This window comes from Bombina bombina, chromosome 7, assembly GCF_027579735.1.
Source record: "Bombina bombina isolate aBomBom1 chromosome 7, aBomBom1.pri, whole genome shotgun sequence".
Taxonomy (NCBI): Eukaryota; Metazoa; Chordata; class Amphibia; order Anura; family Bombinatoridae; genus Bombina; species Bombina bombina.
In genome coordinates, this window is record NC_069505.1 from 602,494,957 (window position 1) to 602,567,045 (window position 72,089).

At 42.5% G+C, this 72,089-nt stretch overlaps 1 pseudogene; it reads right to left on the reverse strand.

The window, feature by feature from the left end:
* Positions 1-42,748: 42,748 nt before the first annotated feature.
* Positions 42,749-44,334, reverse strand: LOC128636676 (zinc finger protein RFP-like; annotated as a pseudogene).
* Between the last annotated feature and the right edge of the window lie 27,755 nt (positions 44,335-72,089).

Sequence of the window (72,089 nt, forward strand, 5' to 3'; positions counted from 1 at the left end):
AGTAGACACAGAGAAGTGACAGCAAGTCATCAGGGAAACAGAGAAGAGACAGCAAGTTATCAGGGGACAAAGGGAAGCGACAGCAAATCATCAGGAGACACAGAGAAGTGACAGCAAGTCATCAGGGGACACAGGGAAGTGACAGCAAGTCATCAGAAGACACAGAGAAGTGACAGCAAGTTATCAGGGGACAAAGGGAAGCGACAGCAAATCATCAGGAGACACAGAGAAGTGACAGCAAGTCATCAGGGGACACAGAGATGTGACAGCAAGTTATCAGGGGACAAAGGGAAGCGACAGCAAATCATCAGGAGACACAGAGAAGTGACAGCAAGTCATCAGGGGACACAGGGAAGTGACAGCAAGATCAGAAGACACAGAGAAGTGACAGCAAGTCATCAGGGGACACAGAGAAGTGACAGCAAGTCATCAGGAGACACAGAGAAGTGACAGCAAGTCATCAGGGGACACAGGGAAGTGACAGCAAGTCATCAGAAGACACAGAGAAGTGACAGCAAGTCATCAGGGGACACAGGGAAGTGACAGCAAGTCATCAGTAGACACAGAGAAGTGATAGCAAGTCATCAGAGAACACAGAGAAGTGACAGAAATGTCATCAGGGGACACAGGGAAGTGACAGCAAATCACCAGGAGACACAGAGAAGTGACAGCAAGTCATCAGGGCACACAGAGAAGTGACAGCAAGTCATCAGGGGACACAGAGAAGTGACAGCAAGTCATCAGTAGACACAGAGAAGAGACATCAAGTCATCAGGGGAAACAGAGAAGAGACAGCAAGTCATCAGGAGACACAGAGAAGTGACAGCAAGTCATTAGGGGACACAGGGAAGTGACAGCAAGTCATCAGAAGACACAGAGAAGTGACAGCAAGTCATCAGGAGACACAGCGAAGTAACAGCAAGTCATCAGGAGACAAAGTGAAGTCACAGCAAATCATCAGTAGACACAGAGAAATGACAGCAAATCATCAGTAGACACAGAGAAATGACAGCAAGTCATTAGGAGACATAGAGAAGTGACAGTGAGTCATCAGGGAAACAGAGAAGAGACAGCAAGTTATCAGGGGACAAAGGGAAGCGACAGCAAATCATCAGGGGACACAGGGAAGTGACAGCAAGTTATCAGGGGACAAAGGGAAGCGACAGCAAATCATCAGGAGACACAGAGAAGTGACAGCAAGTCATCAGGGGACACAGGGAAGTGACAGCAAGTCATCAGGGGACACAGGGAAGTGACAGCAAGTCATCAGGGGACACAGGGAAGTGACAGCAAGTCATTAGGGGACACAGGGAAGTGACAGCAAGTCATCAGAAGACACAGAGAAGTGACAGCAAGTCATCAGGGGACACAGAGAAGTGACAGCAAGTCATCAGGGGACACAGAGAAGTAACAGCAAGTCATCAGGGGACATAGAGGCATGACAGCAAGTCATTAGGGGAAACAGAGAAGAGACAGCAAGTCATCAGAAGACACAGAGGCGTGACAGCAAGTCATCAGGGGAAACAGAGAAGAGACAGCAAGTTATCAGGGGACACAAAGAAGTGACAGCAAGTCATCAGGGGACACAGGGAAGTGACAGCAAATCACCAGGAGACACAGAGAAGTGACAGAAATGTCATCAGGGGACACAGGGAAGTGACAGCAAATCACCAGGAGACACAGAGAAGTGACAGCAAGTCATCAGGGGACACAGAGAAGTGACAGCAAGTCATCAGGGGACACAGAGAAGTGACAGCAAGTCATCAGGGGACACAGAGAAGAGACAGCAAGTTATCAGGGGACACAAAGAAGTGACAGCAACTCATCAGGAGACACAGAGACATGACAGCAAGTCATCAGGGGACACAGAGAAGTGACAGCAAGTCATCAGGAAACACCGCAATGTGACAGCAAATCATCAGAAGACACAGAGAAGTGACAGCAAGTCATCAGGGGACACAAGGAAGTGACAGCAAGTCATCAGAAGACACAGAGAAGTGACAGCAAGTCATCAGGAGACAAAGTGAAGTGACAGCAAGTCATCAGGGGACACAGAGAAGCGACAGCAAATCATCAGGAGACACAGAGAAGTGACAGCAAGTCATCAGGGGACACAGGGAAGTGATAGCAAGTCATCAGGGGACACAGAGAAGTGACAGCAAGTCATCAGGAGACAAAGTGAAGTGACAGCAAATCATCAGTAGACACAGAGAAATGACAGCAAGTCATCAGGGAAACAGAGAAGAGACAGCAAGTTATCAGGGGACATAGGGAAGTGACAGCAAATCATCAGAAGACACAGAGAAGTGACAGCAAGTCATCAGGGGACACAGGGAAGTGACAGCAAGTCATCAAAAGACACAGAGAAGTGACAGCAAGTCATCATGAGACAAAGTGAAGTGACAGCAAGTCATCAGGGGACACAGAGAAGTGACAGCAAGTCATCAGGAGACACAGAGAAGTGACAGCAAGTCATCAGGGGACACAGAGAAGTGACAGCAAGTCATCAGGAGACACAGAGAAGTGACAGCAAGTTATCAGGGGACACAGAGAAGTGACAGCAAGTTATCAGGGGACACAGAGAAGTGACAGCAAGTCATCAGGGGACACAGAGAAGTGACAGCAAGTCATCAGGGGACACAGAAAAGTGACAGCAAGTCATCAGGAGACAAAGTGAAGTGACAGCAAGTCATTAGGGGACACAGAGAAGTGACAGCAAGTCATCAGGGGACACAGAGAAGTGACAGCAAGTCATCAGGAGACAAAGTGAAGTGACAGCAAATCATCAGTAGACACAGAGAAATGACAGCAAGTCATCAGGAAACAGAGAAGAGACAGCAAGTTATCAGGGGACAAAGGGAAGCGACAGCAAATCATCAGGAGACACAGAGAAGTGACAGCAAGTCATCAGGGGACACAGGGAAGTGACAGCAAGTCATCAGGGGACACAGAGAAATGACAGCAAGTCATCAGGAGACAAAGTGAAGTGACAGCAAATCATCAGTAGACCCAGAGAAATGACAGCAAGTCATCAGGGAAACAGAGAAGAGACAGCAAGTTATCAGGGGACAAGGGGAAGCGACAGCAAATCATCAGGAGACACAGAGAAGTGACAGCAAGTCATCAGGAGACAAAGTGAAGTGACAGTAAGTCATCAGGGGACAAAGGGAAGCAACAGCAAATCATCAGGAGACACAGAGAAGTGACAGCAAGTCATTAGGGGACACAGGGAAGTGACAGCAAGTCATCAGAAGACACAGAGACGTGACAGCAAGTCATCAGGAGACACAGAGAAGTGACAGCAAATCATCAGGAGACAAAGTGAAGTGACAGCAAATCATCATTAGACACAGAGAAATGACAGCAAGTCATCAGGGAAACAGAGAAGAGACAGCAAGTTATCAGGGGACAAAGGGAAGCGACAGCAAATCATCAGGAGACACAGAGAAGTGACAGCAAGTCATCAGGGAAACAGAGAAGAGACAGCAAGTTATCAGGGGACAAAGGGAAGCGACAGCAAATCATCAGGGGACACAGGGAAGTGACAGCAAGTTATCAGGGGACAAAGGGAAGCGACAGCAAATCATCAGGAGACACAGAGAAGTGACAGCAAGTCATCAGGGGACATAGGGAAGTGACAGCAAGTCATCAGAAGACACAGAGAAGTGACAGCAAGTCATCAGGAGACAAAGTGAAGTGACAGCAAATCATCATTAGACACAGAGAAATGACAGCAAGTCATCAGGGAAACAGAGAAGAGACAGCAAGTTATCAGGGGACAAAGGGAAGCGACAGCAAATCATCAGGAGACACAGAGAAGTGACAGCAAGTCATCAGGGAAACAGAGAAGAGACAGCAAGTCATCAGGGGACACAGAGAAGTAACAGCAAGTCATCAGGGGACACAGAGACGTGACAGCAAGTCATCAGGGAAACAGAGAAGAGACAGCAAGTCATCAGGGGACACAGAGAAGTAACAGCAAGTCATCAGGGAAACAGAGAAGAGACAGCAAGTTATCAGGGGACAAAGGGAAGCGACAGCAAATCATCAGGGGACACAGGGAAGTGACAGCAAGTTATCAGGGGACAAAGGGAAGCGACAGCAAATCATCAGGAGACACAGAGAAGTGACAGTGAGTCATCAGGGGACACAGGGGCGTGACAGCAAGTCATCAGGGGAAACAGAGAAGAGACAGCAAGTTATCAGGGGACACAGAGAAGTGACAGCAAGTCATCAGGGGACACAGAGAAGTGACAGCAAGTCATCAGGGGACACAGAGAAGTGACAGCAAGTAATCAGGGGACACAGAGAAGTGACAGCAAGTCATCAGGAGACACAGAGAAGTAACAGCAAGTCATCAGGAGACACAGAGACATGACAGCAAGTCATCAGGGGACACAGAGAAGTGACAGCAAATCACCAGGAGACACAGAGAAGTGACAGAAATGTCATCAGGGGACACAGGGAAGTGACAGCAAATCACCAGGAGACACAGAGAAGTGACAGCAAGTCATCAGGGCACACAGAGAAGTGACAGCAAGTCATCAGGGGACACAGAGAAGTGACAGCAAGTCATCAGGAGACACAGAGAAGAGACAGCAAGTTATCAGGGGACACAAAGAAGTGACAGCAACTCATCAGGAGACACAGAGACATGACAGCAAGTCATCAGGGGACACAGAGAAGTGACAGCAAGTCATCAGGGGACACCGCAATGTGACAGGAACTCATCAGGAGACAAAGTGAAGTGACAGCAAGTCATCAGGGGACACAAGGAAGTGACAGCAAGTCATCAGAAGACACAGAGAAGTGACAGCAAGTAATCAGGGGACACAGAGAAGTGACAGCAAGTCATCAGGAGACAAAGTGAAGTGACAGCAAGTCATCAGGAGACAAAGTGAAGTGACAGCAAATCATCAGAAGACACAGAGAAGTGACAGCAAGTCATCAGGGTACACAGAGACGTGACAGCAAGTCATCAGGAGACAAAGTGAAGTGACAGCAAATCATCAGTAGACACAGAGAAATGACAGCAAGTCATCAGGGAAACAGAGAAGAGACAGCAAGTTATCAGGGGACAAAGGGAAGCGACAGCAAATCATCAGGAGACACAGAGAAGTGACATCAAGTCATCAGGGGACACAGGGAAGTGACAGCAAGTCATCAGAAGACACAGAGAAGTGACAGCAAGTCATCAGGGGACACAGAGAAGTGACAGCAAGTCATCAGGAGACAAAGTGAAGTGACAGCAAATCATTAGTAGACACAGATAAATGACAGCAAGTCATCAGGGAAACAGAGAAGAGACAGCAAGTTATCAGGGGACAAAGGGAAGCAACAGCAAATCATCAGGGGACACAGGGAAGTGACAGCAAGTCATCAGAAGACACAGAGAAGTGACAGCAAGTCATCAGGGGACACAGAGAAGTGACAGCAAGTCATCAGGGGACACAGAGGCATAACAGTAAGTCATCAGGGGAAACAGAGAAGAGACATCAAGTCATCAGGGGAAACGGAGAAGAGACAGCAAGTTATCAGGGGACACAAAGAAGTGAAAGCAAGTCATCAGCGGACAAAGAGAAGAGACAGCAAGTCATCAGGAGACACAGAGAAGAGACAGCAAGTTATCAGGGGACACAAAGAAGTGACAGCAACTCATCAGGAGACACAGAGACATGACAGCAAGTCATCAGGGGACACAGAGAAGTGACAGCAAGTCATCAGGAAACACCGCAATGTGACAGGAAGTCATCAGGAGACAAAGTGAAGTGACAGCAAGTCCTCAGGGGACACAGAGAAGTGACAGCAAGTCATCAGGAAACACGGCAATGTGACAGGAACTCATCAGGAGACAAAGTGAAGTGACAGCAAGTCATCAGGGGACACAGGGAAGTGACAGCAAGTCATCAGAAGACACAGAGAAGTGACAGCAAGTAATCAGGGGACACAGAGAAGTGACAGCAAGTCATCAGGGGACACAGAGAAGTGACAGCAAGTTATCAGGGGACAAAGGGAAGCGACAGCAAATCATCAGGAGACACAGAGAAGTGACAGTGAGTCATCAGGGGACACAGGGGCGTGACAGCAAGTCATCAGGGGAAACAGAGAAGAGACAGCAAGTTATCAGGGGACACAAAGAAGTGACAGCAAGTCATCAGGGGACACAGAGAAGTGACAGCAAGTCATCAGGGGACACAGAGAAGTGACAGCAAGTAATCAGGGGACACAGAGAAGTGACAGCAAGTCATCAGGAGACACAGAGAAGTAACAGCAAGTCATCAGGAGACACAGAGACATGACAGCAAGTCATCAGGGGACACAGAGAAGTGACAGCAAATCACCAGGAGACACAGAGAAGTGACAGAAATGTCATCAGGGGACACAGGGAAGTGACAGCAAATCACCAGGAGACACAGAGAAGTGACAGCAAGTCATCAGGGCACACAGAGAAGTGACAGCAAGTCATCAGGGGACACAGAGAAGTGACAGCAAGTCATCAGGAGACACAGAGAAGAGACAGCAAGTTATCAGGGGACACAAAGAAGTGACAGCAACTCATCAGGAGACACAGAGAAGTGACAGCAAGTCATCAGGGGACACAGAGAAGTGACAGCAAGTCATCAGGGGACACCGCAATGTGACAGGAACTCATCAGGAGACAAAGTGAAGTGACAGCAAGTCATCAGGGGACACAAGGAAGTGACAGCAAGTCATCAGAAGACACAGAGAAGTGACAGCAAGTAATCAGGGGACACAGAGAAGTGACAGCAAGTCATCAGGAGACAAAGTGAAGTGACAGCAAGTCATCAGGAGACAAAGTGAAGTGACAGCAAATCATCAGAAGACACAGAGAAGTGACAGCAAGTCATCAGGGTACACAGAGAAGTGACAGCAAGTCATCAGGAGACAAAGTGAAGTGACAGCAAATCATCAGTAGACACAGAGAAATGACAGCAAGTCATCAGGGAAACAGAGAAGAGACAGCAAGTTATCAGGGGACAAAGGGAAGCGACAGCAAATCATCAGGAGACACAGAGAAGTGACATCAAGTCATCAGGGGACACAGGGAAGTGACAGCAAGTCATCAGAAGACACAGAGAAGTGACAGCAAGTCATCAGGGGACACAGAGAAGTGACAGCAAGTCATCAGGAGACAAAGTGAAGTGACAGCAAATCATTAGTAGACACAGATAAATGACAGCAAGTCATCAGGGAAACAGAGAAGAGACAGCAAGTTATCAGGGGACAAAGGGAAGCAACAGCAAATCATCAGGGGACACAGGGAAGTGACAGCAAGTCATCAGAAGACACAGAGAAGTGACAGCAAGTCATCAGGGGACACAGAGAAGTGACAGCAAGTCATCAGGGGACACAGAGGCATAACAGTAAGTCATCAGGGGAAACAGAGAAGAGACATCAAGTCATCAGGGGAAACGGAGAAGAGACAGCAAGTTATCAGGGGACACAAAGAAGTGACAGCAAGTCATCAGCGGACAAAGAGAAGAGACAGCAAGTCATCAGGAGACACAGAGAAGAGACAGCAAGTTATCAGGGGACACAAAGAAGTGACAGCAACTCATCAGGAGACACAGAGACATGACAGCAAGTCATCAGGGGACACAGAGAAGTGACAGCAAGTCATCAGGAAACACCGCAATGTGACAGGAAGTCATCAGGAGACAAAGTGAAGTGACAGCAAGTCCTCAGGGGACACAGAGAAGTGACAGCAAGTCATCAGGAAACACGGCAATGTGACAGGAACTCATCAGGAGACAAAGTGAAGTGACAGCAAGTCATCAGGGGACACAGGGAAGTGACAGCAAGTCATCAGAAGACACAGAGAAGTGACAGCAAGTAATCAGGGGACACAGAGAAGTGACAGCAAGTCATCAGGGGACACAGAGATGTGACAGCAAGTCATCAGGGCACACAGAGAAGTGACAGCAAGTCATCAGGGGACACAGGGAAGTGACAGCAAATCACCAGGAGACACAGAGAAGTGACAGCAAGTCATCAGGGCACACAGAGAAGTGACAGCAAGTCATCAGGGGACACAGAGAAGAGACAGCAAGTCATCAGGAGACACAGAGAAGAGACAGCAAGTTATCAGGGGACACAAAGAAGTGACAGCAACTCATCAGGAGACACAGAGACATGACAGCAAGTCATCAGGGGACACAGAGAAGTGACAGCAAGTCATCAGGAAACACCGCAATGTGACAGGAAGTCATCAGGAGACAAAGTGAAGTGACAGCAAGTCCTCAGGGGACACAGAGAAGTGACAGCAAGTCATCAGGAAACACCGCAATGTGACAGGAACTCATCAGGAGACAAAGTGAAGTGACAGCAAGTCATCAGGGGACACAGGGAAGTGACAGCAAGTCATCAGAAGACACAGAGAAGTGACAGCAAGTAATCAGGGGACACAGAGAAGTGACAGCAAGTCATCAGGGCACACAGAGAAGTGACAGCAAGTCATCAGGGTACACAGAGACGTGACAGCAAGTCATCAGGAGACAAAGTGAAGTGACAGCAAATCATCAGTAGACACAGAAAAATGACAGCAAGTCATCAGGGAAACAGAGAAGAGACAGCAAGTTATCAGGGGACAAAGGGAAGCGACAGCAAATCATCAGGAGACACAGAGAAGTGACAGCAAGTCATCAGGGGACACAGGGAAGTGACAGCAAGTCATCAGTAGACACAGAGAAATGATAGCAAGTCATCAGGGGACACAGAGAAGAGACAGCAAGTTATCAGGGGACAAAGGGAAGCGACAGCAAATCATCAGGAGACACAGAGAAGTGACAGCAAGTCATCAGGGGACACAGGGAAGTGACAGCAAGTCATCAGAAGACACAGAGAAGTGACAGCAAGTCATCAGGGGAAACAGAGAGAGACAGCAAGTTATCAGGGGACACAAAGAAGTGACAGCAACTCAGGAGACAAAGAGAAGTAAAAGCAAGTGACAGAAAGTAATCAAGAGACACAGGGAAGTGATAGCAAGGCATCAGTAGACACAGAGAAGTGACAGAAATGTCATCAGGAGACACAGAGAAGTGACAGAAAGTCATCAGGGAACACAGAGATGTGACAGCAAGTCATCAGAAGACACAGAGAAGTGACAGCAAGTCATCAGGGGACACAGAGAAGTGACAGCAAGTCATCAGGGGACACAGAGAAATGACAGCAAGTCATCAGGGGACACAGAGAAGTGACAGCAAGTCATCAGGGGACACAGAGATGTGACAGCAAGTCATCAGAAGACACAGAGAAGTGACAGCAAGTCATCAGGGGACACAGAGAAGTGACAGCAAGTCATCAGGAGACAAAGTGAAGTGACAGCAAGTCATCAGTAGACAAAGTGAAGTGACAGCAAGTCATCAGTAGACAAAGTGAAGTGACAGCAAGTCATCAGGGGACACAGAGATGTAAAAGCAAGTTATCAGGGCACACAGAGAAGTGACAGCAAGTCATCAGGAGACAAAGTGAAGTGACAGCAAGTCATCAGGGGACACAGAGATGTAAAAGCAAGTTATCAGGGCACACAGAGAAGTGACAGAAAGTCATCAAGGGACACAGAGACGTGACAGCAAGTCACCAGGGGACACAGAAAAGTAACAGCAAGTCATCAGGAGACATAGAGAAGTGACAGCAAGCCATCAGTAGACACAAAGACAGCAAGTCAGGGGACAAAAGGAAGCGACAGCAAATCATCAGGAGACACAGAGTAGTGACAGCAAGTCATCAGGGGACACAGGGAAGTGACAGCAAGTCATCAGAAGAGACAGAGAAGTGACAGCAAGTCATCAGGGGACACAGAGAAGTGACAGCAAGTCATCAGGAGACAAAGTGAAGTGACAGCAAGTCATTAGGGGACACAGAGAAGTGACAGCAAGACATCAGGGAAACAGAGAAGAGACAGCAAGTTATCAGGGGACAAAGGGAAGCAACAGCAAATCATCAGGAGACACAGAGAAGTGACAGCAAGTCATCAGGGGACACAGAGAAGTGACAGCAAGTCATCAGGAGACAAAGTGAAGTGACAGCAAGTCATCAGGGGACACAGAGAAGTGACAGCAAGTCATCAGGGGACACAGAGAAGTAACAGCAAGTCATCAGGGGACACAGAGAAGTGACAGCAAGTCATCAGGGGACACAGAGAAGTAACAGCAAGTCATTAGGGGACACAGGGAAGTGACAGCAAGTCATCAGGGGAAACAGAGAAGAGACAGCAAGTCATCACGGGACACAGAGAAGTGACAGCAAGTCATCAGGGGACACAGAGAAGTGACAGCAATTCATCAGTAGACACAGAGGTGACAGCAAGTCATCAGGGGACACAGGGAAGTGACAGAAAGTCATCAGAAGACACAGAGAAGTGACAGCAAATCATCAGGAGACAAAGTGAAGTGACAGCAAGTCATCAGGGGACACAGAGATGTGACAGCAAGTCATCAGGGCACATAGGGATGTGACAGCAAGTCATCAGAAGACACAGAGAAGTGAGAGAAAGTCATCAGGGGACACAGAGAAGTGACAGCAAATCATCAGGAGACAAAGTGAAGTGACAGCAAGTCATCAGGGGACACAGGGAAGTGACAGCAAGTCATCAGGGGACACAGAGAAGTGACAGCAAATCATCAGGAGACACAGAGAAGTGACAGCAAGTCATCAGGAGACAAAGTGAAGTGACAGCAAATCATCAGTAGACACAGAGAAATGACAGCAAGTCATCAGGGAAACAGAGAAGAGACAGCAAGTTATCAGGGGACAAAGGGAAGCGACAGCAAATCATCAGGAGACACAGAGAAGTGACAGCAAGTCATTAGGGGACACAGGGAAGTGACAGCAAGTCATCAGAAGACACAGAGAAGTGACAGCAAGTCATCAGGGGACACAGAGAAGTAACAGCAAGTCATCAGTAGACACAGAGAAATGACAGCAAGTCATCAGTAGACACAGAGAAGTGACAGCAAGTCATCAGTAGACACAGAGAAGTGACAGCAAGTCATCAGGGAAACAGAGAAGAGACAGCAAGTTATCAGGGGACAAAGGGAAGCGACAGCAAATCATCAGGAGACACAGAGAAGTGACAGCAAGTCATCAGGGGACACAGGGAAGTGACAGCAAGTCATCAGAAGACACAGAGAAGTGACAGCAAGTTATCAGGGGACAAAGGGAAGCGACAGCAAATCATCAGGAGACACAGAGAAGTGACAGCAAGTCATCAGGGGACACAGAGATGTGACAGCAAGTTATCAGGGGACAAAGGGAAGCGACAGCAAATCATCAGGAGACACAGAGAAGTGACAGCAAGTCATCAGGGGACACAGGGAAGTGACAGCAAGATCAGAAGACACAGAGAAGTGACAGCAAGTCATCAGGGGACACAGAGAAGTGACAGCAAGTCATCAGGAGACACAGAGAAGTGACAGCAAGTCATCAGGGGACACAGGGAAGTGACAGCAAGTCATCAGAAGACACAGAGAAGTGACAGCAAGTCATCAGGGGACACAGGGAAGTGACAGCAAGTCATCAGTAGACACAGAGAAGTGACAGCAAGTCATCAGAGAACACAGAGAAGTGACAGAAATGTCATCAGGGGACACAGGGAAGTGACAGCAAATCACCAGGAGACACAGAGAAGTGACAGCAAGTCATCAGGGCACACAGAGAAGTGACAGCAAGTCATCAGGGGACACAGAGAAGTGACAGCAAGTCATCAGTAGACACAGAGAAGAGACATCAAGTCATCAGGGGAAACAGAGAAGAGACAGCAAGTCATCAGGAGACACAGAGAAGTGACAGCAAGTCATTAGGGGACACAGGGAAGTGACAGCAAGTCATCAGAAGACACAGAGAAGTGACAGCAAGTCATCAGGAGACACAGCGAAGTAACAGCAAGTCATCAGGAGACAAAGTGAAGTCACAGCAAATCATCAGTAGACACAGAGAAATGACAGCAAATCATCAGTAGACACAGAGAAATGACAGCAAGTCATTAGGAGACATAGAGAAGTGACAGTGAGTCATCAGGGAAACAGAGAAGAGACAGCAAGTTATCAGGGGACAAAGGGAAGCGACAGCAAATCATCAGGGGACACAGGGAAGTGACAGCAAGTTATCAGGGGACAAAGGGAAGCGACAGCAAATCATCAGGAGACACAGAGAAGTGACAGCAAGTCATCAGGGGACACAGGGAAGTGACAGCAAGTCATCAGGGGACACAGGGAAGTGACAGCAAGTCATCAGGGGACACAGGGAAGTGACAGCAAGTCATTAGGGGACACAGGGAAGTGACAGCAAGTCATCAGAAGACACAGAGAAGTGACAGCAAGTCATCAGGGGACACAGAGAAGTGACAGCAAGTCATCAGGGGACACAGAGAAGTAACAGCAAGTCATCAGGGGACATAGAGGCATGACAGCAAGTCATTAGGGGAAACAGAGAAGAGACAGCAAGTCATCAGAAGACACAGAGGCGTGACAGCAAGTCATCAGGGGAAACAGAGAAGAGACAGCAAGTTATCAGGGGACACAAAGAAGTGACAGCAAGTCATCAGGGGACACAGGGAAGTGACAGCAAATCACCAGGAGACACAGAGAAGTGACAGAAATGTCATCAGGGGACACAGGGAAGTGACAGCAAATCACCAGGAGACACAGAGAAGTGACAGCAAGTCATCAGGGTACACAGAGAAGTGACAGCAAGTCATCAGGGGACACAGAGAAGTGACAGCAAGTCATCAGGGGACACAGAGAAGAGACAGCAAGTTATCAGGGGACACAAAGAAGTGACAGCAACTCATCAGGAGACACAGAGACATGACAGCAAGTCATCAGGGGACACAGAGAAGTGACAGCAAGTCATCAGGAAACACCGCAATGTGACAGCAAATCATCAGAAGACACAGAGAAGTGACAGCAAGTCATCAGGGGACACAAGGAAGTGACAGCAAGTCATCAGAAGACACAGAGAAGTGACAGCAAGTCATCAGGAGACAAAGTGAAGTGACAGCAAGTCATCAGGGGACACAGAGAAGCGACAGCAAATCATCAGGAGACACAGAGAAGTGACAGCAAGTCATCAGGGGACACAGGGAAGTGACAGCAAGTCATCAGGGGACACAGAGAAGTGACAGCAAGTCATCAGGAGACAAAGTGAAGTGACAGCAAATCATCAGTAGACACAGAGAAATGACAGCAAGTCATCAGGGAAACAGAGAAGAGACAGCAAGTTATCAGGGGACATAGGGAAGTGACAGCAAATCATCAGAAGACACAGAGAAGTGACAGCAAGTCATCAGGGGACACAGGGAAGTGACAGCAAGTCATCAAAAGACACAGAGAAGTGACAGCAAGTCATCATGAGACAAAGTGAAGTGACAGCAAGTCATCAGGGGACACAGAGAAGTGACAGCAAGTCATCAGGAGACACAGAGAAGTGACAGCAAGTTATCAGGGGACACAGAGAAGTGACAGCAAGTCATCAGGAGACACAGAGAAGTGACAGCAAGTTATCAGGGGACACAGAGAAGTGACAGCAAGTTATCAGGGGACACAGAGAAGTGACAGCAAGTCATCAGGGGACACAGAGAAGTGACAGCAAGTCATCAGGGGACACAGAAAAGTGACAGCAAGTCATCAGGAGACAAAGTGAAGTGACAGCAAGTCATTAGGGGACACAGAGAAGTGACAGCAAGTCATCAGGGGACACAGAGAAGTGACAGCAAGTCATCAGGAGACAAAGTGAAGTGACAGCAAATCATCAGTAGACACAGAGAAATGACAGCAAGTCATCAGGGAAACAGAGAAGAGACAGCAAGTTATCAGGGGACAAAGGGAAGCGACAGCAAATCATCAGGAGACACAGAGAAGTGACAGCAAGTCATCAGGGGACACAGGGAAGTGACAGCAAGTCATCAGGGGACACAGAGAAATGACAGCAAGTCATCAGGAGACAAAGTGAAGTGACAGCAAATCATCAGTAGACCCAGAGAAATGACAGCAAGTCATCAGGGAAACAGAGAAGAGACAGCAAGTTATCAGGGGACAAGGGGAAGCGACAGCAAATCATCAGGAGACACAGAGAAGTGACAGCAAGTCATCAGGAGACAAAGTGAAGTGACAGTAAGTCATCAGGGGACAAAGGGAAGCAACAGCAAATCATCAGGAGACACAGAGAAGTGACAGCAAGTCATTAGGGGACACAGGGAAGTGACAGCAAGTCATCAGAAGACACAGAGACGTGACAGCAAGTCATCAGGAGACACAGAGAAGTGACAGCAAATCATCAGGAGACAAAGTGAAGTGACAGCAAATCATCATTAGACACAGAGAAATGACAGCAAGTCATCAGGGAAACAGAGAAGAGACAGCAAGTTATCAGGGGACAAAGGGAAGCGACAGCAAATCATCAGGAGACACAGAGAAGTGACAGCAAGTCATCAGGGAAACAGAGAAGAGACAGCAAGTTATCAGGGGACAAAGGGAAGCGACAGCAAATCATCAGGGGACACAGGGAAGTGACAGCAAGTTATCAGGGGACAAAGGGAAGCGACAGCAAATCATCAGGAGACACAGAGAAGTGACAGCAAGTCATCAGGGGACATAGGGAAGTGACAGCAAGTCATCAGAAGACACAGAGAAGTGACAGCAAGTCATCAGGAGACAAAGTGAAGTGACAGCAAATCATCATTAGACACAGAGAAATGACAGCAAGTCATCAGGGAAACAGAGAAGAGACAGCAAGTTATCAGGGGACAAAGGGAAGCGACAGCAAATCATCAGGAGACACAGAGAAGTGACAGCAAGTCATCAGGGAAACAGAGACGTGACAGCAAGTCATCAGGGAAACAGAGAAGAGACAGCAAGTCATCAGGGGACACAGAGAAGTAACAGCAAGTCATCAGGGGACACAGAGACGTGACAGCAAGTCATCAGGGAAACAGAGAAGAGACAGCAAGTCATCAGGGGACACAGAGAAGTAACAGCAAGTCATCAGGGAAACAGAGAAGAGACAGCAAGTTATCAGGGGACAAAGGGAAGCGACAGCAAATCATCAGGGGACACAGGGAAGTGACAGCAAGTTATCAGGGGACAAAGGGAAGCGACAGCAAATCATCAGGAGACACAGAGAAGTGACAGTGAGTCATCAGGGGACACAGGGGCGTGACAGCAAGTCATCAGGGGAAACAGAGAAGAGACAGCAAGTTATCAGGGGACACAAAGAAGTGACAGCAAGTCATCAGGGGACACAGAGAAGTGACAGCAAGTCATCAGGGGACACAGAGAAGTGACAGCAAGTAATCAGGGGACACAGAGAAGTGACAGCAAGTCATCAGGAGACACAGAGAAGTAACAGCAAGTCATCAGGAGACACAGAGACATGACAGCAAGTCATCAGGGGACACAGAGAAGTGACAGCAAATCACCAGGAGACACAGAGAAGTGACAGAAATGTCATCAGGGGACACAGGGAAGTGACAGCAAATCACCAGGAGACACAGAGAAGTGACAGCAAGTCATCAGGGCACACAGAGAAGTGACAGCAAGTCATCAGGGGACACAGAGAAGTGACAGCAAGTCATCAGGAGACACAGAGAAGAGACAGCAAGTTATCAGGGGACACAAAGAAGTGACAGCAACTCATCAGGAGACACAGAGACATGACAGCAAGTCATCAGGGGACACAGAGAAGTGACAGCAAGTCATCAGGGGACACCGCAATGTGACAGGAACTCATCAGGAGACAAAGTGAAGTGACAGCAAGTCATCAGGGGACACAAGGAAGTGACAGCAAGTCATCAGAAGACACAGAGAAGTGACAGCAAGTAATCAGGGGACACAGAGAAGTGACAGCAAGTCATCAGGAGACAAAGTGAAGTGACAGCAAGTCATCAGGAGACAAAGTGAAGTGACAGCAAATCATCAGAAGACACAGAGAAGTGACAGCAAGTCATCAGGGTACACAGAGACGTGACAGCAAGTCATCAGGAGACAAAGTGAAGTGACAGCAAATCATCAGTAGACACAGAGAAATGACAGCAAGTCATCAGGGAAACAGAGAAGAGACAGCAAGTTATCAGGGGACAAAGGGAAGCGACAGCAAATCATCAGGAGACACAGAGAAGTGACAGCAAGTCATCAGGGGACACAGGGAAGTGACAGCAAGTCATCAGAAGACACAGAGAAGTGACAGCAAGTCATCAGGGGACACAGAGAAGTGACAGCAAGTCATCAGGAGACAAAGTGAAGTGACAGCAAATCATTAGTAGACACAGATAAATGACAGCAAGTCATCAGGGAAACAGAGAAGAGACAGCAAGTTATCAGGGGACAAAGGGAAGCAACAGCAAATCATCAGGGGACACAGGGAAGTGACAGCAAGTCATCAGAAGACACAGAGAAGTGACAGCAAGTCATCAGGGGACACAGAGAAGTGACAGCAAGTCATCAGGGGACACAGAGGCATAACAGTAAGTCATCAGGGGAAACAGAGAAGAGACATCAAGTCATCAGGGGAAACGGAGAAGAGACAGCAAGTTATCAGGGGACACAAAGAAGTGACAGCAAGTCATCAGCGGACAAAGAGAAGAGACAGCAAGTCATCAGGAGACACAGAGAAGAGACAGCAAGTTATCAGGGGACACAAAGAAGTGACAGCAACTCATCAGGAGACACAGAGACATGACAGCAAGTCATCAGGGGACACAGAGAAGTGACAGCAAGTCATCAGGAAACACCGCAATGTGACAGGAAGTCATCAGGAGACAAAGTGAAGTGACAGCAAGTCCTCAGGGGACACAGAGAAGTGACAGCAAGTCATCAGGAAACACGGCAATGTGACAGGAACTCATCAGGAGACAAAGTGAAGTGACAGCAAGTCATCAGGGGACACAGGGAAGTGACAGCAAGTCATCAGAAGACACAGAGAAGTGACAGCAAGTAATCAGGGGACACAGAGAAGTGACAGCAAGTCATCAGGGGACACAGAGATGTGACAGCAAGTCATCAGGGCACACAGAGAAGTGACAGCAAGTCATCAGGGGACACAGGGAAGTGACAGCAAATCACCAGGAGACACAGAGAAGTGACAGCAAGTCATCAGGGCACACAGAGAAGTGACAACAAGTCATCAGGGGACACAGAGAAGAGACAGCAAGTCATCAGGAGACACAGAGAAGAGACAGCAAGTTATCAGGGGACACAAAGAAGTGACAGCAACTCATCAGGAGACACAGAGACATGACAGCAAGTCATCAGGGGACACAGAGAAGTGACAGCAAGTCATCAGGAAACACCGCAATGTGACAGGAAGTCATCAGGAGACAAAGTGAAGTGACAGCAAGTCCTCAGGGGACACAGAGAAGTGACAGCAAGTCATCAGGAAACACCGCAATGTGACAGGAACTCATCAGGAGACAAAGTGAAGTGACAGCAAGTCATCAGGGGACACAGGGAAGTGACAGCAAGTCATCAGAAGACACAGAGAAGTGACAGCAAGTAATCAGGGGACACAGAGAAGTGACAGCAAGTCATCAGGGCACACAGAGAAGTGACAGCAAGTCATCAGGGTACACAGAGACGTGACAGCAAGTCATCAGGAGACAAAGTGAAGTGACAGCAAATCATCAGTAGACACAGAAAAATGACAGCAAGTCATCAGGGAAACAGAGAAGAGACAGCAAGTTATCAGGGGACAAAGGGAAGCGACAGCAAATCATCAGGAGACACAGAGAAGTGACAGCAAGTCATCAGGGGACACAGGGAAGTGACAGCAAGTCATCAGTAGACACAGAGAAATGATAGCAAGTCATCAGGGGACACAGAGAAGAGACAGCAAGTTATCAGGGGACAAAGGGAAGCGACAGCAAATCATCAGGAGACACAGAGAAGTGACAGCAAGTCATCAGGGGACACAGGGAAGTGACAGCAAGTCATCAGAAGACACAGAGAAGTGACAGCAAGTCATCAGGGGAAACAGAGAGAGACAGCAAGTTATCAGGGGACACAAAGAAGTGACAGCAACTCAGGAGACAAAGAGAAGTAAAAGCAAGTGACAGAAAGTAATCAAGAGACACAGGGAAGTGATAGCAAGGCATCAGTAGACACAGAGAAGTGACAGAAATGTCATCAGGAGACACAGAGAAGTGACAGAAAGTCATCAGGGAACACAGAGATGTGACAGCAAGTCATCAGAAGACACAGAGAAGTGACAGCAAGTCATCAGGGGACACAGAGAAGTGACAGCAAGTCATCAGGGGACACAGAGAAATGACAGCAAGTCATCAGGGGACACAGAGAAGTGACAGCAAGTCATCAGGGGACACAGAGATGTGACAGCAAGTCATCAGAAGACACAGAGAAGTGACAGCAAGTCATCAGGGGACACAGAGAAGTGACAGCAAGTCATCAGGAGACAAAGTGAAGTGACAGCAAGTCATCAGTAGACAAAGTGAAGTGACAGCAAGTCATCAGTAGACAAAGTGAAGTGACAGCAAGTCATCAGGGGACACAGAGATGTAAAAGCAAGTTATCAGGGCACACAGAGAAGTGACAGCAAGTCATCAGGAGACAAAGTGAAGTGACAGCAAGTCATCAGGGGACACAGAGATGTAAAAGCAAGTTATCAGGGCACACAGAGAAGTGACAGAAAGTCATCAAGGGACACAGAGACGTGACAGCAAGTCACCAGGGGACACAGAAAAGTAACAGCAAGTCATCAGGAGACATAGAGAAGTGACAGCAAGCCATCAGTAGACACAAAGACAGCAAGTCAGGGGACAAAAGGAAGCGACAGCAAATCATCAGGAGACACAGAGTAGTGACAGCAAGTCATCAGGGGACACAGGGAAGTGACAGCAAGTCATCAGAAGAGACAGAGAAGTGACAGCAAGTCATCAGGGGACACAGAGAAGTGACAGCAAGTCATCAGGAGACAAAGTGAAGTGACAGCAAGTCATTAGGGGACACAGAGAAGTGACAGCAAGTCATCAGGGGACACAGAGAATTGACAGCAAGTCATCAGGAGACAAAGTGAAGTGACAGCAAATCATCAGTAGACACCGAGAAATGACAGCAAGTCATCAGGGAAACAGAGAAGAGACAGCAAGTTATCAGGGGACAAAGGGAAGCGACAGCAAATCATCAGGAGACACAGAGAAGTGACAGCAAGTCATCAGGGGACACAGGGAAGTGACAGCAAGTCATCAGGGGACACAGATAAGTGACAGCAAGTCATCAGGGGACACAGAGAAGTGACAGCAAGTAATCAGGGGACACAGGGAAGTGACAGCAAATCATCAGAAGACACAGAGAAGTGACATCAAGTCATCAGGAGACACAGAGAAATGACGGCAAGTCATCAGGGGACACAGAGAAGTGACAGCAAGTCATCAGTAGACACAGAGAAGTGACAGCAAGTCATCAGGAGACAAAGTGAAGTGACAGCAAATCATCAGTAGACACAGAGAAATGACAGCAAGTCATCAGGGAAACAGAGAAGAGACAGCAAGTTATCAGGGGACATACGAAGTGACAGCAAATCATCAGAAGACACAGAGAAGTGACAGCAAGTCATCAGGGGACACAGAGAAGTAACAGCAAGTCATCAGGGGACACAGAGAAGTAACAGCAAGTCATCAGGGGACATAGGGAAGTGACAGCAAATCATCAGAAGACACAGAGAAGTGACAGCAAGTCATCAGGGGACACAGAGAAGTAACAGCAAGTCATCAGGGGACACAGAGAAGTAACAGCAAGTCATCAGGGGACACAGGGAAGAGACATCAAGTCATCAGGAGAAACAGAGAAGAGACAGCAAGATATCAGGGGACACAAAGACGTGATAGCAACTCATCAGGAGACAAAGAGAAGTAACAGCAAGTCATCAGAGGACACAGAGAAGTGACAGCAAGTCATCAGGGGACACAGGGAAGTGACAGCAAATCATCAGGAGACACAGAGAAGTGACAGCAAGTCATCAGGGCACACAGAGAAGTGACAGCAAGCCATCAGGGGACACAGAGAAGAGACAGCAAGTCATCAGGAGACACAGAGAAGAGACAGCAAGTTATCAGGGGACACAAAGAAGTGACAGCAACTCATCAGGAGACACAGAGACATGACAGCAAGTCATCAGGGGACACAGAGAAGTGACAGCAAGTCATCAGGAAACACCGCAATGTGACAGGAAGCCATCAGGAGACAAAGTGAAGTGACAGCAAGTCCTCAGGGGACACAGAGAAGCGACAGCAAGTCATCAGGAAATACTGCAATGTGACAGGAACTCATCAGGAGACAAAGTGAAGTGACAGCAAGTCATCAGTAGACGACACAGAGAAGTGACAGCAAGTCATCAGGAGACAAAGTGAAGTGACAGCAAGTCATCAGGGGACACAGAGAAATGACAGCAAGTCATCAGGGGACACAAGGAAGTGACAGCAAGTCATCAGGGGACACAGAGATGTGACAGCAAGTCATCAGAAGACACAGAGAAGTGACAGCAAGTCATCAGGGGACACAGAGAAGTGACAGCAAGTCATTAGGAGACAAAGTGAAGTGACAGCAAATCATTAGTAGACACAGAGAAATGACAGCAAGTTATCAGGGGACACAGAGAAGTGACAGCAAGTCATCAGGAGACAAAGTGAAGTGACAGCAAATCATTAGTAGACACAGAGAAATGACAGCAAGTCATCAGGGAAACAGAGAAGAGACAGCAAATTATCAGGGGACAAAGGGAAGCAACAGCAAATCATCAGGAGATACAGAGAAGTGACAGCAAGTCATCAGAAGACACAGAGAAGTGACAGCAAGTCATCAGGGGACACAGAGAAGTGACAGCAAGTCATCAGGGGACACAGAGAAATGACAGCAAGTCATCAGAAGACACAGAGAAATGACAGCAAGTCATCAGGGGACACAGAGAAGTGACAGCAAGTCATCAGGGGACACAGAGAAGTGACAGCAAGTCATCAGGGGACACAGAGAAGTAACAGCAAGTCATCAGGGGACACAGAGAAGTGACAGCAAGTCATCAGAAGACACAGAGAAATGACAGCAAGTCATCAGGGGACACAGAGAAGTGACAGCAAGTCATCAGGAGACAAAGTGAAGTGACAGCAAATCATTAGTAGACACAGAGAAGTGACAGCAAGTCATCAGGGAAACAGAGAAGAGACAGCAAATCATCAGGGGACACAGAGAAGTGACAGCAAGTCATCAGGGCACACAGAGAAGTGACAGGAAGTCATCAGAGGACACAGAGACATGACAGCAATTCACCAGGGGACACAGAAACGTGACAGCAATTCATCAGGAGACAAAGTGAAGTGACAGCAAGTCATCAGTAGACACAGAGAAGTGACAGCAAGTCATCAGTAGACACAGAGAAGTGACAGCAAGTCTTCAGGGGACACAGAGAAGTGACAGCAAGTCATCAGTAGACACAGAGAAATGACAGCAAATCATCAGGGGAAACAGAGAAGTGACAGCAAGTCATCAGGGGACACAGGGAAGTGATAGCAAGTCATCAGAAGACACAGAGAAGTGACAGCAAGTTATCAGGGGACACAGAGAAGTGACAGCAATTCACCAGGGGACACAGAAACGTGACAGCAATTCATCAGGAGACAAAGTGAAGTGAAAGCAAGTCATCAGTAGACACAGAGAAGTGACTGCAAGTCATCAGTAGACACAGAGAAGTGACACCAAGTCTTCAGGGGACACAGAGAAGTGACAGCAAGTCATCAGTAGACACAGAGAAATGACAGCAAATCATCAGGGGAAACAGAGAAGTGACAGCAAGTCATCAGGGGACACAGAGATGTGACAGCAAGTCATCAGAAGACACAGAGAAGTGACAGCATTTCATCAGGGGACACAGAGGCGTGACAGCAAGTCATCAGTAGACACAGAGAAATGACAGCAAGTAATCAGGAGACACAGGGAAGTGATAGCAAGGCATCAGTAGACACAGAGACGTGACAGAAATGTCATCAGGGGACACAGAGAAGTGACAGCAAATCATCAGGAGACACAGAGTAGTGACAGCAAGTCTTTAGGGGACACAGAGAAGTGACAGCAAGTCATCAGGGGACACAGAGACATGACAGCAAGTTATCAGGGGACACAGGGAAGTGACATCAAGTCATCAGGGGACACAGATAAGAGACAGCAAGTCATCAGGAGACACAGAGACATGACAGCAAGTCATCAGGGGACACAGAGAAGTGACAGCAAGTCATCAGGGGACACCTAGATGTGACAGCAAGTCATCAGGAGACAAAGTGAAGTGACAGCAAGTCAGCAGTAGACACAGAGAAGTTACAGCAAGTCACCAGGGAAACAGAGAACAGACAGCAAGTTATTAGGGGACACAAAGACGTGACAGCAACTCATTAGGAGACAAAGAGAAGTGAAAGCAATCATCAGAAGACAGAGAAGTGACAGCAAGTAATCAGGAGACAAAGGGAAGTGACAGCAAGTCATCAGGAGACACAGAGACATGACAGCAAGTCTTCAGGGGACACAGATAAGTGACAACAAGTCATCAGGAGACAAAGTGAAGTGATAGCAAGTCATCAGGGGACACAGAGAAGTGACCGCAAGTCATCAGTAGACACAGAGAAATGACAGCAAGTCATCAGGAGACATAGAGAAGTAACAGCAAGTCATCAGTAGACACAGAGACGTGACAGCAAGTCTTCAGGGGACACAGATAAGTGACAACAAGTCATCAGGAGACAAAGTGAAGTGATAGCAAGTCATCAGGGCACATAGAGAAGTGACAGGAAGTCATCAGAGGACACAGAGACGTGACAGCAAGTCACCAGGGGACACAGAAACGTGACAGCAAGTCATCAGGAGACAAAGTGAAGTGACAGCAAGTCATCAGTAGACACAGAGAAGTTACAGCAAGTCATCAGTGGACACAGAGAAGTGACAGCAAGTTATCAGGGCACACAGAGAAGTGACAGCAAGTCATCAGGAGACAAAGTGAAGTGACAGCAAGTCATCAGAAGACACAGAGTTGTGACAGCAAGTCATCAGGGCACACAGAGAAGTGACAGCAAGTCTTCAGGGGACACAGAGAAGTGACAGCAAGTCATCAGGAGACAAAGTGAAGTGACAGCAAGTCATCAGAGGACACAGAGATGTGACAGCAAGTCATCAGGGCACACAGAGAAGTGACAGCAAGTCTTCAGGGGACACAGAGAAGTGACAGCAAGTCATCAGGAGACAAAGTGAAGTGACAGCAAGTCATCAGTAGACACAGAGAAATGACAGCAAATCATCAGGGGAAACAGAGAAATGACAGCAAGTCATCAGGGCACACAGAGAAGTGACAGGAAGTCATCAGAGGACACAGAGACATGACAGCAAGTCACCAGGGGACACAGAAACGTGACAGCAAGTCATCAGGAGACAAAGTGAAGTGACAGCAAGTCATCAGTAGACACAGAGAAATGACAGCAAATCATCAGGGGAAACAAAGAAGTGACAGCAAGTCATCAGGGGACACAGGGAAGTGACAGCAAGTCATCAGAAGACACAGAAGTGACAGCATGTCATCAGGGGACACAGAGGCGTGACAGCAAGTCATCGGGAGACAAAGTGAAGTGACAGCAAGTCATCAATAAACACAGAGAAGTGACAGCAAGTCATCAGTAGACACAGAGAAGTGACAGCAAGTCTTCAGGGGACACAGAGAAGTGACAGCAAGTCATCAGAAGACACAGAGAAGTGACAGCATGTCATCAGGGGACACAGAGGCGTGACAGCAAGTCATCAGTAGACACAGAGACATGACAGTAAGTCATCAGGAGAAACAGAGAAGAGACAGGAAGTTATCAGGGGACACAAAGAAGTGACAGCAAGTAATCAGGAGACACAGGGAAGTGATAGCAAGGCATCAGTAGACACAGAGAAGTGACAGAAATGTCATCAGGGGACACAGAGAAGTGACAGCAAATCATCAGGAGACACAGAGTAGCGACAGCAAGTCTTTAGGGGACACAGAGAAGTGACAGCAAGTCATCAGGGGACACAGAGAAGTGACAGCAAGTCATCAGGAGACACAGAGACATGACAGCAAGTTATCAGGGGACACAGGTAAGTGACATCAAGTCATCAGGGGACACAGATAAGAGACAGCAAGTCATCAGAAGACACAGAGGTGACAGCAAGTCATCAGGGGACACAGAGACGTGACAGCAACTCATCAGTAGACACAGAGACATGACAGCAAGTCATCAGGGGAAACAGAGATAAGACATCAAGTCATCAGGGAAACAGAGAAGAGACAGCAAGTTATTAGGGGACACAAAGACGTGACATTAGGAGACAAAGAGAAGTGAAAGCAATCACCAGAAGACAGAGAAGCGATAGCAAGTAATCAGGAGACACAGGCAAGTGACAGCAAGTCATCAGTAGACACAGAGGTGTGACAGCAAGTCATCAGGGGACACAGGGAAGTGACAGCAAGTCATCAGAAGACACAGAGAAGTGACAGGAAGTCATCAGGGGACACAGAGGAGTAACAGCAAGTCATTAGGGGACACAAAGGTGTGACAGCAAGTCATCAGTAAACACAGAGACATGACAGCAAGTCATCAGGGGAAACAGAGAAGTGACAGCAAATCATCAGGAGACACAGAGTAGTGACAGCAAGTCATCAGGGCACACAGAGAAGTGAGAGCAAGTCATCAGGGCACACAAAAAAGTGACAGCAAGTCATCAGGGGACACAGATAAGAGACAGCAAGTCATCAGGAGACACAGAGACATGACAGCAAGTCATCAGGGGACACAGAGAAGTGACAGCAAGTCATCAGGGGACACCTAGATGTGACAGCAAGTAATCAGGAGACACAAGGAAGTGATAGCAAGGCATCAGTAGACACAGAGAAGTGACAGAAATGTCATCAGGGGACACAGAGAAGTGACAGCAAATCATCAGGAGACACAGAGTAGTGACAGCAAGTCTTTAGGGGACACAGAGACGTGACAGCAAGTCATCAGGGGACACAGAGAAGTGACAGCAAGTCATCAGGAGACACAGAGACATGACAGCAAGTTATCAGGGGACACAGGTAAGTGACATCAAGTCATCAGGGGACACAGATAAGAGACAGCAAGTCATCAGGAGACACAGAGACATGACAGCAAGTCAACAGGGGACACAGGGAAGTGACAGGAATTCATCAGGGGACACAGAGAAGTGACAGCAAGTCATCGGGGACACAGAGACGTGACAGCAACTCATCAGTAGACACAGAGACATGACAGCAAGTCATCAGGGAAACAGAGAAGAGACAGCAAGTTATTAGGGGACACAAAGACGTGACATTAGGAGACAAAGAGAAGTGAAAGCAATCACCAGAAGACAGAGAAGCGATAGCAAGTAATCAGGAGACACAGGCAAGTGACAGCAAGTCATCAGTAGACACAGAGGTGTGACAGCAAGTCATCAGTAGACACAGAGGTGTGACAGCAAGTCATCAGGGGACACAGGGAAGTGATAGCAAGTCATCAGTAGACACAGAGGTGTGACAGCAAGTCATCAGGGGACACAGGGAAGTGATAGCAAGTCATCAGGGGACACAGAGGTGTGACAGCAAGTCATCAGGGGACACAGGGAAGTGACAGCAAGTCATCAGAAGACACAGAGAAGTGACAGGAAGTCATCAGGGGAAACAGAGAAGAGACATCAAGTCATCAGGGGAAACAGAGAAGAGACAGCAAGTTATGAGGGGACACAAAGAAGTGACAGCAACTCATCAGAGGACACAGAGAAGTGACAGCAAGTAATCAGGAGACACAGGGAAGTGATAGCAAGGCATCAGTAGACACAGAGAAGTGACAGAAATGTCATAAGGGGACACAGAGAAGTGACAGCAAAACATCAGGAGACACAGAGTAGTGACAGCAAGTCATCAGGGCACACAGAGAAGTGACAGCAAGTCATCAGGAGACACAGAGTAGTGACAGCAAGTCATCAGGGCACACAGAGAAGTGACAGCAAGTCATCAGGGCACACAAAAAAGTGACAGCAAGTCATCAGGGGACACAGATAAGAGACAGCAAGTCATCAGGAGACACAGAGACATGACAGCAAGTCATCAGGGGACACAGAGAAGTGACAGCAAGTCATCAGGGGACACCAAGATGTGATAGCAAGTCATCAGGAGACAAAGTGAAGTGACAGCAAGTCAGCAGTAGACACAGAGAAGTGACAGCAAGTCATCAGGGAAACAGAGAAGAGACAGCAAGTTATTAGGGGACACAAAGACGTGACAGCAACTCATTAGGAGACAAAGAGAAGTGAAAGCAATCATCAGAAGACAGAGAAGTGATAGCAAGTAATCAGGAGACACAGGGAAGTGACAGCAAGTCATCAGAAGACAGAGAAGTGATAGCAAGTAATCAGGAGACACAGGGAAGTAACAGCAAGTCATCAGTAGACACAGAGATGTGAAAGCAAGTCATCAGGGGACACAGAGAAGTGACAGCAAGTCATCAGGGGACACAGGGAAGTGATAGCAAGTCATCAGAAGACACAGAGAAGTGACAGCAAGTCATCAGGGGACACAGAGGTGTGACAGCAAGTCATCAGTAGACACAGAGACATGACAGCAAGTCATCAGGGGAAACAGAGAAGAGACAGCAAGTTATCAGAGGACACAAAAACGTGACAGCAACTCATCAGGAGACAAAGAGAAGTGACAGCAAGTAATCAGGAGACATAGGGAAGTGATAGCAAGGCATCAGTAGACACAGAGAAGTGACAGAAATGTCATCAGGGGACACAGAGAAGTGACAGCAAATCATCAGGAGACACAGAGAAGTGACAGCAAGTCATCAGGGCACACAGAGAAGTGACAGAAAGTCATCAGGGGACACAGAGAAGAGACAGCAAGTCATTAGGAGACACAGAGACATGACAGCAAGTCATCAGGGGACACAGAGAAGTGACAGGAAGTCATCAGGGAACACAGAGATGTGACAGCAAGTCATCAGGGGACACAGAAAAGTGACAGCAAGTCATCAGGAGACAAAGTGAAGTGACAGCAAGTCATCAGTAGACACAGAGAAGTGACAGCAAGTCATCAGGAGACATAGAGAAGTAACAGCAAGTCATCAGTAGACACAGAGAAGTGACAGCAAGTCTTCAGGGGACACAGATAAGTGACAACAAGTCATCAGGAGACAAAGTGAAGTGACAGCAAGTCGTCAGGGCACACAGAGAAGTGACAGGAAGTCATCAGAGGACACAGAGACGTGACAGCAAGTCACCAGGGGACACAGAAACGTGACAGCAAGTCATCAGGAGACAAAGTGAAGTGACAGCAAGTCATCAGTAGACACAGAGAAATGACAGCAAATCATCAGGGGAAACAGAGAAGTGACAGCAAGTCATCAGGGGACACAGGGAAGTGACAGCAAGTCATCAGAAGACACAGAGAAGTGACAGCAAGTCATCAGGGGACACAGAGGCGTGACAGCAAGTCATCAGTAGACACAGAGAAGTGACAGCAAGTCATCAGTAGACACAGAGACATGACAGTAAGTCATCAGGGGAAACAGAGAAAAGACAGCAAGTTATCAGGGGACACAAAGAAAGGACAGCAACTCATCAGGAGACAAAGAGAAGGACACAGAGAAGTGACAGAAAGTAATCAGGAGACACAGGGAAGTGATAGCAAGGCATCAGTAGACAGAGAGAAGTGACAGAAATGTCATCAGGGGACACAGAGAAGTGACAGCAAGTCTTTAGGGGACACAGAGAAGTGACAGCAAGTCATCAGGGGACACAGAGAAGTGACAGCAAGTCATCAGGGGACACAGAGAAGTGACAGCAAGTCATCAGGAGACATAGAGACATGACAGCAAGTCATCAGGGGACACAGAGAAGTGACAGCAAGTCATCAGGAGACACAGAGACATGACAGGAAGTCATCAGGGGACACAGAGACGTGACAGCAAGTCATCAGTAGACACAGAGACATGACAGCAAGTCATCAGGGAAACAGAGAAGAGACAGCAAGTTATTAGGGGACACAAAGACGTGACATTAGGAGACAACACAGAGACATGACAGCAAGTTATCAGGGGACACAGGGAAGTGACATCAAGTCATCAGGGGACACAGATAAGAGACAGCAAGTCATCAGGAGACACAGAGAAATGACAGCAAGTCAACAGGGGACACAGGGAAGTGACATCAAGTCATCAGGGGACACAGAGAAGTGACAGCAAATCATCAGGAGACACAGAGAAGTGACAGCAAGTCATCAGGGGACACAGGGAAGAGACATCAAGTCATCAGAGGAAACAGAGAAGAGACAGGAAGTTATCAGGGGACACAAAGAAGTGACAGCAACTCATCAGGAGACAAAGAGAAGTAAAAGCAATAATCAGAAGACACAGAGAAGTGACAGCAAGTAATCAGGAGACACAGGGAAGTGATAGCAAGGCATCAGTAGACACAGAGAAGTGACAGAAATGTCATCAGGGGGCACAGAGAAGTGACAGCAAATCATCAGGAGACACAGAGAAGTGACAGCAAGTCATCAGGGGACACAGAGAAGTGACAGCAAGTCATCAGAAGACACAAAGAAGTGACAGAAAGTAATCAGGAGACACAGGGAAGTGACAGCGCGTCATCAAGGGACACAGAGACGTGACAACAAGTTATCAGTAGACACAGAGAAATGACAGCAAGTCATCAGGGGAAACCGAGAATGGACAGTAAGTCATCAGGGGACACAGGAAAGTGACAGCAAGGGGCATATTTATCAAGCTCCGTATGGAGCTTGATGCCCCGTGTTTCTGGCGAGCCTGCAGGCTCACCAGACACAGCAGTTATGAAGCAGCGGTCACAAAGACATCGCCGGAAATCAACCCGATCGAGTACGATCGGGTTGATTGACACCCCCTGCTGGCGGCGGATTGGCCGCGAGTCAGCAGGGGGCGGCGTTGCACCAGCAGCTCACAAGAGAAGTGACAGCAAGTCATCAGGAGACACAGAGAAGTAACAGCAAGCCATTAGGTGACACAGAGAAGTGACAGCAATTCATCAGTAGACACAGAGGTGACAGCAAGTAATCAGGGGACACAGAGAAGTGGCAGCAATTCATCAGGAGACACAGAGACATGACAGCAAGTCATCAGGGGACACATAGAAGTGACAGCAAGTCATCAGGTGACACAGAGACATGACAGCAAGTAATCAGGGGACACAGAGAAGTGGCAGCAATTCATCAGGAGACACAGAGACATGACAGCAAGTAATCAGGGGACACAGAGAAGTGACAGCAAGTAATCAGGGGACACAGAGAAGTGACAGCAAGTCATCAGGGGACACATAGAAGTGACAGCAAGTCATCAGGGGACACAGAGACATGACAGCAAGTAATCAGGGGACACAGAGAAGTGACAGCAATTCATCAGGAGACACAGAGACTTGACAGCAAGTCATTAGGGGACACAGAGACATGACAGCAAGTAATCAGGGGACACAGAGACATGACAGCAAGTAATCAGGGGACACAGAGAAGTGACAGCAAGTAATCAGGGGACACAGAGAAGTGACAGCAAGTAATCAGGGGACACAGAGAAGTGACAGCAAGTCATCAGGGGACACATAGAAGTGACAGCAAGTCATCAGGGGACACATAGAAGTGACAGCAATTCATCAGGAGACACAGAGACTTGACAGCAAGTCATCAGGGGTGTCAGTATTTATGATAAGAACCTTCAGTAGTGCTCTCCAAATAATATATCAGTCTATCTCAGGGTTATAATACAATACCTTTAATAATTATCCTTAAAAATAGAAACCCTTAACTAACATGCATCTACTAGAAGAAATAGAGAATAGTAACCAAGCGCTAAGATAATCCCTAACCGGTACACACAGAGGGCCTAACCAACCCCCAAAGAAAATGGAAGCAATAAGAATAGTGAGTGCAGCGCCAAAGGAGGCCAAGGGATAAATATAAACACCAAGAGGAGTCTATTTAAATGAGATTTAATGTAAACAGTGGGAAATCTAAACAGATAAAATTAGATAGAGGTAACCAAGGGAATAATTGAATTGCAAGGGAAATGATAACTAAATAAAAACTGGCAATAGCAGCATGCAATACAAGTCAGTAGAAGACAATAAAAGTCAGTAGAAGACAATAAAAGTCAGTAGAAGACAATAAAAGTCAGTAGAAGACAATAAAAATAGCTAAACATAAATTCATGGATCCATGAGTAGCAAAATGAAAGTGTTGTGGAGTGAGTGAGTGCAATGTGCAAAGTGGGAATCAACCAAAATGAACAATAATGCAAACAGCAATATAATAGAAGTAATCAAAAAGGCTCATCAAAGTGTGCCCGTGGCACTGCAGTGCAAAAAAATATAATAAAAAATATAGCACAAAAAGGTGAAAAAATGTGAAAAAATATATAGAAATGTCAATGAAAAAACAGTGGAAGGATAATCCAAAAAATGATATTTGAAAAATTGTTCAACAAATGTTAATAAAGAACAAAAAATATACAAATGTGTGCTAGGTAATCCAAATGAGAAAATGAAGTCACAAAAAAAGAAAGTCACATAAAAAAACTTCAATCCTGGTGAGGGGAATCCTCAAGTGATTCCTGACGACAGTCAGCTGCTCCTATAATGTCCTTGTTCGTGCCTGTAAAGAGTTTACAACATAGCGTAACAAAGTCTAAAAACAAAAAATGCTTTAAAATAATGCTTACCAATGGGTCTACGCGTTTCGGTCCTCAGTGGACCTTTATCAAGACTGATACACTGGTAAGCTAAAATGGCTTTAAATAGCATTATCACTTAAGTGACTGGATGTGATAAAAAAAACAACAGAGAGGACCTCACCCACCTCTTCAACTTATGAATATACCCCTGCCAACATAATTATGCCCATATATGACATTCTCTCTTTAGTCTCTCCACCCAACGGACTCGTTCCTAGTGTCTAGTTTCCAATCTCCACGTAGGGCCTTATCCAAGTTCTATATGTAAGACCTATATCAACCCATATTAAACTATCCCTTTAGAGTTCCGATCTAAAGGTTGACACAGAACATTTGTTATATTATCCCCTCATCTTAAATCAGAGACTTTGTACATCCTAAAAGGGCAGCACACTCTTATGGACCCTCTATACATCGAGTAGTTATGGCATTATGGCCCGCAGCCTACCGCCTTTATCCACTCCAGTAGTTCATCCATTTCTGCTCATATTAACTTTTACCATCCTTTCTAAATGTGGTTTTATATGATCACCTATCTCCCTATTTATTAAATGTGGTTTATATGATCACTATTTGTTTATTAATATTCCATCCCAATAGCCCATATGGAGCCTGAGAATATATACTAATCTCTAATGGGGGATTTCCTATATCTATTAAGGCCATGGGCTTAAGTGACCAATTCATTATGTTTCTATATATTGAAGACTCATCTCTTTAGTTTGAAATATAGTCATTTACATATTTATCATGCTCAACTATTGTACAAGATAATGTTAATTTGTTCTGCTATCGTTCACATCGTCCACATTATTCTCTAGTTCTCCACCCATCTATAATTAGGGTGGTTATTATTGGGGTTTTAGGACCAGTATCTTTCCCCCTTTTTTCCCCCTTTTCTATTATACATCAATCACTTACTGTGATGTTGGTTGAGACTTATTCTCTCTTTCTAAGCTCTGAAGTTCATATAATTACATTTAGGGGCATACACCAATTTGATATAATGGAGACTCTACTAAGAATCTCCATATTATCATCGTTTAGGCTATTTAGAGGTGTTTCATATTAGCAAATCTGAGAGCCATTTTTCCTGTTTTTATAAACATCCAACTCCTCATCAACACCTGGGTATTGCTTGGATCACGATCTTTTAGCAGTCAAAACTGTTATATATTATCACTGATGCCATTTACAAATGCCATTGTATGATTGAAATTCCATATGGTTTTCTTATTTATGCTACTGGTCTGCATAGTGACGTCTTTATGCCACTATGCTCTGAACATTGGGGGCTCTGCTCCGTGCTAAAGGAGTCAAAGCCTTCACACTTTTATATCGTATTTGCAAGATCAACCACACTTATATAAATATAAATATATACACTAAATAAGGTGCAACAAGTATGCCTAAACCTATTTTGGATAAGGCATGTCTCATACTGTCTCTTTCTTTTTTAAACCACTTCTTAAATCATTTATTAAATTTTGTATGTCATCCTAGTTTTACTTCTCTATATTTTAACACATGATACCCAATTAGGATGGCCATCCCTCACACACCTCTTTTTAACCACCAATAAGATTGCCGACATTGGGCCGTGACGTCACGACCAATCAAATGGTCGGAATATCGGTAGGACAATAAAATAAAAATAAAAATATTAAATATATCCTTATCACGAATCGTTTTATAGAGATTGTCCTACTAAATATCGTACCCTTTTCTAGACAATGTTAGGCATATATGTAGATGATAATATAGATGTTTATCAACCACACTTAAGATTGCTAGATCCGTGAACCGGATGTTACGTGAAGTCCCTGAGCACTGTGATATATTGATTCTAATACAGAACAATAAACCAATAGAAGCGATTCTCATCTCCAAATGCCGAATAAACATATACTAACAATAGGATGTTGATATTGAATTGTGATGTCACGACCAATCAAATGTTCAGCAGATCGCCAATCAAAGGTTTAACAGATCGCCGTTATATACTCAAGTCCTATTCAGCATCCAGTATCACTATATATATAAACCCATTAATTATTTATCCCAAAGTTGAGGCAGATACCCTGATAAAGATCACCAACAAATACAATGTTATTTGGTCGGTTCCGTGAACCGGAAGTGAAGTTCTGTCCCTGGCACACTGAGTCTAACACATAGACATATATTTTAGTAGCGATCTCCACCCGTACACATCTAACCTAAGTATAGTAGCAAATTATGTGAATTAGATCAACATAAGAGAAAACAGGATAGTTTCAAATATAAAAATATATATACACTTTTACTACTATTACGAAACCGGAAGTTGGATTTTTTTTATCACATCCGGTCACTTAAGTGATAATGCTATTTAAAGCCATTTTAGCTTACCAGTGTATCAGTCTTGATAAAGGTCCACTGAGGACCGAAACGCGTAGACCCATTGGTAAGCATTATTTTAAAGCATTTTTTGTTTTTAGACTTTGTTACGCTATGTTGTAAACTCTTTACAGGCACGAACAAGGACATTATAGGAGCAGCTGACTGTCGTCAGGAATCACTTGAGGATTCCCCTCACCAGGATTGAAGGTTTTTTATGTGACTTTATTTTTTTGTGACTTCATTTTCTCATTTGGATTACCTAGCACACATTTGTATATTTTTTGTTCTTTATTAACATTTGTTGAACAATTTTTCAAATATCATTTTTTGGATTATCCTTTCACTGTTTTTTCATTGACATTTATATATATTTTTTCACCTTTTTGTGCTATATTTTTTATTATATTTTTTTGCACTGCAGTGCCACGGGCACACTTTGATGAGCCTTTTTGATTACTTCTATTATATTGCTGTTTGCATTATTGTTCATTTTGGTTGATTCCCACTTTGCACATTGCACTCACTCACTCCACAACACTTTCATTTTGCTACTCATGGATCCATGAATTTATTGTTAGCTATTTTTATTGTCTTCTACTGACTTTTATTGTCTTCTACTGACTTGTATTGCATGCTGCTTTTGCCAGTTTTTATTGTCTATATTTAGCATCTACATGGATATAGGGATTTAGTTATCATTTCCCTTGCAATTCAATTATTCCCTTGGTTACCTCTATCTAATTTTATCTGTTTAGATTTCCCACTGTTTACATTAAATCTCATTTAAATAGACTCCTCTTGGTGTTTATATTTATCCCTTGACCTCCTTTTGCGCTGCACTCACTATTCTTAATGCATCTACTAGAAACCATACAATTAATATAAATACCTGAATTCTTTTTATTTAGTTAATATCTATGAACATATTGAAATATATTTATAATACCAGAACATGAAACAATATTATTTGCGTTTAAAACTATTAAGATACGCTATACTTCTTACAAAGCTCAGAAAAGTTTACCTTTAAAAACCAGCCTTTCATTCAGAGCTGCATTTAAAATATTACAATGAGACTTAAAGTAGCAGCTACAAACATTCAGCAATATGATTTACCGTGCTAATTTAAACAATAGTACAATATACACTTCTATTAAAACATCAGAAATTGTATATATTATTTATGCAAAAAAAAAAAAATTCTGAATTATAACTATATATTTTTACAGATAAAACAATTTAGCAGCAAGGATTAGTTTAACCATATACAGGCTGAAAATAAGCTAAAATATAAACTGCTTTTTAACTCTATTAAATACAAATTGACTGTTCTCACCAGTAACCCTTGTTTCAAATGTAAAAGAAGTTTGGAACAATTATACATCACCAAATTGAACCAATTCGTAGCGGTCTTTAGGTCATCTCATTCGAAGGCAAGTTATTGCATATATCAAGGTAAAGTTATCAGCTCCTTGCTTAGTGAAATGTGCCCAAGGGTGGCAGCCAAAATCAGATCACTAGCCTCAGCAAGTTTTTGAATAACTGCCATAATTTCTTGCATGAACCCCTCATAATATCAATCATAGATGAGGCAATATTATATCACCTCTCTGATCATTTTGATATCAAATATCACGTGCCCCAAGCATCATGCCATATTAAAGCAATTTAATACTGTCAACTATTCTGAAATTAATGGCATTTATATACAAATAACAGCCTATTTTGAATTCAGTATTGTATTGTATTCCAACATGAATATGCCATATTTCCCGTTTCTAATGGATCTTGGAAGCATGAATCCTTTCTATGCAGATCTGAAATAAAAATAAGTGTCATTAATTATTTCTTTCCAGGTCCACAAATATATATTCCACAAATATCTATTCATATTCTTAAAAACACAGAGGTTGAGATATTTTATGCTTTCAATATATATAAATATATACACATTCACTTCTATGCAGTATCTTATATTTATCTTTTTTTTTTTTTTCTTTTTAGCTCCATCTGGAAAACAGGAAAGCACGTTATATATATATATATATATATATATATATATATATATATATGTTATTCAAATATGGGATTATTACCAATTTCATTCAATCTTTTACTTTCCATATATATATATTAATGTGTTTATATTTAATATCACTTAAATATACTCATATCCATTAAAATATATATTTTCTGATAATGCTGAAGTGTATTCTACTTGCATATAATATAGTTGTTTGAAACATGTAAGTCATGTGCTTTCACTGTGTGTTATCCTCCCCCAGACGCACGTCTACATTTTGTATATTTCAGTGTTAGCATTGCACAGCAGGACTCATTTGCACCTGAGTGTGAGGCTAAGGTTTTCCCAAGACATGTCACTTTAAACTAGACTAACAGGTTCCTCTGTGAGGAGTAGGGAGTTTATCACACATTTCCAGGTAGAAAAATATATTGTATCCTGAGATGGCTGTTAAAGTTAAATAAGCCAAATGTTTATTTCCCTCACTGGGGTGTTGAGAATAATTTTGCATACTAAATGGGGGAAGAGCTGAACATGAGTTTGCACTTCCAATTAATAGCAAATGCTTCCCTTTTGTTTCTTGGGACATCCTGTCTGCAATTTTAGTCTTGAGATATGCTCAGTGGGGGAGAATTAACCATGATTGAAGTCAGTTTGTCTGAAAGAAATGAATAATTTTCTACTGACCAATCAGATCTGAATAAATATATATATATTTATTAACCTTAAAATATATGATTAAAATATATATTTATTAACCTTACATATACCTTGACAGGGGACACAGAGAAGTGACCGCAAGTCATCAGGAGACAAAGTGAAGTGACAGCAAGTCATCAGTAGACACAGATAAAAGACAGCAAGTCATCAGGAGAAACAGAGAAGAGAAAGCAAGTCATCAGGGGACACAGGGAAGTGACAGCAAGTCATCAGGAGACACAGATAAATGACAGCAAGTCATCAGGGGAAACAGAGAAGAGACAGCAAGTCATCAGGGGACACAGGGAAGTGATAGCAAGTCATCAGCAGACACAGATAAATGACAGCAAGTCATCAGGGGAAACAGAGAAGAGATAGCAAGTCATCAGGTGAAACAGAGAAGAGACAGCAAGTCATCAGGGGACACAGGGAAGTGACAGCAAGTAATCAGGAGACACATGGAAGTGACAGCAAGTCATCAGGGGACACATGGAAGTGACAGCAAGGCATCAGGAGACACAGAGAAGTGACAGCAAGTTATCAGGGGACACAGAGAAGTGACAGCAAGTCATCAGGGGACAAAGAGATGTGACAGCAAGTCATCAGTAGACACAGAGACATGACAGCAAGTTATCAGGGGAAACAGAGAAGAAACATCAAATCATCAGGGGAAACAGAGAAGAGACAGCAAGTTATCAGGGGACACAAAGACGTGACAGTAACTCATCAGGAGACAAAGAGAAGTAAAAGCAATCATCAGAAGACACAGAGAAGTGACAGCAAGTAATCAGGAGACACAGGTAAATGACAGCAAGTCATCAGGAGACACAGAGAAGTGACAGAAATGTCATCAGGCGACACACAGAAGTGACAGCAAATCATCAGGAGACACAGAGAAGTGACAGCAAATCATCAGGGAATGCAGAGAAGAGACAGCGTGTCATCAGGAGACACAGAGACATGACAGCAAGTCATCAGGAGACACAGAGAAGTGACAGGAAGTCATCAGGGGACACAGAGATGTGACAGCAAGTCATCAGGGGACACAGAAAAGTGAAAGAAAGTCATCAGGAGACAAAGTGAAGTGACAGCAAGTCATCAGTAGACACAGAGAAGTGACCGCAAGTCATCAGGAGACACAGAGAAGTGACAGCAAGTCATCAGCGCACACAGACATGTGACAGCAAGTCATCAGTAGACACAGAGAAATGACAGCAAGTCATCAGGGGAAACAGAGAAGAGTCAGTAAGTCATCAGGGGACACAGGGAAGTGACAGCAAGTCATTAGGAGACACAGAGAAGTGACAGCAAGTCATCAGGGGACACAGAAGTGACAGCAAGTCATCAGGGGACACAGAGACATGACAGCAAGTCATCAGTAGACACAGAGACATGACAGCAAGTCATCAGGGAAACAGAGAAGAGACAGCAAGTTATTAGGGGACACAAAGACGTGACAGCAACTTATTAGGAGACAAAGAGAAGTGAAAGCAATCATCAGAAGACAGAGAAGTGATAGCAAGTAATCAGGAGACACAGGGAAGTGACAGCAAGTCATCAGTAGACACAGAGATGTGACAGTAAGTCATCAGGGGACACAGAGAAGTGACAGCAAATCATCAGGATACACAGAGAAGAGACAGCAAGTCATCAGGGGACACAGAGACGTGACAGCAAGTCATCAGGAGACAAAGTGAAGTGACAGCAAGTCATCAGGGGACACAGAGAAGTGACAGCAAGTCATCAGGGGACACAGAGAAGTGACGGCAAGTCATCAGGGGAAACAGAGAAGAGACAGCAAGTCATTAGGACAAACAGAGAAGAGACATCAAGTCATCAGACAACAAAGTGAAGTGACAGCAAGTCATCAGGGGACACAGAGAAGTGACAGAAAGTCATCAGGTGACATAGAGACGTGACAGCAAGTCAGCAGGAGACACCGAGAAGTAACAGCAAGTCATCAGGGGACACAGAGAAGTGACAGAAAGTCATCAGGTGACATAGAGACGTGACAGCAAGTCAGCAGGAGACACCGAGAAGTAACAGCAAGTCATCAGGGGACACAGAGAAGTGACAGCAATTCATCAGTAGATACAGAGGTGACAGCAAGTAATCAGGGGACACAGAGAAGTGGCAGCAATTCATCAGGAGACACAGAGAAATGACAGCAAGTCATCAGGGGACACAGAGAAGTGACAGCAAGTCATCAGGTGACACAGAGACATGACAGCAAGTAATCAGGGGACACAGAGAAGTGACAGCAATTCATCAGGAGACACAGAGACTTGACAGCAAGTCATCAGGGGACACAGAGAAGTGACAGCAAGTCATCAGGGGACATAGAGATGTGGCAGCAAGTCATCAGGAGACACAGAGAAGTAACAGCAAGTCATCAGGGCTCAGAGAAGTGACAGCAATTCATCAGTAGACACAGAGGTGACAGCAAGTAATCAGGGGACACAAAGAAGTAGCAGCAATTCTTCAGGAGACACAGAGACATGACAGCAAGTCATCAGGAGACACAGATAAGTGACAGTGTGTCATCAGGTGACACAGAGACATGACAGCAAGTAATCAGGGGACAAAGAGAAGTGACAGCAAGTCATCAGGGGACACAAAATTGACAGCAAGTCATCAGGGGACACAGACGTGACAGCAAGTCATCAGTAGACACAGAGACATGACAGCAAGTCATCAGGGGAAACAGAGAAGAGACCGCAATTTATCAGGGGACACACAAGTGACAGCAATTCATCAGGAGACACAGAGACTTGACAGCAAGTCATCAGGGGACACAAAATTGACAGCAAGTCATCAGGGGACACAGACGTGACAGCAAGTCATCAGTAGACACAGAGACATGACAACAAGTCATCAGGGGAAACAGAGAAGAGACCGCAATTTATCAGGGGACACACAAGTGACAGCAAGTTATCAGGGGACACAGATAAATGACAGCAAGTCATCAGGGGAAACAGAGAAGAGATAGCAAGTCATCAGGTGAAACAGAGAATAGACAGCAAGTCATCAGGGGACACAGGGAAGTGACAGCAAGTCATCAGGAGACACAGAGAAGTAACAGCAAGTCATCAGGAGACACAGAGAAGAGATAGCAAGTCATCAGGAGACACAGAGAAGTAACAGCAAGTCATCAGGGGAAACAGAGAAGAGATAGCAAGTCATCAGGTGAAACAGAGAATAGACAGCAAGTCATCAGGGGACACATGGAAGTGACAGCAAGGCATCAGGAGACACAGAGAAGTGACAGCAAGTCATCAGGGGACACAGAGAAGTGACAGCAAGTCATCAGGGGACACATGGAAGTGACAGCAAGGCATCAGGAGACACAGAGAAGTGACAGCAAGTTATCAGGGGAAACAGAGAAGAGACAGCAAGTTATCAGGGGACACAAAGACGTGACAGTAACTCATCAGGAGACAAAGAGAAGTAAAAGCAATCATCAGGAGACACAGAGAAGTGACAGAAATGTCATCAGGCGACACACAGAAGTGACAGCAAATCATCAGGAGACACAGAGAAGTGACAGCAAATCATCAGGGGACACAGAGAAGAGACAACATGTCATCAGGAGACACAGATACATGACAGCAAGTCATCAGGGGACACAGAGAAGTGACAGCAAGTCATCAGGGGACACAGAAAAGTGAAAGCAAGTCATCAGGAGACAAAGTGAAGTGACAGCAAGTCATCAGTAGACACAGAAAAGTGACCGCAAGTCATCAGGAGACACAGAGAAGTGACAGCAAGTCATCAGCGCACACAGACACGTGACAGCAAGTCATCAGTAGACACAGAGAAATGACAGCAAGTCAGCAGGGGAAACAGAGAAGAGTCAGTAAGTCATCAGGGGACACAGGGAAGTGACAGCAAGTCATCAGGAGACACAGAGAAGTGACAGCAAGTCATCAGGAGACACAGAGAAGTGACAGCAAGTCATCAGGAGACACAGAGAAGTGACAGCAAGTCATCAGGGGACACAGAAGTGACAGCAAGTCATCAGGGGACACAGAGACATGACAGCAAGTCATCAGGGAAACAGAGAAGAGACAGCAAGTTATTAGGGGACACAAAGACGTGACAGCAACTCATTAGGAGACAAAGAGAAGTGAAAGCAATCATCAGAAGACAGAGAAGTGATAGCAAGTAATCAGGAGACACAGGGAAGTGACAGCAAGTCATCAGTAGACACAGAGATGTGACAGTAAGTCATCAGGGGACACAGAGAAGTGACAGCAAATCATCAGGAGAAACAGAGAAGTGACAGAAAGTCATCATGGGACACAAAGAAGTGACTGCAACTCATCAGGGGAAACAGAGAAGAGACAGCAAGTCATCAGGGGACACAGAGACGTGACAGCAAGTCATCAGGAGACAAAGTGAAGTGACAGCAAGTCATCAGGGGACACAGAGAAGTGATGGCAAGTCATCAGGGGACACAGAGAAGTGACAGCAAGTCATCAGGAGACACAGAGAAGTAACAGCAAGTCATCAGGGGAAACCGAGAAGAGACAGCCAGTCATTAGGGCAAACAGAGAAGAGACATCAAGTCATCAGACAACAAAGTGAAGTGACAGCAAGTCATAAGGGGACAAAGAGAAGTGACAGCAAGTCATCAGGTGACAGAGGTGTGACAGCAAGTCAGCAGGAGACACAGAGAAGTAACAGGAAGTCATCAGGGGACACAGAGAAGTGACAGCAATTTATCAGTAGATACAGAGGTGACAGCAAGTAATCAGGGGACACAGAGAAGTGAAAGCAAGTCATCAGGTGACACAGAGACATGATAGCAAGTAATCAGGGGACACAGAGAAGTGACAGCAATTCATCAGGAGACACAGAGACTTGACAGCAAGTCATCAGGGGACACAGAGACGTGGCAGCAAGTCATCAGGAGACACAGCAAAGTAACAGCAAGTCATCAGGGGACTCAGAGAAGTGACAGCAATTCATCAGTAGACACAGAGGTGACAGCAAGTAATCAGGGGACACAAAGAAGTAGCAGCAATTCTTCAGGAGACACAGAGACATGACAGCAAGTCATCAGGAGACACAGATAAGTGACAGCAAGTCATCAGGTGACACAGAGACATGACAGCAAGTAATCAGGGGACACAGAGAAGTGGCAGCAATTCATCAGGAGACACAGAGACTTGACAGCAAGTCATCAGGGGACACAAAATTGACAGCAAGTCATCAGGGGACACAGACGTGACAGCAAGTCATCAGTAGACACAGAGACATGATAGCAAGTCATCAGGGGAAACAGAGAAGAGACCGCAATTTATCAGGGGACACAAAGACGTGACAGCAACTCATCAGGAGACAAAGAGAATTGAAAAGTCATCAAAAGACACAGAGAAGTGACAGCAAGTAATCAGGAGACACAGGGAAGTGATAGCAAGTCATTAGTAGACACAGAGAAGTAACAGAAATGTCATCAGGGGACACAGAGAAGTGACAGCAAGTCATCAGGGGACACACAAGTGACAGCAAGTTATCAGGGGACACAGAGACATGACAGCAAGTCATTAGTAGACATAGAGACAGCACAGGGAAACAGAGAAGAGATAGCAAGTTATTAGGGGACACAAAGACGTTACAGCAACTCATTAGGAGACAAGGAGAAGTGACAGCAAGTCATCAGTAGACACAGAGATGTGACAGCAAGTCATCAGGGGACACAGAGAAGTGACAGCAAATCATCAGGAGACAAGGAGAAGTGACAGCAAGTTATCAGGGGACACAGATGTGACAGCAAGTTATCAGGGGACACAAATAAGTGATAGCAAGTCATCAGGAGACATAGAGAAGTGACAGCAAGTCATCAGTAGACACAGAGAAGTGACAGCAAGTCATCAGGGGACACAGAGAAGTGACGGCAAGTCATCAGGAGACAAAGTAAAGTGACAGCAAGTCATCAGTAGACACAGAGAAATGACAGCAAGTCATCAGGGGAAACAGAGAAGAGACAGCAAATCATCAGGGTACACAGGGAAGTGACAGCAAGTCATCAGGAGACACAGAGAAGTTACAGCAAGTCATCAGGGGACACAGGGAAGTGAGAGCAAGTCATGAGGAGACACAGAGACATGACAGCAAGTCAGGGGACACAGAGAAGTGACAGCAAGTCATCAGGGGACACAGAGAAGTGTCAGCAAGTCATCAGAAGACACAGAGAAGTGACAGGAAGTCATCAGTATACACAGAGAATTGACAGCAAGTCATCAGGGGACACAGCCAAGTGACAGCAAGTCATCAGAAGACACAAAGAAGTGACAGCAAGTCATCAGAAGACACAGAGAAGTGACAGCAAGTCATCAGGGGACAGAGAGAAGAGACAGTGAGTTATCAGGGGACACAGAGATGTACGTGTAGTATGTTTACCGCTGAACATACTACACGTACATCATCACGAAAACAGTCTTGAAAAAGGTCCCTGTAAGGACCGAAACGTTGACTGAAACTTTATTGAAGAAATATTAATAAAAATTATGTTCATTAAGCCCTGTGAGTGCCTCTTCTTTGTTTGAAGTTTCTACCTATCTACTATAGAGAGCACCCAGGCAATTCACCAATACAGTGAGTGCTTGGAACCCAGAACTACGTATATTTTATATATATATATATATATATATATATATATATATATATATATATATATATATCTGATAATCAAAAAAAAAAAACAAGAAAAGACTTTCATGAAAAATTTAGTTTTTATTTCGAATCCAGTTTAAACAACATAACACAAACTAGAGATGAGCATTTCGCAGTTTTGTTCACTGCAGAATGCGGAACTAAAAGACTGCCAGGAAGTAGCATTATTATTAACATTATTATCAGTGTATCTAGCACAGGATTCTCAAACAGGTATCACCCCATACACAGAATGCAGCTTGAAGAGGCTCAGTGAAGGTGACAGTGACAGTGTGTAAGTGTCTGATCGGTTAACACAGCTCATAAAAGGTCAGACGCCCAGCCTCATAGTCCAGCAGTATTCCTACTGTGTCACATGATAGAGGGGGGTTTGATGAGGATTTTATATTGTTATGTCTAATGTAAAGATCTTTATTATCACTATACAAACACCAGGACTTGTTATTATATCCTATCTCAGACTGATATCCTCCCCTCTCCATACTGGTATAACAGACCCCTACACACCAGTACCCTGACTCACTGGTCTGCACTTCCCAGTAATGTCGCCCTGAGGAAAAGCTCCTGGTACTTAATACCTGAGAAGCATATGTAAATCTCTCAGGTGTTTTGGGTCACTTCTGGCTTATATGTGACCAGGATGCAGTTTTCAGGTCACCTGCTACAATAACTTTATTACCAGCTGTGTTTATATCCAATAATATGTCTGATGTCACCTGCACATAGATCTCTCTCTTTACATCAGTCATAATATCAGCTAAACCTCTGTATAAGGTCACTGAGATCAAATCCTCCAAATCCCCCCCAGCAGGGACCTGTTTATCACCTCTCTGTGTGACCTCATTATCTCCCTTCTCAGCACCACAAAAGTCATCTCTGTGTGATTCCTGTTCTTGTAGGACAGTTAATGGGTCAGTCATGTTGCACAGCTCCTCAATGTGACACATCTTCCTGGTCAGCTCGTCCTTCTCTTTTTCCAGCTGCTGGATCAGATCAGAGATTGTGAGTAAAACCTGCTCCTGCTGCCGGGTGATGTCACTCAGGACTCGCTTCTCTAGGTCTTTCTTTCAGCTGTTTCCTGATGTCCCTAATCAGGGCAGTGAGTCGCTCTGTTACACCAGCTGCTTTCTCTTGCACCCCTCTCCTGCGCTTCTGCAGACTCTGGACTCTTTTCTCAGTCTTCTCTCTCTTTGTGGTCAGTTTCTGCAGAACATTTCTCAGTTTCTTTTTCTTCTTCTCAGAAGCCTCATTCAGCAGCTCCACCTGGTGTCCCCTGTGCTCTCCGGCCAGGGAGCAGGACACACAGATACAGGCAGCATCCTCAGTGCAGTAATATTTCAGCAGCTCCCTGTGTTTGGAGCATTTTCTGTTACCCCAGGAAGTGGTGGGTTCAGTTTAGACGTGTTCCTCAGACTTGCTGTGTACCCTCAGGTGGGTATCACACAGAGAAGCCTCACAATGCAGACATGATTTAGCAGCAGATACAGGAGAGTGAACACAGTAAGTGCAGAAGACCCCAGGATATGTCCCTTCATGAGTAGGAATGAAACAACCTACAATGTTACTTAACTTCAGGTTCCTCTGCAGCTCAGGTCTGTTACTGAATCTCTTTCTGCAATCAGGACAGGTATAAAAGCCCAGACCCATCCTGGGTATCCAGCACACTCTCAATACAGCCCAGGCAGAAGTTATGGCCACATCTAAGAGTTACAGGATCTGTATAAAGGCTCAAGCAGATGGGGCAGGTTAGCTCCTCTCTCAGATCAGCAGATGCCATGCTTGTATCCAGCAGCAGGAAATGAAACTGAAACAGAAAGTCAGCTCCTGGACGTTGCGGAGCTTAAGGGAAGGGGTCTTTGACCCCTGGGAGGAGACAGTCCCTACGTTACGTAGGAAGGGGTGGGGTGTATAGGGAGGACCTATGGACAGTAGCGGCAGCCATTTTGGGGCAGACTAAAATTGCTAAGAAAAGTAGCAAGTTGGTTGCCCCGTGGCTCCGCCGTTTTCTGCAGCATGGAAGTTGAAGAGCTGCTTAGGAGGGTCAAGGAGCTTGCTACCGAAAGGGGATCGGCATGGATGCAAGAGCAGTTGGCCGACGTCATCACTGCAACTGTTGTTCCCGGTCCGTCTATGGAGGATCCCCCACGGCAGCGTTACACGCGGCGATCTCGCCCCCCTGATAGGCTCAGCCCTGAGGTCGGCCAGGGAGCGGGTAAGAAACGAAAGAGTCAGGGCAGTGAGACCAGGTCCGGAGGCCGCAGAGAGCAAGCTGTGGCGGCCGTCGTCGAGGAGGCTGAGACTGTGGCGCAGCAGGAGGTCCCGGTGCAGCTGCATGTTTATGCAGAGGTACTCCTGGTTCGGCAGAATGTGGCAGCAGGTGAGTCAAGGGAGCAGGACGTGGTACACGGCCCTAGGGGGCCTGAGGCTGCAGCCATCAGCCCGGTGCTGATTGACGGCTCCTGTGAGCCTGAAGGGGTTCAGGGGAGGCAGGGAATTAGCAGCCACAGGGCACAGGAGGCCCCATTTTCACTTGCATCCCCTCCTGGGGATAGAGATACTATTATTGTGCTCGACCCTCTTCCTGTTGTTAGTGGGGGCCATGATAAGTTGGGGACAGGCTACTCAACCCCTAGTACTGGTTTTCTTTCTAGTGGTGGTGCTAATGTGAGGCCTTATCGTCACGGCCAGAGATGGCCTGGTAGGGGTCCTGTTCAGAGATTAGGTTTTGGTACACGGCCTATTAGGGGTTTAAAACATAGGGGCAGGGCTTCCTTAGTGGCGGGCACTTCCAGAGCTAGAGGGCGGGCAAAAGGGGCTGGGAAGGGGAGGGGTTTTCAACATAGTAATTTGGTAGAAGGGGCTATTGAGTCCTTTTCTAGCCTCTCAGAAAGTGAAGATGTTATACCCCCTTCCCCGGCAGCGAGGAGTCAGGTTAGAAATTTGCAATTTCAATAGCAGTCTCAGAGAGGCGAGTTGCGGGTGAACGCAAGGGGAGGTGTTTCAAATGTAGGGAGGGGCAAGGGTGTGAATATTCCAACTCCTCCAATGCTTTCTTCCGCAGATAGACCTAGAGCCCATCACACGGGTATCAGAGTGGATGATGCCATGGACGGCGGGGAGGCAGACGCCTTCTGGCTCGCTGATTCCTGGACGGATTCTATTAGATTGGATCCTGATGAAGGTGCTATTGTTGCTGAGGAACAAGTCAGAGGCGGAGTGGTAAGTGCTGGGGCTTTGGCAGGACGTAGGGAGGTTAGGTTTGATGAGGAAATGGAGTCAGTGAGGAGGAATGGGGCAAAGGCTGGAGTTGATGCTGGGAATGCTCAGGGTAGCCAGCAACACAGGGGTGGTGGAAGTGAAAAAAGAAGAGATGGAGTGCAGAGGTGGTCGGAGGGCACAGGGCCTGCCGTGACAAAAAGAACTAGGGGGGGCCTCTGGGGGAACGGCCGGTCCTTCTGGTCAGCTACAAAGGGGACCATTTACATATAGGGATGTATCTCAACATGCTATTTTACAGGTGCAATCGGATCAGTTACGGCCTGTGGAATTGGGCCAGAGCGTTGGTGGGTCAGATTGAGTGTCAAGGGATTCGACACAGGCGGTGAATGTCGCGGCTGCAGCAGGTAAGCCATCTCTATTGGTAAACTTGGGGGAAGGGGGCGGAAGTGTGGGTCATGAGTGGGCCGCCAGTGATTCCGCTTCGTTTAAAATTTTGGAGGGTATCCAGGAATTATTAAGGAGGGTGGAGACAGCCAGAGTGGTGGATGTGCCTGCTCCCTCTGCTGCTAGAGCATGGGTGTCAGATAAGGGTGTGGTTCCCGCCCCAGCGGCAGTAACAGGAGTAAGTGTCGGGGGATCCGGAGGGACAGTTTTGCCGGCTGCGTCTGGGCAGCCTGCTCAGGCTGGGCCGGTTGCCTGGCAGCCTAGTGGGAATGAGAAAGCTCAGGATGGGTAGCTGACACTGCTATGTCCAGGTCATGCTTATGCTCCATTGGGCCTTTGGGGTTACATTTAACAAAGGAGACTAAAGAAAAAATTTGGAGAAGGAAGTACATTGAACTGTTTTCCTTGTTGCCTCTGGAGCAGTCCTTCGAATTGCCTGAGGACTCAAAGAAGGAGGCATCCAAAAAAGAGGAAGATGAACGCAAGAAACGTTATAGGAAGCTTCCTAAAACATTTACGAATTGGTTTCAAGCCTTTGTAATATACGCCATTGTAATGGCGGAGAGGTTTCCGGAACAAGGCGCCTCTTTGTTTTGTTACTTGGACGAAGTAGCTGCAGCGCAACGCACTTATGGGGGTATGGCCTGGTGGTCGTATGACGAACATTTTTGTCAACGGCTGGCAGTAAAATCAGAAATGAAATGGGATGACTGGGACATGGGGTTGTGGTTGAAGGTTATGAACCTCTGCGTGCTTCACAGCCCTTTCGGGAGTCGGCCGGCGGACAGGCTGCGGCCGGTTCGTCGGCCCCTCCCTTTAAAAAAGGTTTGTGTTTTGCCTTCAATGAAGGACAGTGCAAGTGGGGATCCACATGCAAATTTCGTCGAGTGCTCCGGTTGCGGTGGTAGCGGACACCCCTACGCCAAGTGTTTTAAAAAGGGAAAATTGCCCAGTAGACCGGATTGGTCTGACAAAGGGGGCAACTCCAATACGAGTGGAAAGGATGGAGCGGTGGCTAGGCCGTTACGGCAGTAAATGGGGATGTTTTGAGAAAGCTGCCACTCTGCTCCATGGATTCACTCATGGTTTTGTTATTCCGTCAGTTGGCGGCTTGACGCTGTCTTCTGGTAACTTAAAATCGGCAAGGGAGCGGCCTCAGGTGGTTAGGGAATAAATTGGCAGGGAAGTGGAGTTGGGGAGAATGGCGGGACCATTCTCCTCTCCTCCTATTGATGGTTTACGTATTTTGCCCCTAGGCGTCGTTCCAAAAAAGGAGTCTGGAGCTTTTAGGATGATCCACCATCTGTCATATCCCGATGGACAATCGGTAAACAATGGTATCCCAGTGGAGTTGGTGTCGGTCAAATATGCCTCTTTCGACCAGGCGGTGGCTTTGGTCAGGGAGGCGGGTAAACACGCCCTGTTGGCAAAAGTCGATATAGAGGCGGCTTTCCGCCTTTTGCCGGTGCATCCAGCATCACATAAGTTATTGGGGTGTACTTTCGACGACGCTTTTTACGTTGATTTGTGCCTTCCCATGGGGTGTTCCATCTCATGCTCCCTATTTGAGACTTTTAGTTCTTTTCTTGAATGGGTTGCTCGGGAAAAATCAGGTTTGTTGTCCATGGTTCATTACCTGGACGATTTTTTGTTCGTCGTGCCGGCAGGCTCCCAGGTTTGTGCAAAGCTGAGGGATACTTTCTGTGGCATTGCTAGTGAATTTGGGGTTCCCATAGCACACGAGAAGTCGGAGGGGCCTTCAACAGTGCTCAGTTTTTTGGGAATCGTGATTGATTCGGATCTCATGGAATGCAGACTTCCCGAGTCCAAGGTGTTTGACTTGCAAAAGGTGATAGCCTCCTTTTTGAGGGTCAAAAAGGTAAAGCTGAGGGAGTTGCAATCCTTATTGGGTAAACTAAATTGTGCTTGTCGCATTATTCCCATTGGTAGGATTTTTTCGAGGCGTCTGGCCTTGGCTGCGGCCGGAGTTAGTCGCCCTCATCATTTCGTACGGCTTTCTAAGGAACTAAAATGCGATCTCCGAGTCTGGGCAGATTTCCTTAGTGATTTTAACGGGTCTGCTTTGATACAAGCTCCTAGACTCACATGTGACGAATTGGGGTTGTACACTGATGCAGCAGGCAGCGTGGGTTTTGGAGCGGTTTTTCAGAACGAATGGTGTGCAGCTGAATGGGCGATGATTTGGAAAGAGGTTGGTTTGACCAAAAACTTGGTCTTTCTGGAACTATTTCCAGTATTGGTGGCCATGTATGTGTGGGATAGGACATTTGAGAACAGGTCAGTGTTGTTCTATTCTGATAATATGGGAGTGGTTACGGCAGTGAATACGCTGACGGCGTCTTCTCCGCCTGTCATCAGATTGTTGAGGATGCTGGTGTTCCAATGCATGCGTTTGAATGCCATGGTGAGAGCGAAGCATATTGCTGGGGTTTCCAACTCAATTGCGGATGCTCTTTCTCGCTTGCAGTGGCAACGATTCTGTGAGCTGGCACCTCAGGCGGACAAAGAGGGGAGGTCCTTTCCGAGCTGGTTATGGAACCTTGGCCTGGAGGATTAGCTACTTTGGTGAGGTCATCCTTAGCACCAAGCACATGGTCAGCTTATGAGAAAGTTTGGGCGGAATGGGAAGCTTTGCTTGCCAGACGAGGTACTGTGGAAGGTGACAGAGCCTGCGTGGAGGTGTTTCTACACTGGTTAGCTGAGTGGGGAACTGCTTCGTTGTCCCTCTCGATGATTGAAAAAAAGCTAGCGGCACTGGCGTTTCGTTTCAAATTGCTGGGTGTCACGGATTTGACAAAATTGTTTTGTGTTCGTCAGATTGTTAAAGGTCTTAAAAAAGGGGCTGGGCGTACTATGGATAAACGGCGCCCTGTTTCCTTTTCACTTTTGGATAGGTTGGTGGCGGTCTTGAAGACGGTGTGTTCATCTGGGTACGAAGCCTCTCTGTTTACGGCCGCGTTCGCGCTGGCATTCTTTGGGGCATTCAGAATTTCTGAATTGGTTAGTGGCAATACTTGGTCACACGGGGGTTTGGGAGTGAAGGACGTGGTGGTCACGGACTTAAAAATGTCCATTTATATTAAAAAATCAAAGACTGATCAGTTGGGAAAAGGGAAGTCGGTGTTGTTGTTCCCGACAGGGACTTCAATTTGTCCTTGTGCTGCCTTGAGTGAGTATTTACGTTTACGGCCTAATGTGGGGGGATCTTTGTTGATACACGAGGATGGTGGGGCTTTGTCACAATTCCAGTTCAGGGCCGTTTTGGCAAAGGCGTTGGCTGAGTTGGGGCTGAATCCTAAAGATTTCTGATCTCATTCCTTTAGGATTGGGGCGGCCACTGAAGCTGCGGTGTTAGGTTTGGGGGATAACATTATCAAGAACGTAGGTAGATGGACCTCTTCCAGGTTTCTTTCTTATGTGCGTCTGCACTTCAGAGTGTAAGTCCTTATGTTTTGTTTATTCTGTTGTAGGTCCGGTACACGTATGGGTGTTTGGTCACTCATTTATCTATTGGGCCAGGAGAGCGGCGGCGGTCAAGTCAGATGGTCTGCAACTGGGTTTTGATAGATCGGCAGTGATCGTGAAATGGTTCGGCGTCAGGGGTCTCAGATGGGACCAGTTGTTGTTGTTGGTGATTGACTATGCAAAACAATTTCCACCCCCAAAATTTTTAGTGGTACATGCGGGGGGTAACGACCTAGGTTTTTTGTCCCAAAGGGAGCTCGTCCGTAGGATCAAAAGGGACCTAGCTAGATTACTGGAACTGTTTCCGGGCTTAACTGTTTTATGGTCGAGCATTGTCCCTAGGTTGGTGTGGAGTTCGGCCTGGAATCATGACAGGCTGAATAGCAGTCGTAAGAAGGTTAATAAACTGGTCGCAGCTTTTATGCGAAGGGTAGGAGGGTTCGTGATTTATCACAGGGACTTGGAGGATGTTGGTAATGGCGAGTTTTATTCTAATGATGGTGTGCACCTTAATATGTTTGGTTTGAGACTGTTCATCTTGGGGATCCAAGAAGCGTTAAAAGATTTGTTGTGAGGGGTGGCGGGTCTGGTCTGTCTGTCAGTCAGTCCAGTCTATGGCGGGTGTTAGTCCCCTCACGTAAACAAGTTGACTATGGCCATAGGTGAATGGGTTAATCTCCCCACGGGGTGGGAGAGCAGTTTAAGTAACTTCTTGGACACGGGGTTCCTTGGAGTTGAGGTTAAATAACGGACTTATTAAGTCCAGGTAATATAAAGTACGGCCTGGTCAACAATAAAAGGAGAGGATGATGTGGACAATGGGGGACTAGCATTTACATCTGGTGTTACTAGCTGGTTCTAGTTATTAAAGTTATTAAAGTTATTAAAGTTATTTATGTTTCATAAAGAGCTATTTATTTAGGTTTTCAAATTGTTATTTAAATAAAAGGCTGTGGCCAGAATTTTCACCAAACAAAGTCTCAGTGTGTTTATTTATTAAGTAAGTTTGGGGTAATTAAGGTTCAAAGGGACGGGCGTTTGACGAGTCAGGGGGTCAAGTGTCTTCTAAAGCACAGGGTGTGGTGAGAGCCTCACTTGCTTCCTATTTACCCTTTCAGTATACAGTGCTTAGTATTCTATATTATAATATATATGTCTGTTTTTTTATAACCTAAAGCTCAGCCTGATAGATGAATTAAATAGTAACATAGCTCCCCCTTTCTAGTATCAGATTAACCCTTTCATGCTGCCATGCACCCACATGCAGACATAAATTGTAGCAGGTAGTAGAGACATTTGCAAGTAATATGGTTTGTTTTTCCCATTGTGGTTCCAGACTTTACTATCTGCAGTGATAATACAGTTACATGTACTAATAATATTATACTCATATACACACAGTGCACTAATAATATTATACTCATATACACACAGTGCACTAATAATATTATACTCATATACACACAATGCACTAATAATATTATACTCATATACACACACTGCACTAATAATATTATACTCATATACACACAATGCACTAATAATATTATACTCATATACACACAATGTACTAATAATATTATTCTCATATACACACAATGTACTAATAATATTATACTCATATACACACAAAGTACTAATAATATTATACTCATATACACACAATGTACTAATAATATTATACTCATATACACACAATGCACTAATAATATTATACTCTTATACAGACAATGCACTAATAATAGTATACTCATATACACACAGTGCACTAATAATATTATACTCATATACACACAATGCACTAATAATATTATACTCATATACACACACAATGCACTAATAATATTATACTCATATACACACAGTGCACTAATAATATTATACTCATATACACACAGTGCACTAATAATATTATACTCATATACACACAGTGCACTAATAATATTATACTCATATACACACACTGCACTAATAATATTATACTCATATACACACAGTACACTAATAATATTATACTCATATACACACAGTGCACTAATAATATTATACTCATATACACACAATGCACTAATAATATTATACTCATATACACACAATGTACTAATAATATTATTCTCATATACACACAATGTACTAATAATATTATACTCATATACACACAATGTACTAATAATATTATACTCATATACACACAATGCACTAATAATATTATACTCATATACACACAATGTACTAATAATATTATTCTCATATACACACAATGTACTAATAATATTATACTCATATACACACAATGTACTAATAATATTATTCTCATATACACACAATGTACTAATAATATTATACTCATATACACACAAAGTACTAATAATATTATACTCATATACACACTATGTACTAATAATATAAGACTCATATACACAGTGCACTAATAATATTATACTCATATACACACTGCACTAATAATATTATACTCATATACACACAGTACACTAATCATATTATACTCATATACACACAATGCACTAATAATATTATTCTCATATACACACAATGTACTAATAATATTATACTCATATACACACAATGCACTAATAATATTATTCTCATATACACACAATGTACTAATAATATTATACTCATATACACACAAAGTACTAATAATATTATACTCATATACACACTATGTACTAATAATATAAGACTCATATACACAGTGCACTAATAATATTATACTCATATAAACACTATGTACTAATAATATTAGACTCATATACACACAGTGCACTAATAATATTATACTCATATACACACAGTGCACTAATAATATTATATACACACAATGCACTAATAATATTATATACACACAGTGCACTAATAATATTATACTCATATACACACAATGCACTAATAATATTATATACACACAGTGCACTAATAATATTATACTCATATACACACAGTACACTAATATTATACTCATATACACACAGTACACTAATAATATTATACTCATATACACACAATGCACTAATAATATTATACTCATATACACACAATGTACTAATAATATTATTCTCATATACACACAATGTACTAATAATATTATACTCATATACACACAATGTACTAATAATATTATTCTCATATACACACAATGCACTAATAATATTATACTCATATACACACAGTACACTAATAATATTATACTCATATACACACAATGCACTAAAAATATTATACTCATATACACAGTGCACTAATAATATTATACTCATATACACACAATGTACTAATAATATTATTCTCATATACACACAATGTACTAATAATATTATTCTCATATACACACAATGTACTAATAATATTATACTCATATACACACAAAGTACTAATAATATTATACTCATATACACACAGTGCACTAATAATATTATACTCATATACACACAATGCACTAATAATATTATACTCATATACACACAATGCACTAATAATATTATACTCATATACACACAGTGCACTAATAATATTATACTCATATACACACAGTGCACTAATAATATTATACTCATATAAACACTATGTACTAATAATATAAGACTCATATACACACAGTGCACTAATAATAGTATACTCATATACACACAATGTACTAATAATATTATACTCATATACACACAGTGCACTGATAATATTATACTCATATACACAGTGCACTAATAATATTATACTCATATAAACACTATGTACTAATAATATAAGACTCATATACACACAGTGCACTAATAATATTATACTCATATACACACAATGCACTAATAATATTATACTCATATACACACAATGCACTAATAATATTATACTCATATACACACTATGTACTAATAATATAAGACTCATATACACACTGCACTAATAATATTATACTCATATACACACAATGCACTAAAAATATTATACTCATATACACAGTGCACTAATAATATTATACTCATATACACACACAATGTACTAATAATATTACATAAACAAAATGCACAAATAATAATATACTCATATACACACAATGTACTAATAATATTATACTCATATACATACAATGCACTAATAATATTATACTCATATACACACAAAGTACTAATAATATTATACTCATATACATACAGTGCACTAATAATAATATACTCATATACACACAATGTACTAATAATATTATACTCATATACACACAATGTACTAATAATATTATACTCATATACAGACAATGTACTAATAATATTATACTCATATACACACAGTGCACTAATAATATTATACTCATATACACACAATGTACTAATAATATTATACTCATATACACACAATGTACTAATAATATTATACTCATATACACACAGTGCACTAATAATATTATACTCATATACACACAATGTACTAATAATATTATACTCATATACAAACAATGTACTAATAATATTATTCTCATATACACACAATGTACTAATAATATTATACTCATATACACACAAAGTACTAATAATATTATACTCATACACACACAATGCACTAATAATATTATACTCATATACACACAATGCACTAATAATATTATTCTCATATACACACAATGCACTTATAATATTATACTCATATACACACACAATGCACTAATAATATTATACTCATATACACACAAAGTACTAATAATATTATTCTCATATACACACAGTGCACTAATAATATTATACTCATATACACACACAATGCACTAATAATATTATACTCATATACACACAAAGTACTAATAATATTATACTAATATACACACAATGCACTAATAATATTATTCTCATATACACACAATGTACTAATAATATTATTCTCATATACACACAATGTACTAATAATATTATACTCATATACACACACTGCACTAATAATATTATACTCATATACACACAATGTACTAATAATATTATTCTCATATACACACAATGTACTAATAATATTATACTCATATACACACAGTACACTAATAATATTATACTCATATACACACAATGCACTAATAATATTATACTAATATACACACAGTACACTAATAATATTATACTCATATACACACAGTACACTAATAATATTATTCTCATATACACACAATGCACTAATAATATTATACTCATATACACACAATGCACTAATAATATTATACTCATATACACACACTGCACTAATAATATTATACTCATATACACACAATGTACTAATAATATTATTCTCATATACACACAATGTACTAATAATATTATACTCATATACACACAATGCACTAATAATATTATACTCATATACACACAATGTACTAATAATATTATACTCATATACACACAGTGCACTAATAATATTATACTCATATACACACAATGTACTAATAATATTATACTCATATACACACACAATGTACTAATAATATTATACTCATATACACACAATGTACTAATAATATTATTCTCATATACACACAATGTACTAATAATATTATACTCATATACACACAATGTACTAATAATATTATACTCATATACACACAATGTACTAATAATATTATACTCATATACACACAATGTACTAATAATATTATTCTCATATACACACAATGCACTAATAATATTATACTCATATACACACAATGTACTTATAATATTATACTCATATACACACAATGTACTAATAATATTATTCTCATATACACACAATGTACTAATAATATTATTCTCATATAAACACAATGCACTAATAATATTATACTCATATACACACAATGTACTAATAATATTATACTCATATACACACAATGTACTAATAATATTATACTCATATACACACAATGCACTAATAATATTATACTAATATACACACAGTACACTAATAATATTATACTCATATACACACAATGCACTAATAATATTATACTCATATACACACAATGCACTAATAATATTATACTAATATACACACAGTACACTAATAATATTATACTCATATACACACAGTACACTAATAATATTATTCTCATATACACACAATGTACTAATAATATTATTCTCATATACACACAATGTACTAATAATATTATACTCATATACACACAATGTACTAATAATATTATACTCATATACACACAATGTACTAATAATATTATACTCATATACACACAATGTACTAATAATATTATTCTCATATACACACAATGTACTAATAATATTATACTCATAAACACACAATGTACTTATAATATTATACTCATATACACACAGTGTACTAATAATATTATACTCATATACACACAATGTACTAATAATATTATACTCATATACACACACTGCACTTATAATATTATACTCATATACACACAGTACACTAATAATATTATACTCATATACACACACTGCACTTATAATATTATACTCATATACACACAGTATACTAATAATATTATACTCATATACACACAATGCACTTATAATATTATACTCATATACACACAATGTACTAATAATATTATACTCATATACACACAGTGCACTAATAATATTATACTCATATACACAGTGCACTAATAATATTATACTCATATAAACACTATGTACTAATAATATAAGACTCATATACACACAGTGCACTAATAATATTATGCTCATATACACACAATGCACTAATAATATTATACTCATATACACACAATGTACTAATAATATTATACTCATATACACACACTGCACTAATAATATTATACTCATATACACACACAATGCACTAAAAATATTATACTCATATACACACAATGTACTAATAATATTATACCCATATACACACAATGCACTAATAATATTATACTCATATACACACAGTATACTAATAATATTATACTCATATACACACAATGCACTAATAATAATATACTCATATACACACAATGCACTAATAATATTATACTCATATACACAGTGCACTAATAATATTATACTCATATACACACAATGTACTAATAATATTATACTCATATACACACAATGTACTAATAATATTATACTCATATACACACAATGTACTAATAATATTATACTCATATACACACAATGTACTAATAATATTATACTCATATACACACAATGTACTAATAATATTATACTCATATACACACAGAGTACTTATAATATTATACTCATATACACACAATGCACTAATAATATTATACTCATATACACACAATGTACTAATAATATTATACTCATATACACACAATGCACTTATAATATTATACTCATATACACACAATGCACTAATAATATTATACTCATATACACACAGTGCACTAATAATATTATACTCATATACACACAGTGCACTAATAATATTATACTCATATACACACAATGCACTAATAATATTATACTCATATACAGACAATGCACTAATAATAGTATACTCATATACACACAATGTACTAATAATATTATACTCATATACACACAATGTACTAATAATATTACATACACACAATGCACTAATAAAATTATACTCATATACACACAATGTACTAATAATATTACATACACACAATGCAATATACAGATACACACACACTGCACATATACACAGAGAATAGTGTTATAGACAGATATGTACAGGATACACACATATATAATACAGGTATAATATACAGATACACACACTGCACATATACACAGAGAATATTGTTACACACAGATAACGTACAGAATACAAACATATAATACAGGTATAATATACAGATACACACACTGCACATATACACTGAGAATATTGTTAAACACAGATATGTACAGAATACACACATATATAATACAGGTATAATATACAGATACACACACTGCACATATACACAGAGAATAGTGTTACACACAGATATGTACAGAATACACACATATATAATACAGGTATAATATACAGATACACACACACTGCACATATACACAGAGAATAGTGTTATATACAGATATGTACAGAATACACACATATATAATACAGGTATAATATACAGATACACACACACTGCACATATACACAGAGAATAGTGTTACACACAGATATGTACAGAATACACACATATATAATACAGGTATAATATACAGATACACACACTGCACATATACACAGAGAATAGTGTTACACACAGATATGTACAGAATAGACACATATATAATACAGGTATAATATACAGATACACACACACTGCACATATACACATAGAATAGTGTTACACACAGATATGTACAGAATAGACACATATATAATACAGGTATAATATACAGATACACACACTGCACATATACACAGAGAATAGTGTTATACACAGATATGTACAGAATACACACATATATAATACAGGTATAATATACAGATATACACACTACACCTATACACAGAGAATAGTGTTATACACAGATATGCACATAATACACACATATATAATACAGGTATAATATACAGATACACACACTACACATATACACAGAGAATAGTGTTATACACAGATATGTACAGAATACACACATATATAATACAGGTATAATATACAGGTACACACACTGCACATATACACAGAGAATAGTGTTATACACAGATATGTACAGAATACACACATATATAATACAGGTATAATATACAGGTACACACACTGCACATATACACAGAGAATAGTGTTATACACAGATATGTACAGAATACACACATATATAATACAGGTATAATATACAGATACACACACTGCACATATACACAGAGAATAGTGTTACACACATATATGTACAGAATACACATATATATAATACAGGTATAATATACAGATACACACACACTGCACATATACACAGAGAATAGTGTTATATACAGATATGTACAGAATACACACATATATAATACAGGTATAATATACAGATACACACACTGCACATATACACAGAGAATAGTGTTACACACATATATATAATACAGGTATAATATACAGATACACACACTGCACATATAAACAGAGAATAGTAACGTCCACAGTAAAGGGATATCAGCACAGCTGTGCAGCGCAAAGGTGACGGAGTGTGACTGCTGTACTCCACATAAGCATAAGAAACCAGAAAGTCACCAGCGCTATAAAACAAAAAGTCTTTATTCAGGAATCATTTATAAACAGCAACGTTTCGGGGACATTAACCCCTTAATCATGCTACTGACACTAACAATTTGAAAAACTTTTATACCATAAAACTTTGGCGCCAAACTGACATCACACAGTCCCATGGCACCACCTAGTGGTGACTAGTAAAATAGGTATATATTTCTGTTAATATTAATCAAGTGTGCAGTATTTAAAAACATACAAGAAAACCAAAAATACAGTAAGGTAGATAATACCCAATGCATTAGCAATATATTTTATGGTTCAAACAAAGCACCTGTAAGCAAACATATAGAGAGAGGTATTACAAGAAAATTAATGACAATTGTAAAGAGTACTTATCCATAATTGTAAATAGTATCCCATTTCTTTGTTAAAGTCACTATGGTTGTTGGCAACTACTAGTAAAGGGGACCTGTTAAATAAGGAAAATAATATATTATAATTAATGCAAGCTAAATTGAGAAAGAAGTGCAACAATTAAAAGTAAAAGCGAAATTGTCCAATAAGAGTAGTGACACTACTAGATATGGTTATAATAAATACAACTTTACTAAGTCTGAACACATTGCAATTAAATCCCTAAAAAACAACAAAAATATAGTCCTACAAGGAGCTGATAAGGGTGGTGCAACCATCATCCTTGATAGAAACTATTATGTGGAAGAGATTAAAGAACAACTTAATGATATCTCCACATATAAAAATATTGAGGGTAATCCAATTTTTAAAGTTCAGAAAGAAATTAAAAATCTTTTGGACAAAGCAGTACAACATCATATTATTGATGAAAAACTTGCACAGTACCTCTTTGTTGATAATCCTAGGAATCCTATTTTCTATACATTACCTAAACTACATAAGGATCCCCTTAGACCACCAGGGAGACCTATTGTGGCTTGTATTGAATCCGTTTTTACCAACATTTCAAAATTTTTAGACAAATTGTTGCAGCCAGAAGTTTCCAAAATGGCTAGTTTTCTTAAAGATACAGGGCATTTCCTGGCAAAAGCTAGGGGATTGGAATTTCCTTCTAATAGATACCTGCTGTTCACCATGGATGTGAAAAGTTTATATACATCTATTAAACACGAATCTGGCATAGCCATAATTAACAAGATCTTCATAGTGAACAGCAGGTACTCTATAGCCCAGTGTCAATTTCTGGAGAATTTACTAAGACTTCTACTATACTGGAATTTTTTTCTGTTCCAAAATGATTGGTACTTGCAGATTAAGGGTACGGCCATGGGTTCCAATGTTGCCCCATCATATGCCAACCTCTTTATGAACGAGTTTGAGGAGAAATTAGTCTATGAGAATGAACTCTTTAAGAAGTATGGCGCAATATGGTGGCGCTACATAGACAATGTGTTTGGCATATGGTGGGGCAACATTGGGACCCTCATGGAGTTTGTGGATACTCTGAACTCAATGGTTAGAGGCCTGCAATTTACCCTCACATATTGTGAGGAATCGGTTTCCTTCCTTGACACCAAGGTCTCCAAAGGATCTAATGTTTTACTCATTGACCTGTTTTGCAAGGAAACCGATAAAAATACTTTGCTTCAATATAACAGCTTTCATCCAAGAGGATTGGGGAGTCCTTACCGCTTAGCCAATTTACTAGAGTCAAGAGAATTGTCAGTGATGATGATGTATGTAAAATTAGATTGCAAGAAATGGCTGACAAATTTGTAGAAAGGGGCTATCCACAGGAATTGATAAAAAAGAAAGTGGAGGAGGTACATAACAAACATAGAAAAAACACTAAGGATAAAGATAAAAACAGAATAGTGTTCGTAATCGTCTCACAGTACAATATAGTGAAACCATCAGTAGAGCGATGTGTTGAAAGACTGTAATCTAAATATAGAACAATTTAAAGAACCCCTTCAGAAGGGTTAAAAATGGCCTTCAGAAGGGTTAAAAATATCAGGGACCATCTTGTAAGATCCGATATTGGTCCTAAAAATAAAGATAAACAATTTTATATAGGTAAGAAAAATAATGGCAATTATCCTTGCTTGAATTGTGCAAGTTGCCATTCGATTATCAAAGGGAAAAACTTTTTTCACCCTCATAGCGGGAAAAGCTATGAAGTCCAGGGGTATCACACTTGTAACAGTAGCTTTGTAATTTATCTGATCAAGTGCCCGTGCTCCCTGATTTATTTGGGGGAGACCACCCAAAGGATCAGGGAAAGGTTGAGCCAGCACCGTTCTAATATAAGGATTAAGAACACTGAAGCTCCTTTGTCCAAACATTTTTTGGAAAAAGGACATGCCATCAGTCAGTTGAGATGGCAGATTGTCGAACAGATACAACAACCTAGGAATGGCAGCAATAGGGAAAATTTGCTCAAGCAACGTGAGATGTGGTGGATTCACCACTTTGACACCCTAGCCCCTAAAGGTTTAAATAGGGACTTTGATCTAGCATGCTTTTTCTAGGTTCTTACAGGGAGTGCAGAATTATTAGGCAAATGAGTATTTTGACCACATCATCCTCTTTATGCATGTTGTCTTACTCCAAACTGTATAGGCTCGAAAGCCTACTACCAATTAAGCATATTAGGTGATGTGCATCTCTGTAATGAGAAGGGGTGTGGTCTAATGACATCAACACCCTATATCAGGTGTGCATAATTGTTAGGCAACTTCCTTTCCTTTGGCAAAATGGGTCAAAAGAAGGACTTGACAGGCTCAGAAAAGTAAAAAATAGTGAGATATCTTGCAGAGGGATGCAGCACTCTTAAAATTGCAAAGCTTCTGAAGCGTGATCATCGAACAATCAAGCGTTTCATTCAAAATAGTCAACAGGGTCGCAAGAAGCGTGTGGAAAAACCAAGGCGCAAAATAACTGCCCATGAACTGAGAAAAGTCAAGCGTGCAGCTGCCAAGATGCCACTTGCCACCAGTTTGGCCATATTTCAGAGCTGCAACATCACTGGAGTGCCCAAAAGCACAAGGTGTGCAATACTCAGAGACATGGCCAAGGTAAGAAAGGCTGAAAGACGACCACCACTGAACAAGACACACAAGCTGAAACGTCAAGACTGGGCCAAGAAATATCTCAAGACTGATTTTTCTAAGGTTTTATGGACTGATGAAATGAGAGTGAGTCTTGATGGGCCAGATGGATGGGCCCGTGGCTGGATTGGTAAAGGGCAGAGAGCTCCAGTCCGACTCAGACGCCAGCAAGGTGGAGGTGGAGTACTGGTTTGGGCTGGTATCATCAAAGATGAGCTTGTGGGGCCTTTTCGGGTTAAGGATGGAGTCAAGCTCAACTCCCAGTCCTACTGCCAGTTTCTGGAAGACACCTTCTTCAAGCAGTGGTACAGGAAGAAGTCTGCATCCTTCAAGAAAAACATGATTTTCATGCAGGACAATGCTCCATCACACGCGTCCAAGTACTCCACAGCGTGGCTGGCAAGAAAGGGTATAAAAGAAGAAAATCTAATGACATGGCCTCCTTGTTCACCTGATCTGAACCCCATTGAGAACCTGTGGTCCATCATCAAATGTGAGATTTACAAGGAGGGAAAACAGTACACCTCTCTGAACAGTGTCTGGGAGGCTGTGGTTGCTGCTGCACGCAATGTTGATGGTGAACAGATCAAAACACTGACAGAATCCATGGATGGCAGGCTTTTGAGTGTCCCTGCAAAGAAAGGTGGCTATATTGGTCACTGATTTGTTTTTGTTTTGTTTTTGAATGTCAGAAATGTATATTTGTGAATGTTGAGATGTTATATTGGTTTCACTGGTAAAAATAAATAATTGAAATGGGTATATATTTGTTTTTTGTTAAGTTGCCTAATAATTATGCACAGTAATTGTCACCTGCACACACAGATATCCCCCTAAAATAGCTAAAACTAAAAACAAACTAAAAACTACTTCCAAAAATATTCAGCTTTGATATTAATGAGTTTTTTTGGGTTCATTGAGAACATGGTTGTTGTTCAATAATAAAATGAATCCTCAAAAATACAACTTGCCTAATAATTCTGCACTCCCTGTATATGTATATCTCTCTTTAGCTTGCATTAATTATAAAATATTCTTTTCCTTATTTAACAGGTCCCCTTTACTAGTAGTTGCCAACAACCATAGTGACTTTAACAAAGAAATGGGACACTACATTTAAAATTATGGATAAGTACTCTTTACAATTGTCATTAATTTTCTTGTCATTAATTTTCTTGTAATACCTCTCTCTACATGTTTGCTTACAGGTGCTTTGTTTGAACCATAAAATATATTGCTAATGCATTGGGTATTATCTACCTTACTGTATTTTTGGTTTTCTTGTATGTTTTTAAATACTGCACACTTGATTAATATTAACAGAAATATATACCTATTTTACTAGTCACCACTAGGTGGTGCCATGGGACTGTGTAATGTCAGTATGGCGCCAAAGTTTTATGGTATAAATGTTATTCAAATTGTTAGTGTTAGTAGCATGATTAAGGGGTTAAACGTCGCTGTTTATACATGATTCCTGAATAAAGACTTTTTGTTTTAAAGCGCTGGTGACTTTCTGGTTTCTTACACAGAGAATAGTGTTATACACAGATATGTACAGAATACACACATATATAATACAGGTATAATATAGAGATACACACACTGCACATATACACAAAGAATAGTGTTATACACAGATATGTACAGAATACACACATATATAATACAGGTATAATATACAGATACACACACACTGCACATATACACAGAGTATAGAGTTACACACAGATATGTACAGAATACACACATATATAATACAGGTATAATATACAGATACACACACTGCACACATACACAGAGAATAGTGTTATACACAGATATGTACAGAATACACACATATATAATACAGGTATAATATACAGATACACACACTGCACATATACACAGAGAATAGTGTTACACACAGATATGTACAGAATAAACACATATATAATACAGGTATAATATACAGATACACACACTGCACATATACACAGAGAATAGTGTTACACACAGATATGTGCAGAATACACACATATATAATACAGGTAAAATATACAGATACACACACTGCACATATACACAGAGAATAGTGTTACACACAGATATGTGCAGAATGCACACATATATAATACAGGTATAATATACAGATACACACACTGCACATATACACAGAGAATAGTGTTATACACAGATATGTACAGAATACACACATATATAATACAGGTATAATAACAGAATTTATGTTTACCTGATAAATTACTTTCTCCAACGGTGTGTCCGGTCCACGGCGTCATCCTTACTTGTGGGATATTCTCTTCCCCAACAGGAAATGGCAAAGAGCCCAGCAAAGCTGGTCACATGATCCCTCCTAGGCTCCGCCTACCCCAGTCATTCGACCGACGTTAAGGAGGAATATTTGCATAGGAGAAACCATATGATACCGTGGTGACTGTAGTTAAAGAAAATAAATTATCAGACCTGATTAAAAAACCAGGGCGGGCCGTGGACCGGACACACCGTTGGAGAAAGTAATTTATCAGGTAAACATAAATTCTGTTTTCTCCAACATAGGTGTGTCCGGTCCACGGCGTCATCCTTACTTGTGGGAACCAATACCAAAGCTTTAGGACACGGATGATGGGAGGGAGCAAATCAGGTCACCTAGATGGAAGGCACCACGGCTTGCAAAACCTTTCTCCCAAAAATAGCCTCAGAAGAAGCAAAAGTATCAAACTTGTAAAATTTGGTAAAAGTGTGCAGTGAAGACCAAGTCGCTGCCCTACATATCTGATCAACAGAAGCCTCGTTCTTGAAGGCCCATGTGGAAGCCACAGCCCTAGTGGAATGAGCTGTGATTCTTTCGGGAGGCTGCCGTCCGGCAGTCTCGTAAGCCAATCTGATGATGCTTTTAATCCAAAAAGAGAGAGAGGTAGAAGTTGCTTTTTGACCTCTCCTTTTACCGGAATAAACAACAAACAAGGAAGATGTTTGTCTAAAATCCTTTGTAGCGTCTAAATAGAATTTTAGAGCGCGAACAACATCCAAATTGTGCAACAAACGTTCCTTCTTTGAAACTGGTTTCGGGCACAGAGAAGGTACGATAATCTCCTGGTTAATGTTTTTGTTAGAAACAACTTTTGGAAGAAAACCAGGTTTAGTACGTAAAACCACCTTATCTGCATGGAACACCAGATAAGGAGGAGAACACTGCAGAGCAGATAATTCTGAAACTCTTCTAGCAGAAGAAATTGCAACCAAAAACAAAACTTTCCAAGATAATAACTTAATATCAACGGAATGTAAGGGTTCAAACGGAACCCCCTGAAGAACTGAAAGAACTAAGTTGAGACTCCAAGGAGGAGTCAAAGGTTTGTAAACAGGCTTGATTCTAACCAGAGCCTGAACAAAGGCTTGAACATCTGGCACAGCTGCCAGCTTTTTGTGAAGTAACACAGACAAGGCAGAAATCTGTCCCTTCAGGGAACTTGCAGATAATCCTTTTTCCAATCCTTCTTGAAGGAAGGATAGAATCTTAGGAATCTTAACCTTGTCCCAAGGGAATCCTTTAGATTCACACCAACAGATATATTTTTTCCAAATTTTGTGGTAAATCTTTCTAGTTACAGGCTTTCTGGCCTGAACAAGAGTATCGATAACAGAATCTGAGAACCCTCGCTTCGATAAGATCAAGCGTTCAATCTCCAAGCAGTCAGCTGGAGTGAGACCAGATTCGGATGTTCGAACGGACCTTGAACAAGAAGGTCTCGTCTCAAAGGTAGCTTCCATGGTGGAGCCGATGACATATTCACCAGATCTGCATACCAAGTCCTGCGTGGCCACGCAGGAGCTATCAAGATCACCAGCCTGGGGATGAGAGGAAACGGCGGGAATACATAAGCTAGTTTGAAGGTCCAAGGTGCTACTAGTGCATCCACTAGAGCCGCCTTGGTATCCCTGGATCTGGACCCGTAGCAAGGAACTTTGAAGTTCTGATGAGAGGCCATCAGATCCATGTCTGGAATGCCCCACAGTTGAGTGATTTGGACAAAGATTTCCGGATGGAGTTCCCACTCCCCCGGATGCAATGTCTGACGACTCAGAAAATCCGCTTCCCAATTTTCCACTCCTGGGATGTGGATTGCAGACAGGTGGCAGGAGTGAGACTCCGCCCATTGAATGATTTTGGTCACTTCTTCCATCGCCAGGGAACTCCTTGTTCCCCCCTGATGGTTGATGTACGCAACAGTTGTCATGTTGTCTGATTGAAACCGTATGAACTTGGCCCTCGCTAGCTGAGGCCAAGCCTTGAGAGCATTGAATATCGCTCTCAGTTCCAGAATATTTATCGGTAGAAGAGATTCTTCCCGAGACCAAAGACCCTGAGCTTTCAGGGATCCCCAGACCGCGCCCCAGCCCATCAGACTGGCGTCGGTCGTGACAATGACCCACTCTGGTCTGCGGAAGGTCATCCCTTGTGACAGGTTGTCCAGGGACAGCCACCAACGGAGTGAGTCTCTGGTCCTCTGATTTACTTGTATCCTCGGAGACAAGTCTGTATAGTCCCCATTCCACTGACTGAGCATGCACAGTTGTAATGGTCTTAGATGAATGCGCGCAAAAGGAACTATGTCCATTGCCGCTACCATCAAACCTATCACTTCCATGCACTGCGCTATGGAAGGAAGAGGAACGGAATGAAGTATCCGACAAGAGTCTAGAAGTCTTGTTTTTCTGGCCTCTGTCAGAAAAATCCTCATTTCTAAGGAGTCTATTATTGTTCCCAAGAAGGGAACCCTTGTCGACGGAGATAGAGAACTCTTTTCCACGTTCACTTTCCATCCGTGAGATCTGAGAAAGGCCAGGACGATGTCCGTGTGAGCCTTTGCTTGAGGAAGGGACGACGCTTGAATCAGAATGTCGTCCAAGTAAGGTACTACAGCAATGCCCCTTGGTCTTAGCACAGCTAGAAGGGACCCTAGTACCTTTGTGAAAATCCTTGGAGCAGTGGCTAATCCGAAAGGAAGCGCCACGAACTGGTAATGCTTGTCCAGGAATGCGAACCTTAGGAACCGATGATGTTCCTTGTGGATAGGAATATGTAGATACGCATCCTTTAAATCCACCGTGGTCATGAATTGACCTTCCTGGATGGAAGGAAGAATTGTTCGAATGGTTTCCATCTTGAACGATGGAACCTTGAGAAACTTGTTTAAGATCTTGAGATCTAAGATTGGTCTGAACGTTCCCTCTTTTTTGGGAACTATGAACAGATTGGAGTAGAACCCCTTCCCTTGTTCTCCTAATGGAACAGGATGAATCACTCCCATTGTTAACAGGTCTTCTATACAATGTAAGAATGCCTGTCTTTTTATGTGGTCTGAAGACAACTGAGACCTGTGGAACCTCCCCCTTGGGGGAAGCCCCTTGAATTCCAGAAGATAACCTTGGGAGATTATTTCTAGTGTCCAAGGATCCAGAACATCTCTTGCCCAAGCCTGAGCGAAGAGAGAGAGTCTGCCCCCCACCAGATCCGGTCCCGGATCGGGGGCCAACATTTCATGCTGTCTTGGTAGCAGTGGCAGGTTTCTTGGCCTGCTTTCCCTTGTTCCAGCCTTGCATTGGTCTCCAAGCTTGCTTGGCTTGAGAAGTATTACCCTCTTGCTTAGAGGACGTAGCACTTTGGGCTGGTCCGTTTCTACGAAAGGGACGAAAATTAGGTTTATTTTTGGCCTTGAAAGGCCGATCCTGAGGAAGGGCATGGCCCTTACCCCCAGTGATATCAGAGATAATCTCTTTCAAGTCAGGGCCAAACAGCGTTTTCCCCTTGAAAGGAATGTTAAGTAGCTTGTTCTTGGAAGACGCATCAGCTAACCAAGATTTCAACCAAAGCGCTCTGCGCGCCACAATAGCAAACCCAGAATTCTTAGCCGCTAACCTAGCCAATTGCAAAGTGGCGTCTAGGGTGAAAGAATTAGCCAATTTGAGAGCATTGATTCTGTCCATAATCTCCTCATAAGGAGGAGAATCACTATCGACCGCCTTTACCAGCTCATCAAACCAGAAACATGCGGCTGTAGCGACAGGGACAATGCATGAAATTGGTTGTAGAAGGTAACCCTGCTGAACAAACATTTTTTTAAGTAAACCTTCTAATTTTTTATCCATAGGATCTTTGAAAGCACAACTATCTTCTATGGGTATAGTGGTGCGTTTGTTTAAAGTGGAAACCGCTCCCTCGACCTTGGGGACTGTCTGCCATAAGTCCTTTCTGGGGTCGACCATAGGAAACAATTTTTTAAATATGGGGGGAGGGACGAAAGGAATACCGGGCCTTTCCCATTCTTTATTTACAATGTCCGCCACCCGCTTGGGTATAGGAAAAGCTTCTGGGAGCCCCGGGACCTCTAGGAACTTGTCCATTTTACATAGCTTCTCTGGGATGACCAAATTGTCACAATCATCCAGAGTGGATAATACCTCCTTAAGCAGAGCGCGGAGATGTTCCAACTTAAATTTAAACGTAATCACATCAGGTTCAGCTTGTTGAGAAATGTTCCCTGAATCTGTAATTTCTCCCTCAGACAAAACCTCCCTGGCCCCATCAGACTGTATTAGGGGCCCTTCAGAACCATTATTATCAGCGTCGTCATGCTCTTCAGTATCTAAAACAGAGCAGTCGCGCTTACGCTGATAAGTGTGCATTTTGGCTAAAATGTTTTTGACAGAATTATCCATTACAGCCGTTAATTGTTGCATAGTAAGGAGTATTGGCGCGCTAGATGTACTAGGGGCCTCCTGAGTGGGCAAGACTCGTGTAGACGAAGGAGGGAATGATGCAGTACCATGCTTACTCCCCTCACTTGAGGAATCATCTTGGGCATCATTGTCATTATCACATAAATCACATTTATTTAAATGAGAAGGAACTCTGGCTTCCCCACATTCAGAACACATTTTATTACTGCAATTGCGAAAAAATATGAAGGAATTGTTCAAAATTCACCAAAATTTCACCACAGTGTCTTAAAGCCTTAAAAGTATTGCACACCAAATTTGGAAGCTTTAACCCTTAAAATAACGGAACCGGAGCCGTTTTTAACTTTAACCCCTTTACAGTCCCTGGTATCTGCTTTGCTGAGACCCAACCAAGCCCAAAGGGGAATACGATACCAAATGACGCCTTCAGAAAGTCTTTTCTATGTATCAGAGCTCCTCACACATGCGACTGCATGCCATGCCTCTCAAAAACAAGTGCGCAACACCGGCGCGAAAATGAGGCTCTGCCTATGATTTGGGAAAGCCCCTAAAGAATAAGGTGTCTAAAAAAGTGCCTGCCGATATAATCTTATCAAAATACCCAGATTAAATGATTCCTCAAGGCTAAATATGTGTTAATAATGAATCGATTTAGCCCAGAAAAAGTCTACAGTCTTAATAAGCCCTTGTGAAGCCCTTATTTACTATCTTAATAAACATGGCTTACCGGATCCCATAGGGAAAATGACAGCTTCCAGCATTACATCGTCTTGTTAGAATGTGTCATGCCTCAAGCAGCAAGAGACTGCTCACTGTTCCCCCAACTGAAGTTAATTCCTCTCAACAGTCCTGTGTGGAACAGCCATGGATTTTAGTAACGGTTGCTAAAATCATTTTCCTCATACAAACAGAAATCTTCATCTCTTTTCTGTTTCTGAGTAAATAGTACATACCAGCACTATTTTAAAATAACAAACTCTTGATTGAATAATAAAAACTACAGTTAAACACTAAAAAACTCTAAGCCATCTCCGTGGAGATGTTGCCTGTACAACGGCAAAGAGAATGACTGGGGTAGGCGGAGCCTAGGAGGGATCATGTGACCAGCTTTGCTGGGCTCTTTGCCATTTCCTGTTGGGGAAGAGAATATCCCACAAGTAAGGATGACGCCGTGGACCGGACACACCTATGTTGGAGAAATACAGATACACACACACTGCACACATACACAGAGAATAGTGTTATACACAGATATGTACAGAATACACACATATATAATACAGGTATAATATACAGATACACACACTGCACATATACACAGAGAATAGTGTTATACACAGATATGTACAGGATACACACATATATAATACAGGTATAATATACAGATACACACACACTGCACATATACACAGAATAGTGCTACAGACAGATATGTACAGAATATACACATATATAATACAGGTATAATATACAGATACACACAAACTGCACATATACACAAAGAATAGTGTTACACACAGATATGTACAGAATACACACATATATAATACAGGTATAATATACAGATACTCACACTGCACATATACACAGAGAATAGTGTTACACACAGATATGTACAGGATACACACATATATAATACAGGTATAATATACAGATATACACACACTGCACATATACACAGAGAATAGTGTTACACACAGATATGTACAGAATACACACATATATAATACAGGTATAATATACAAATACACACACTGCACTTATACACAGAAAATAGTGTTATACACAGATATGTACAGAATACACACATATATAATACAGGTATAATATACAGATACACACACTGCACATATACACAAAGAATAGTGTTACACACAGATATGTACAGAATACACACATATATAATACAGGTAAAATATACAGATACACACACACTGCACATATACACAGAGAATAGTGTTACACACATATATGTACAGAATACACACATATATAATACAGGTATAATATACAAATACACACACTGCACTTATACACAGAAAATAGTGTTATACACAGATATGTACAGAATACACACATATATAATACAGGTATAATATACAGATACACACACTGCACATATACACAGAGAATAGTGTTACACACAGATATGTACAGAATACACACATATATAATACAGGCATAATATACAGATACACACAAACTGCACATATACACAAAGAATAGTGTTACACACAGATATGTACAGAATACACACATATATAATACAGGTATAATATAAAGATACACACACTGCACACATACACAGAGAATAGTGTTACACACAGATATGTACAGAATACACACATATATAATACAGGTATAATATACAGATACACACACACTGCACATATACACAGAGAATAGTGTTATACACAGATATGTACAGAATACACACATATATAATACAGGTACAATATACAGATACACGCACTGCACATATACACAGAGAATAGTGTTACACACAGATAACGTACAGAATACAAACATATATAATACAGGTATAATATACAGATACACACACACTGCACATATACACAGAGAATAGTGTTATACACAGATATGTACAGGATACACACATGTATAATACAGGTATAATATACATATACACACACTGCACATATACACAGAGAATAGTGTTACACACAGATATGTACAGAATACACACATATATAATACAGGTATAATATACAGATACACACACAGCACATATACACAGAGAATAGTGTTACACACAGATATGTACAGAATATACACATATATAATACAGGTATAATATACAGATACACACACACTGCACATATACACAAAGAATAGTGTTACACACAGATATGTACAGAATACACACATATATAATACAGGTATAATATACAGATACACACACACTGCACATATACACAAAGAATAGTGTTATACACAGATATGTACAGAATACACACATATATAATACAGGTATAATATACAGATACACACACTGCACATATACACAGAGAATAGTGTTACACACAGATATGTACAGAATACACACATATATAATTCAGGTATAATATACAGATACACACACTGCACATATACACAGACAATAGTGTTATACACAGATATGTACAGAATACACACATATATAATACAGGTATAATATAAAGATACACACACTGCACATATACACAGAGAATAGTTTTACACACAGATATGTACAGAATACACACATATATAATACAGGTATAATATACAGATGCACACACTGCACATATACACAGAGAATATTGTTACACACAGATAACGTACAGAATACACACATATATAATACAGGTATAATATACAGGTACACACACTGCACATATACACAGAGAATAG